General features: G+C 35.1%; 8 protein-coding genes and 1 pseudogene across 15 annotated transcripts; 7 read left to right on the top strand and 2 right to left on the bottom strand.

Annotated features, from left to right (window-relative positions):
* Nucleotides 1-7,116: 7,116 nt before the first annotated feature.
* Nucleotides 7,117-9,057, bottom strand: LOC108220533 (uncharacterized). Its single transcript, XM_017394331.2, has 6 exons — nt 8,912-9,057; nt 8,777-8,803; nt 8,623-8,685; nt 7,989-8,067; nt 7,397-7,442; nt 7,117-7,316 (listed from the first exon to the last, which is right to left on the bottom strand). Exons 1-6 carry the CDS (start codon nt 8,951-8,953, stop codon nt 7,307-7,309), a joined length of 267 nt encoding a protein of 88 aa, XP_017249820.1. The 5' UTR covers nt 8,954-9,057; the 3' UTR covers nt 7,117-7,306.
* A 4,143-nt stretch (nt 9,058-13,200) lies between these two features.
* Nucleotides 13,201-17,280, top strand: LOC108222567 (glutamate receptor 2.1-like). The gene is made up of 5 exons (XM_017396471.2): nt 13,201-13,724; nt 13,818-15,202; nt 15,283-15,583; nt 15,675-16,063; nt 16,441-17,280. Exons 1-5 carry the CDS (start codon nt 13,448-13,450, stop codon nt 16,843-16,845), a joined length of 2,757 nt encoding a protein of 918 aa, XP_017251960.1. The 5' UTR covers nt 13,201-13,447; the 3' UTR covers nt 16,846-17,280.
* A 439-nt stretch (nt 17,281-17,719) lies between these two features.
* Nucleotides 17,720-21,660, top strand: LOC108220759 (glutamate receptor 2.8-like). Of its 2 annotated transcripts, none has more exons than XM_017394614.2 (5): nt 17,720-17,876; nt 18,388-19,712; nt 19,787-20,087; nt 20,367-20,752; nt 20,843-21,660. In XM_017394614.2, the coding sequence occupies exons 1-5, from the start codon at nt 17,864-17,866 to the stop codon at nt 21,278-21,280; spliced, it is 2,463 nt and encodes an 820-aa protein (XP_017250103.1). In that variant the 5' UTR covers nt 17,720-17,863; the 3' UTR covers nt 21,281-21,660. The 2 variants fall into 2 exon arrangements, with proteins under 2 accessions (XP_017250103.1, XP_017250102.1); XM_017394613.2 differs by having other exon boundaries at nt 17,724-18,314; nt 20,843-21,659.
* Nucleotides 21,661-27,793: 6,133 nt separating this feature from the next.
* On the top strand, nt 27,794-34,016 carry LOC135152854 (glutamate receptor 2.7-like; annotated as a pseudogene).
* Nucleotides 34,017-36,117: 2,101 nt separating this feature from the next.
* LOC135152973 (glutamate receptor 2.9-like) lies at nt 36,118-37,937 on the top strand. The gene is made up of 3 exons (XM_064094442.1): nt 36,118-36,766; nt 36,849-37,234; nt 37,325-37,937. Exons 1-3 carry the CDS (start codon nt 36,565-36,567, stop codon nt 37,556-37,558), a joined length of 822 nt encoding a protein of 273 aa, XP_063950512.1. The 5' UTR covers nt 36,118-36,564; the 3' UTR covers nt 37,559-37,937.
* A 1,175-nt stretch (nt 37,938-39,112) lies between these two features.
* On the top strand, nt 39,113-43,558 carry LOC108224047 (hypothetical protein). 7 transcript variants are annotated; one of them, XM_064094521.1, is made up of 5 exons: nt 39,541-40,358; nt 40,426-40,651; nt 40,739-40,774; nt 41,718-42,099; nt 42,947-43,558. In XM_064094521.1, the coding sequence occupies exons 4-5, from the start codon at nt 41,719-41,721 to the stop codon at nt 43,403-43,405; spliced, it is 840 nt and encodes a 279-aa protein (XP_063950591.1). In that variant the 5' UTR covers nt 39,541-40,358; nt 40,426-40,651; nt 40,739-40,774; nt 41,718; the 3' UTR covers nt 43,406-43,558. The 7 variants fall into 7 exon arrangements, with proteins under 7 accessions (XP_063950592.1, XP_063950589.1, XP_017254077.2 ...); XM_064094522.1 differs by lacking the exons at nt 41,718-42,099; nt 42,947-43,558 and adding an exon at nt 39,113-39,527 and having other exon boundaries at nt 39,971-40,358; nt 40,739-41,711; XM_064094519.1 differs by lacking the exons at nt 41,718-42,099; nt 42,947-43,558 and adding an exon at nt 39,113-39,527 and having other exon boundaries at nt 39,822-40,358; nt 40,739-41,711.
* A 937-nt stretch (nt 43,559-44,495) lies between these two features.
* LOC108221224 (glutamate receptor 2.3-like) lies at nt 44,496-48,276 on the top strand. The gene is made up of 5 exons (XM_064092984.1): nt 44,496-44,920; nt 45,001-46,394; nt 46,483-46,777; nt 46,856-47,232; nt 47,579-48,276. Exons 1-5 carry the CDS (start codon nt 44,635-44,637, stop codon nt 48,008-48,010), a joined length of 2,784 nt encoding a protein of 927 aa, XP_063949054.1. The 5' UTR covers nt 44,496-44,634; the 3' UTR covers nt 48,011-48,276.
* A 1,014-nt stretch (nt 48,277-49,290) lies between these two features.
* Nucleotides 49,291-53,928, top strand: LOC108221556 (glutamate receptor 2.7-like). The gene is made up of 5 exons (XM_017395426.2): nt 49,291-50,883; nt 50,969-52,350; nt 52,476-52,776; nt 52,844-53,220; nt 53,318-53,928. Exons 1-5 carry the CDS (start codon nt 50,604-50,606, stop codon nt 53,780-53,782), a joined length of 2,805 nt encoding a protein of 934 aa, XP_017250915.2. The 5' UTR covers nt 49,291-50,603; the 3' UTR covers nt 53,783-53,928.
* A 383-nt stretch (nt 53,929-54,311) lies between these two features.
* On the bottom strand, nt 54,312-58,632 carry LOC108220893 (uncharacterized). The gene is made up of 9 exons (XM_017394774.2): nt 58,408-58,632; nt 58,204-58,325; nt 57,808-57,908; nt 56,955-57,150; nt 56,784-56,876; nt 56,250-56,309; nt 56,026-56,100; nt 55,701-55,781; nt 54,312-54,794 (listed from the first exon to the last, which is right to left on the bottom strand). The coding sequence occupies exons 1-9, from the start codon at nt 58,529-58,531 to the stop codon at nt 54,444-54,446; spliced, it is 1,203 nt and encodes a 400-aa protein (XP_017250263.1). The 5' UTR covers nt 58,532-58,632; the 3' UTR covers nt 54,312-54,443.
* Between the last annotated feature and the right edge of the window lie 691 nt (nt 58,633-59,323).

Below are 59,323 nucleotides of genomic sequence, written 5' to 3'. Positions count from 1 at the left end.
GTAAATAAAAAAAATATTTGCGAATTAAATTAAGTGTGGGTCGCCCCTGCTGCGGGCGACCGTGTGCGGGCGAATCCCACCAACAGGGGTCGCCCTTGGCAGGGGCGACCCATGCTTTCAACAAAAATCAACAGGGGTCGCCCTTGACAGGGGCGACCCATGCTTTCAACAAAAATCAACAGGGGTCGCCCTTGGCAGGGGCGACCCGTGCCCTCCAAAATCTCCCTTCAAGGGTCGCCCGAGTTTCGTTGAATTAGGCTGGTTAGTTTTGAAAAGTTGAACGTAGGCTGGTTAGTTTTGAAAACTTTACGTTCAAGCTGGTCATAAATGTAAGGGAGCCAAAGTTTGTTGCGTCTTCTTTCTTATCGATCGAGTGTAAACGTAAGCAAACAGATTCCGTGGACCAGTGCCATCTGGCACCAAAGACCATCTTTCAACATACACGTCAAGGACGGTCGTAGTACACACAATAGCCCTGAAGCTTAGCGGAAGTGACTAATATCAATTGCGCTAAACCACTGTGATATTTATATGAACAAATACATACTATCAAATGATCGAAGTTAATTATTTGAAATATAGCATTGTTTGTCTAATCTATGTTTGATCATCGGAGCGTCAGAGCCAATACCGTACCGTTTACGAGTTTAGACGACGGAACACTTAACATGACGTTAAATAAAATAACTTAGTGTAACCAAATCCCACTAACTATAATTTATAATTTTGAGCATATATGCCAGATACTGAAACATATTATCGCCAAGGTTGTGAAAGTGACGGATAACAAATTGGTTCTGAAAATTATAAAAATGATGTTGCAGGATAACAATGGGAAATTTATTATATTAAAATATAGGAAAACGTGACTTATTAGGTGCATTATGATTAGCAATATTTGTATTTTATTTATTTTGTGAAAATAACCTCAGTAAACAGCGGTATTTTATATATCTGGTGATCAATAATATAGTTGATTCGAATGGCTATGATGAAATATTACTTTTTTCCTAATCAAAAATATAAATTATTATTTATATATCTCAAAAATCAGGAGTGTTGATTAAGGTACCGTGAGCAAAAATAATCTGTGACATAAGCTCACCCAGAAGACTTATTAGTTAGTGGGTGACGAAAATGATTAAAATAGGATTATCCAACATCCACAAGTAAACGCATGTAAATTCACCTTCAAGGCACCAGATACGTAGATGGGAAGCCATCTTATGTGTCATATTAAAGATGATTAATCCATAAACTTGTGGCTGTGCGGTTGTATTAGTCATATCATACAAATGGGAGATCTGGAATATATGGATTATCAAATGTGGCTTCATAAATTGATTCTTCACTTAGATAAGATTAGATTCGAGATCAATAACACAATCTCTATGGAAATCTAGTCGGAGCACATAAATGATTACTCCCTCTGTCCCATTTAATTCTATACGTTTCTTTTTAACTGCTCGACACGCATTTCAATGCTCTTATAAAATAGAGTTCTGTAACTTATTTTTGAGATTTTCTTTTTCTGTATAAAAATATAACATCCAAACTTTAATTCAGAATTTTTTTTTTGTAAAAATAGATTGCACAACTACACTTTGCAGGAGCATTAAAGTCCGTGCCACGTCCCCGTTCCCCAATGTATACTACTAAGGGGACGGAGGGAGTATTATATTAGAAGGGAGAGTATATATTTTTAATATTAATTATCTTCGAAGTGGGATGTCCACAACTCTGTTTGCTTTCATGTAGCTAAACAAATTGATTACCAAGGGGGGCTGCCACCACTACTCTCTGCTTTTGTGGTTGCTGTCATTTCTCAAACAACTTTCATTTTATTAATCATCATTATGAAACTACTGATTAAGTTGAAAGATGGAGATTGAAATCAATGTTATGATTGTTATTTCATGTTAATATCATATTATAATGAAGATATTTTGTAATAGGGTGGATTTAGGAGTAATTCTATGTTCCGTAGTAAGTGTCCGGAAAAGGTACTCTCGCATTGTAAGTTAATTGTGGAGCAATATCTTTATTTTAGATTTTTAGTGCGAGTATTCGATTAAAGAAAGCACTAGGGATATGTTGTTGGATAGTAAAGAAACATCAGGGACAATCGACGAAAGCAAAGAATTAAAGAGAGAGAAAAGCATACCTGAGTTTAACATATGTATGTATGCATGTTTGTTCTATGCTTAGCTCGACATGAGCTTAGGATATGTTTTACTTAGGGTTTTTCACAAAAATATTTAAATTATAAATTATATTCAAAGATAAGGTGTAATTTTGTATATAACCTTAATTATGACGGTTGCTCTCAACCAGTGTTCCGATCTCATATATAATTTTGATAAAAATTTTGAAAAATATTTTCTGAAGATATAAATATTTTTACAATTTTTTCCTATTATTTTTTGATTTTATTTCCGTAATTTGTAGTATGCAAATGCTATGGTTTCTTCAGCCGCGTCTAAAATGATATAAATGATTAAAATTTAATTATTGAACTTGTAAGATTTTGTATTTTGATATTATTGATTATATTTCAAAACTAATTTATTATTATAATTCTAAATTTTAAAAAATAATATTTATTATTTTATCATGATAATTATTAATGTAATTTTTTTTACAAATTTCCAGTGATTTGATAAATATAATCAACATAATAGAGTTGACTAAATTTTCGACAAAAGAGATATGTGTCTGGAGTGGAGAATTACTTTATAGGTTCTCTATAATTTAACCTCTTTGCTAGAGATTTTAGAGGATGGGAGAACTGTAATTCATTTATAGTTTTATGTAAACTAATTATAGTCCAAGACTGCGAGGAAAAGAAAACCAAGATAAAGCAATGGGGATCGGTTGGTCGAGCAGGTAAATTTGATTGATTTGCAATAATTATTTAGTCGTCGCAATCCATTAGTAACCACACTCGACATGCAGAAATTCCAGCGCGAAAAATAATTTCAAAATCGATGTAAGCTATACGGAGTCAATCAATAGTTAATAACGAGTTTGAATATATTTTGGCCCGAGATGAATAGCAAGTGCTGGGCAAAACCCTGATTTATACTGGTACTATAAAAGGCAGTAATTTCAATCATTAGTTGAAAGACCTGCGACTTTGAGATATTACAAGACTATCGACTAGGGCCGTAATGATGGTAGGCTTGAGAAGGTGACTACACAATAATGATTTCCAAAGGTGTTTGATGACGAACATTACAACTACTAGCTCGCATACCCCCTCTTACAATAATGGACAAGATCTGAACGGAGACAATTTCTACGCTATAATAGTTGCCGAATTATGATTAGGGCGAAGTGGATGGTTTTCAACACATTTAAGTTTTTGAATAAACAGATATTGTAAAACCCCATGAGATTTTGAGAGAATTATTCATTTAAAATGATATTAGAATTCAAGCAACCCCAATATTTTCATATTTAATATAAGATCGGATTGGATTTTTATACGATGTCGAATTCTGGACCCGATCCAACCATGAAAGAACAATGAACCACTCCAACCGAGGAAATCGCAAAGTATTTTGTTTATTTTATTGTTCATAGTGAAGCCTCCCTGAAGCAGTTGAAACTTTTCGACGGGGAGGATTGCGTTGCAATTTCATGTCTGCTTCGAATTCTTTATTGTAAAAATGAAAAGCTGGATTAGGAAGGGTATGATGATTGATATGATGAGTGAAAATTAGTGTGAATGATCTGTCAAACTTTTTCTTGTTGTCATCTGGATTGGTGTTTGTTCAAGAGCTAGCGGGCAGCCAATGATGAAGCTGAGATTAGTGATGTTGTCGCACTATAAGCCAAGTTGGGTATGAAAACAGAGACTATATATTCTTAAGGATATAGTATTTGCATCATTATGTCTGCCTTGCCCTACTTACATGCGTACATAGCTCTCCACTGACTCTATTTATCATACGAATTAGATGTGGAGCCTCTCGGTCCTCTCTATGCTCGCCTGCTGCTTGGCTATAAAAATGAATTAGAGTTATTTTATTTCAAGCATCGATTATCCGCAACAATCATCTGTAAAGACGCATCAATTACCCGCAACAAATCATTTGTACTTATGCTTCTAGGGCCTAGGGTAAGTGGCTAAACTTATGCTTGCGTGATGCGTCCACCTTGACATTATCCATAAGATGAAAAATATAATAAAATGGATCATTTAATAGATCAATCCCTACCTTAGTTTTGAGCTATAAGATGTGTAAAGAGTACTCGAACATGCATGCTGCAAATTGTCGGAAAAGAACCCTTTACTCAATCTAGTACAGGAATTATATAACATTAAAGCTGATACTCTGCTTAAGTGTTGGGCATATGAATGAATTGTGTGTACGAAATCAGCTTCAAGATTATCTAAATTCTCGATATGTACACATGCAAAATCAGTACAATTGTGATCATTTTGGACATTTGTTAAAACCGGATCAGCCTCTCGTATATATTTTTCACATATATACCCATGTCCTCGTTGAATGAAGTATCCACAGTAATAATAGTTGCTCATCTGTTCATTAAGCTTGCCATTCGACTAACACCACCCCTGATTCTATCAAGTATCGAGAGTAAAATAATTGAGTATATGTTCATTAAGCTCGCTGTCTGACTAACTATGTTATCATATCACACAGGTACACATCTGCTACAACGGGATACCATTCACTGTCTCATTATAGGAATGTGCAATTTAAGTTAATAAGGGCGACAAATATAAAAGTCTGCCTGAAAAATTCTTCATATAGCTTTCAACACATAATTCTGGAGACCAAGTTGATATTACAAACTTAAAATAAACAGTCAAAACACAGCCTACTTTACAGTATTTGATATGGCTTGCAAAGAACACCCACCGAGTAAAAGCATAAATAGAGTTTATGATACATCCAGCGAGTATTTTACTCGACTCAAAGTTGAAGAAGACATAACGCAACATCATCTCTTCACCATAGCTTTAAAGAGGAACAGGATAATCTAGCCGAACAAGGATAAATATTTGAATATAATTAATCTCACACGTAGCGTGTTGTGTGAGATGGAGATATAGGATCTACTTTGTGTAAGCAGTGAAAAATTGGTATGTCCGCAGTGACGAATCTATGACTAAAGTTTAGTGGGACACAACATATAGTAGAAAACTAATAAAAGATGTGTAATATTATAGAAAAGAAGAGAAATAACTTACAAGTTAAATTTGCTCCCTTCGAGTGAAAGCAAAGGGAAGATTTGCCAGCTTGAATAGTATTAGTGATCTTGCTAGAGTATTGGTTGAAACGAAAAAAAATCAATGTTATTCTTTGATGTATCGACTAGTGAATATATCATTGGTTTTGTCAGTTGCAACCGCGGCAGTTGGGAGATGTTTTTCCGCAATGAAACTTGTGAAGTCAAATTTGCGCAATCATTATTGGTGATACCTTTCCAAGTGATTGTCTTATTTTAGCTATAGAATAGGAAGCCCTTGTTAGAGTAACAGATGAAGATGTAATAGACCGATTTCAGAAAATGAACACTCCAAGGGAGCAAATTTAATTTGTAAGTTATTTCTCTTTTCTTCTGTAATATTACACATCTTTTATTAGTTCTCTTACTATTTATATGTTGTGCCCCTACAAACTTTAGTCCTAACTCCGTCACTAGGGAGCTAACCACCTTAACCGACCTTGACAGCAAATAGTTTCTAGATTATCTACTTCCTCATAATACAGATTTTATATTATCCAATTCCCTCTTGATTCCTATGGCTGCAATGTGTATATATACATTGCATATCTACGATAGTTGGAATCAACATCATAACCCTCATTTGATTTGGGAACCCCCGGGAGGAAAAACCTTGAAAAACCTTAGTGCCAGGAGAGCATTTGGAATCATTCCTTTATCTTTTTTTTTCAGAAGGTCAATAACAAAATTTAATTACATAAGCACCCTGCACCCGCTGGGATCCAAACCTTCAAACAACAATTATCAATAGGACAGGGGAATCTGCTAGGCTAAGCCATTGATAGCCTTACAGATCCAAATTTAGAATAAAGAGAAAAAAAACATGGGTGCAGGAAAAAAGGAATATGGTACAACCTTGTTTGAGAGGTTTTATGAGAAAAGAGTAAAGTGGGATGAGGAATAACAATTTGACAAGGATAGATGGGAAAAAAATATTTGTGGATTTTTAAGAATTTTATAATGTTGTTCTCTCATTCCCCATTAGATCTTCCAAGAAAATTGGTTAATGAGAAAAACTGAAAGAATCAACTCTACTCCTCCGTCTCTTCTTTCTTTCCAAAAAAAACATGGGAAACACAACTATAAGTTTTTATAATAAATTCAGTTTATCTTTTATTTTCCTTACAAAAAGTAACATGAAACAAGCTATTAAGCTTCGCATCACTTCGTTCAGATACATAATTGCCACTCTAATTTATACAACTGGCATCACATAAATTTTTATCTTCCAAGCAGCTACTCCCTCTGTCCCATTTTAACTGCTTTTTTAGAGAGATGCACACAAACCAATTTTTACATTTATTGAGATGTTTATTTGAATAATTTTACATAGTTACCCCTAATAAAGTCAAACTAAACTATTATTTATATTGCATAGAAAATACAAGTTGCACTAATGAGGGGTAGAATAGAAATTCACCTATCAAATACTGCATGAAAACAAGAGAAAGTCACTTATTTTGGAACAACAATTCATTTCTAAAAAAGCTATTAAAATGGGACGGAGGGAGTAAATGATCAAGTTGCCCAGCTTATAATGAATTTCTATTACCTGATAACCAGTAACTGGCTGTGGAAAGGCATGGGCAATTGTGCACGATACAAAACCAGGCTAATTAGCTCAGATATGATTCAAGGATTTTTCCCATTTTATTAGTATTATTATTATGTAGTTCTATTTAATATGATCTAACTCTTCACATTTGTTTTCTTAGAAAGTAAGAAGAGGAATCTAGGCCAAAAAGGAAAGACAATCATGAAAGGGTAAGAGCAGTCCAGGCTCCAAGAGGTAACTATATTTTTCATAATTTGTTGAGGATAGTGCACATATATGCCAACAGGTAAGGCGGGAGGGAGAAAAGAAGAATACAGAAGTAACATATCTTTCAAATACAAAGTCGTAATAGCAAAGTAATTCGTGTTTCTACCTCATGTATTAGAAAATCTGAATGATGTAAACATATAGCTAATAGGGGAATGGCGACAACCTTTCGTACAGCCGAAACATCTCATTTGATGACAAAACAGAATTCATCAAAAGACATCATTTACCCCTGTAAAGTAGATAAAAAAAATCTTAGTACTTATAACCTCATAAGATTTGGTAAGTGGTAGTGGGAAAATGACTACTCACGTGTTCATCATCAATGTAATGTTGTCTCCTTTGAGTAAAATCCTCCCTGCACAGAAGTGACACTTTGAGCACATGTAAATTAATATATTCTAAGGCCGATCCCATCTTCGAAAAGGACAAATTCTAACAATATCAGTTCAGGTTTTTCTTAGACAATTATACATGTATTTAAGCATATGTTTACATACTTTCATATATGCTACCTCCGTTTCGCAATAGTGTCCACTTTTAAAATTACACATGTTAAGAAATTTTGACTACATTAATTGAATACAAACTTTTAAACCTAATCTTGGAAATACAAACTAGAGAGTAGTATGAAAAAAGTTACATTGAAATTATAAGAGGACAGCTAATTTGAAACTACTGTATATATTTTTTTTAAGTGGACTACTACTATGAGAAGGAGGGAGTAAAATTTAATGCTAAATCTTGATATATTCAAATTCAATATAGCTATCTCTGTTTTAACTTTCTGGAAAAATGTGTTGCTAAAAAAATTGCTCCCCTGTGGAAAAAGGATTCACATAAAACCATAAATGCAAGTTTTGACAGATATTAATACTTCAGAAATAGATGCAAAGAAACATACCAAGCGATTTTCTGCTTTTCTTCTTGATACTCACTTCTTCAGCATCATCGAGGACCAAATTCATGTACTCGTCAAACCCCTACAGTTCCAGATGTCAGAAATCCATACACATAATCTACTAGTCACATTATGCAGATCCATATTCGATTAAACAAATAATGATCACAAGGGTAGGGCTTCTAACTCAAAGTTCAGCATGTTGTCTACTAAACAACTGACACACATTACTTATTTGACCATAGCACGCTATTCTTTAATCCACAGTTATCATGTAAGAAATTACGGAAGAACATTTACACTATTGAAAGGGCCGTTTAACGAAATTGTACAAAAGAAACTGTAAAGGAACACTATATGCATATATAGCACCTTTCCGAAAGGGACTGGAATTGAAGTTCTATATAAATCCTAACAAATAATGAGTGCGGATCCTAGTTATAGGCAAAATAACTTAATAGTCATTCAGCAGATGAGAACAAAGTATAGTATCACAGGAACACGCATACATAAATGCATTCAAAGTATAAGTCATCACATCAATATTAGCAATTAACTAAACGATATTGTAAACCCAACTTCAATTTAAAATTACACATAAAAAAGAGCAAATATAAAAAAACTAGTTAAAACTTACGATAATTCTGCCTTCGATCCTCAAATCCTTCTGCTCAAAAAGCCATATCTGAATGCGCGCTTTCTGGACATATACACAGAAATTAAAAATACATAATTAGTCGTAAACCGATAAATAAAATCAAACGAAAGTGCAATGGGAAAGTGAGACTTACGCTTTGCAGAAACCTAAAAATCAGATTCTGAAATCACAAAAACAAAACAGAGATGAAGATGTTAATGAAATCGGTAGAAATCGATAATAGCAAATAATATGAGCGAAAAATTCGGGTAGAAAAGTTGAGGCCTACAATAGGTTGGGTCATAATCCTCTGGACTTTGGTGCTCGCCATGGCTGCAAGGTAAAAGTTGTTGCCAGCAAAAAATCAAAGTGAAATTTAGGAGGATGGTTATAGCTATCTGCTTCTATTTAAACCCTAAGAGCATCTCCAACGCTAAAGATGAAACTGTTAGCTAAAAACATCATTAGCTAAAAAAAGCCTGTAAGGAATTTTGCTCCAATGGGTATTAGCTAAAACCATTAGTTATATTCAAAATATTATTTTAAATGTTAATTATAAATATACAATAAAATAATTTATTTAGTGTTTATTATATATTATTGAAAAAATAATAATATCTTTAATAGATAATGATTAATTATAATATTTAACATTTTTATATTATTATATTATAATTTTTAAAAATTTTGATTGAAAATAAAGTAGCATTTTCACATAACAATATTATTTGTAAAAAAAATAAATAATACATCTATACTTGCAATAATAACAATAATACCTTAAATATTTCAATTTAAATATTATAAAAATGATTTAGGTAGAATGTTACATGCTTTAAATAAAAATAAAATAAAATTTAGAAGGGTAAGAATCAAAGTTAGTGCGAAAGATTTTAAGCTAATTATCTTTTGATAAAACGGGTTTGAAAGAATTAAAATAAAAAATTCATTAATTTTTTATTTAATACAGGTGAAAATAGAAAATATAACTAATAAAAACATATATACCGATACTATTATAATAATAAAAACTTAAAAAAACTAATTAACAAAAATTACTTGTATCATGTAAAACATTTACTAATTTTTTTTGTTAAAAATTCATAATTGACGTTAAATAATTATATAAGTTATTATATTAGTTTTATTATATTATTTTTATTATATTATTTATTTGTTATAAATATTTTTACACCTAACAATACATTAGATTAAATTATAAAATTAAAAAGTTATACAAATATATATAATAGGATTATAATATTATAATACATATATAATATAATATAGATATATAGGTTGGAGCAAGTTTAAATTTTCTTTGAGTTAAATTTTAAAAGAAAATGACGTGGATATGATATAGATGACAGACTTTGGTTCAACAAATGTAACGTGCTGATTTCTCGGCATCTAAAAATATTGCTAATATTGCTAATAGGTCTCTGCGTTGGAGTGATGTTTTTTTTGCATATCAGGTATATGAGCTGACACATAGACTTTAAAGCTAACAGTTGACCTGCGTTGGAGATGCTCTAATAAAAACTCAAGGTACAGATACTTGGGCCGAGGCGCGGAGACTTGGGAGCTGACTGCTGAGATGCAGCCATACTGGAAAACCGTATTATCTATTGATATACTCTATGCTATTTATTTCTATTATTTTTTTTAACACGATTTTTCTCATAAAATATAATTTTGTAATTTATTTTTAATTTTTTTTGAATAAATATTTAACATATAAATTTTAATTCAGGAAAAAAAAATTATAAAAATAAATTATACAACTATATTTTATCGGAGCATTAAATTCCGTGTTGCGTTCCCGTCTCCCAATATATGCTATCCACGCAGACGGAGCCCGCGGAGGGAGTGCACGTTAGCAATTAAGTATAATAGACCGAGGGGGCTTGATTAGGGGGCTTGATTCGTCTCGGAGAAACAAAATGGAATGCAGGAAGGAAGTGGAGAAAGAAAATGAATGATCCTGAATTTATCTGAAAATGGAACGAAATTACGTGACAAATTTTAAATTTAATTTTTATGATATTATATAATTATAAAAAGAGTCAAATATATTATGTTAAATACTATATATTGATATTAGAATAATATTTATAGATTGATTATAAAAATGTTATTGTTTACAATGGATTTATAATATAAAAAAAAATTAAATATTAAATTTTTCAAGAAAAAATATAATCATTTGTTTAATACAATTAATCGAACTTCAGTTCATTAATATGACGTTAAAACTTAAATATAAATATTAAATTTTAAACTATATATCTATTCACACGAGTTTAAAGCTAGTATTATCATTATATATAAACTGGTATTATATATTCTTCTATTAGTATATTATTTTAAATTTAATTTATAATTAATTAAATTATTTTTTGAGCGCTTCGTATAGATTTGCTAAATAGTCCTCGTGAATAATTAATATAATTTTTATTTCTTGTCACAAGTTATATATTATAATTACTGTTTATTGTTTAAAATTAATTATTTAAATTTACAGAGGAACACCCAAATAATTGAGGCTGGCTCGATATGAGACCACTGATAGTTCATAATATTGATAAGTTGCAACAAAAATTAAAATCAAATAAAATCTGAGAATAGGCGGATTGTATGCGAGATTACTAGGGGAGAGCATGGCCGGTTCGGCTCGGTTTTTGGATAAAAACGGAACCGCAACCATATGTCCTTGGTTTTTAATATTGAAAATTGCAACCGCCGGTTCGGATTCGGTTTCGGTTTAAAAAACCTGGTTTGGTTATAATCGGCTCCATTTCGGTTACAAAACCGACAACTACCAAATTAAAAAATAATACGTAGACAAATTGAAGCGCGCAATCCAAAATGCTTCACCGGCTAAACTCGCAAAAATGGGAATCAAAATAGTCTTTCACCCAAAAACCTAAGCTGACTTGTGGCAAGGATATTACTATCCTGCAGTCTGAGCTTTCTACATGTATATAGCTCTAATGTGAGCAACTGAGCACCAAATAACTGACTCCCTCTAAGCTCCTCTTTTGTTTGTGATGACTACAATTCTTTGCAAATCCTATTTACTTGTGCTATAATGTTTTATCTGGTTAATAGATACAACACAACAAGTATGGTACATAAAGACTATCTAACATGTGCACATTGTGATAAATGGGAGGTATTATGAAATATATGTATAGCTTCATGGCAAAATTGCACTTTCTGTGAACCTTCTGTAACTCCTCCAGCCAAGGTGTTTAGTAATAAGATGTTCCAGAAGACTAGGTAGGCATCACTGCATTAGATCATTTCAAACCTTATTTATTTCTAAATTGTATTGCTACTAGATGTGTTAAGAGCATCTCCAAACTCCAATCATTGAAAGACTTTAGCTAAAAGGTGAGTTGACATACTAAAAATAAAAAAAATTATCCAACAGCTCGGAAAACTCATACTCCAACTATACCCAGCTGAGAGGTTTGTAAAAATCTAAAATAAGGTTCGGCAAATTTTACATAATGTCTTACAGGTTCCATTTAGCCGACGATTATAGCCAACGTCATTGGAGATGCTCTAATGCGTGCATCAAACTTATCTGTTTCTGCAACGAAAATCAATTGGTTTTCAGTTTTCCAGTTTTCCTTAAAAATAGTTTTCAATTGAAGAACAGCGGATTATAATATCGGGAAAAGAAATAATCCAGACTTTAAATTGAGTTATAAAATAATGAAGGCAACTAGATGACTTTTCTTATGACACCACATTTTCCAGATACACTGGGATTCCTTAAATTAAAAAGAATCCAGATGCTGCATCATGCATGGAACTAATACGCTGCAAATTATTCCTACCTAGAACGTGCTTACGAAGAGTTGACTCCAAAAGAAGCACAGCTCGACAGGTTCTTGCTGATTAAATAACACTTCTGAAACTGGATTATCTTAGTGAAATTGCTCTGAACAAGCGGATGATAATCACAGTAGTATTATTCTAATCATGTTGACTTTTAGACGTTGGACTAAGGATGCATACTGTTCTTGGAACCGGTCATTTGTAAATTTACAAAGATTTTACCAACATAGCAAACAAGTAGGATGACAAAATGTGTGTGTATATGTCAATTTTACTCTTACTTTTTGGATTGTAGGTTGCTTCTGTTCTCAATTCTATAGATTAAAATATACTACTCTGATTCAAGAAGTCGTCGATGTCTACTTGCTATGAATAACATACTCCAGCTTAAATATGGCGATGAAGTATGTATGAGAAATGTGATGATGAAGTATGTATAAGAAATTAAGAACAAGATAATACTCCTTTTGTCCCCTCAATTCTTTACGTTACTTTTTGGCACGTTTTTCCACACTCATTTAAAGTATAGTTCCATAATTTTTTTTTTAAATTTTTTTCCTCTCAATGAAAGTTTGATGTTTAAACGTTTATTAAAAAAGAAATTATAAAACTATATTTTATAGGAGCCTCGGAATGCGTGCAAACACTGAACGTAAACAACAACCGGGCACGAAGGGAGTATATTTTAGCATAAGTACTACTCCCCAAGTAAAGGAGGTAATCAAAATCTACCAGGATCTGAGTGAGGACTACTCAAGTCGCTATAAGTTTTTCATTTCTTTTTCTTTAAGCTTTTAATCCTCTTACCAGATATCAACAATAGACAGGAAAGACTTGTATATGTTTCTTACTACTATGACTTGTTCAATCTTTGAATGGAAACATGCACAATGCTATAATGTATTACTTATGTTCTGCTATATCTTACCCCTCTATAAATATCAGGATCTTTGTTATCCCAATTATATGAAATGTGATGGGGTTATCTAATCTGTTCCTTTATCTTTTACTCTTCGATACTATTCTTCTTCTCTTAGTTTCTGCTAAAAATGAAACAAGTAGAACACCATCGAAGCATCCTACTGTTATTAATGTTGGTTTAATTCTTGATTTTAATTCATCCGATGGTTTTGTGGCCGATTCTTGCATATCTATCGCACTCTCTGATTTCTACACCGAAAATCTGCATTACGCTACAAGATTGGCTTTAGTCCCTAAGAATTCCAATGATGTTCTATCTGCAGCTTCAGCAGGTAAGCTGTTCATTGAATTTTTTTACAAGTAGGTGGTTTTTTTTTTTGCAATATGTATCGAGTGTTTATCTTTACTCGTTTTTATTGGTGCAGCTTTGGAGTTGGTTAACGCGGACCAAGTGGAAGCAATTATTGGACCACAATACTACAGTCAAGCTAAATTTGTTGCAGAAATTGGAGGGAAGTCTCAGGTGCCGATCATCTCATTTTCTGTGACAAGCTCGTCGTTTCGGCTTACACGGACTCCATATTTTATTCAAACCACACTTCCGGATTCCTCTCAGTTAAAATGTGTCACTTCCCTTGTCCAGCAATTTGGATGGAGCGAGATTGTAGTGCTTTATCAAAATGATGCAGAAGGAGAGCCTGGCAACAATTTTATTCCGTCTCTGACCGACGCCTTTCAGCAAGCAAGTATTCAGCTTTCATATGTGATTTCAGTGTCATCTTCTGATAGCGTATCTAATATAAAGAAAGAGCTAAAACAATTAAGGGGTATACAAACTCGGGTATTCCTTGTTCATGTGACTTCTCCTGACCTTGCTTCTCGCATCTTTTCTCTTGCGAATGAGGTGGGAATGATGAGCAAAGGAACTGCATGGATCATCACTGATGCTTTATCCAATTCACTAAGCTCCTTGAATGCTCCAACTATTGAATTAATGGAAGGCGTTATAGGCGTAAGGCCTTATGTACCTAAGTCTGAAAATTTGGAGAATTTCAGAATCAGGTGGAATAAATTTTTGTTACTCCAGCAACAGCCTGCTCTCACTGAAAATATAAGCGATGTTAATTTATTTTGTCTGCGGGCATACGACACAGTTTGGGCATTAGCCACAGCAGTAGAGAAGATCCAGTTCCCTGGAATAAACAGGAGCCAAGAAAAATCAAATGCATCGAGAGATCCCATCACAAATATGACAATCTCAGAGGCAGGCCCAGGACTTGTCAAAGAAATCTTGAAAACCAGATTCCTTGGATTAAGTGGTGAATTTAAGATGAGACACGGACAATTAGAAACTCCAGTTCTAGAGATAATCAATATAGTTGGGAACGGTGGAAACGGTGATAGAACTGTTGGCTACTGGACACCAGAAAGAGGTTTTAGTCGGAAAATAGCAAGTGCAGACGAGGGTGATCATGGTGTAGTTTATTCGAACCAGGTTGATGGCGTTCTTAAACCAATCATCTGGCCTGGAGAGTCTACAAAGAAGCCGAAAGGATGGGATGTACCAGGGATGGGCCTAAAGCTAAGGGTAGGGGTTCCAAAAAAAACAGGTTTTACAGAATTTGTGGATGTGCAAGATATTGGTAACACCAAGACATACAATGTCACTGGATTCAGCATAGACGTCTTTATAGCCGCTTTAGATTCGTTACCATTCAAGATTGTTCCTGAATTTATTCCTTTCGTGAATGACAGTGGTGGCAGCAACGGAACATACAATGATCTAGTCGACAAGCTAAGTGTCACTAAGGTTAGTATGCAAAAGTAATAATTTTTTCATTCCTATGTTGAGTCTTGTATCCTGCAGTTAGAATATATGTATGTTTACAGAATCCGGAGTATGAGGCACTGGTCGGAGATATAACGATAAGGGCTGAGCGAGAAGGGACAGCTGATTTTTCACTTCCATACTCGGAATCTGGTGTAGTAAAAGTGGTAAGAGCTGAACCCGACAGGCTGAAAAACATGTGGATTTTCTTAAAGCCATTAAGTTGGGATCTCTGGCTCACAGTTGTTCTATCTGCTATCTCTATTGGACTTGTGCTCCACGTGTTGGAGCGCCGCTTGAATCCTCAACGCCAACTTGGCATGCTCGTTTTGTTTCCCTTGGCGGCTCTAGCATTTCCTGAAAGTAAGTTGCTAATCTACTACAGATAAATTAAGTCATTAAGATATACCCACACATGCATATATGATTTGTTAATCTGATGTTCGAAAAACAGGGAACATTGTGGGAAACAGTTGGGCAAGGTTTGTGCTAGTAGTATGGTTGTTCATGGCATACATACTAATGCAAAGTTACACAGCAAATCTGTCCTCAATATTAACGGTGGGTCAGCTAAGACCTTCCACAGATACTCCTTCTTGCGCAGGTTATCAAGAAGGTTCGTTTGTGAAAGAGATACTCACAAATTGGCTGAAACTGAGCCCCGCTAATTGCTACAGTTATTCAAGCATGGAGGCTTATGATAGGGCCCTTTCTCTTGGTTGCAAGCATGGAGGGGTCGACGCTATTTACGACGAGATTCCCTACATCAAACTATTCCTTCACAAATATGGTTCCAAGTATAAGATGGCCGGAGCTACTTATAGTACTGGTGGATTTGGCTTTGTAAGTATCCTTCTTCACCAATCAAGATAGTGTATCTGTTGTTAAACAAAGTAGAGAGACTATTTCCGAAAAGGAAAATGCTTGGTGTACAGAATTATGTACAAAATTTTGTAGATAATAACATATGGTGGGTTTTAATTGAAATGGTCCTGTATTCACATCAACAACCTCAATTAAAACATTCCGCATCGATTGTCATGTCATTATGTACAATTTTTTTTTACAAAATTATGTACACCTGACACTACTCCTCAGAAAAACCAACTAGTAGGTCGATAGGTGGAATAACATGACAGAATACGAACTGTATAAAATAGGCATGCACCTATTGACTTTTTAGAGCACAAATCTGATAGCTGCTTGTGTTAATATCATAGGCATTTCCGACTGGGTCTCCTCTATCTAAGCCCATTTCAGAGGCAATACTAAACGTAATGGAAAAAGGAACAATTCAAGATATCGAGAAGAATTATTTTGGGCCGGGATACACCTCTCAGTACGCAGGAGAAGATTTATCACGAGACAGTCCGAGTTTGACTACATACAGTTTTGCAGGCCTTTTCACTATCACCGCATTTCTTACTCTGCTTGCACTAATTTGTTCTGAATGTTCATTCGCTATATCAAGTTATCGCAGCCGAAACTCTATTAATCCGGCTGAGGATGTTCCCCCTAAAAATGAACAAGATTCTGAGGGCGTCGATGAAATTTTAGAACAAGAAGAGAGCCACGAACAAGAAGTGGAACTCACAAATGCTAATAATGATCATGGTGGTGGATGACCAAGTTATAGATTAGCACTACTCTTGTAGAGATTTGTGGATACTATAGCATAACTCATCATATTTAAGCTAAACGTCTTTCCTGTACTGAATATATGTGTTATGACAACCTGGAGTTTTATCTGGAAAAAAAAATGTATAGGCTAAGGAAAGAAATCTTTATGGGGCTAAATTGCTAAAACTTATTGACTTCATGGCTGAAATATCGACTCTACGAGACATATATCAATCTGCATCAAGTCATCGTGGTACTTTCAGGAAACAAAGTGGCATAGGATTCAACACAAAAAAAAAAATGACCTAGGATTTCTTGATTGCCTCTGCAACTGGCTAAGTTGATGCTGAAACTTGATAATGAGTTCTTGTTGTGTAGAGATGATAATGAATAGTGATAATGACTACTTGTTGTTTTGCAGAGATGGTAGATGATCTTGTTAATGACTTCTTGTCATTTATGTTAGTCCTGGTATTTGTTTGCTGTCATGGGAGCTTAATTTTCAAAGTTCAAACAGTCTAGAAAAGAAATCGACATAATATTCCTGCATGCCTGCCCCATTAGAGTCAGCAAGACTATGTGTGCAACAAGATTCTTTGCATCACCGCTGTCTGAAAAGAATTGAAGACATTTCTTTCCAAGATTTTAAGCTTTGACATAAATCTATGCGCTTCTGAGGCAAAGGAGTTAAGGAGGCAGTACTAGCCATACAACAGTAGACAATGCTGACTTATAAGTTAACTTTTGACTTATAAGTAAGAGTCTGAAAATTTTAACTTCTTTTAGTAACTTACTTTTGAAATTCGACTTTACAAAATTGTATATAGGATCATTTTAAAGAGAATTTATAATATATCCATATGAATTTTATTTAAAACGTATTGTGGAGTTTATGCACTAGCAATACAACAATAATCGCTGACTAGATGCAAAAAATGTGTTTAATCTTCTATACGAGGTTCTCGTTCATGCCAAATATTAGGAATTGTATGCACAATCACTTGTTTTGCAACACAACGGTCAATGCCAACTATAGGTAAGAAATGTCTCTACTCCGTGACAGGTTCTGATTCATGCCACACATTAGGAATTGTACGCACCAATCACTTGTTTTTGTAGTACTTCTATTCAACTACGTCTTCCCCTGTGTATTACTGTACATTCTTTGGTGCTCTAGAAAAGTGGTGGGCTGCCATGGGGTTCTCCAAGCTACACCTCTATATTTTGCTCATCAATAGCACTATTCTCCTCTTAATTACTGCCGAAACCGAAACAAGTACCCATTCAGAACCGAAAAATCATATTGCTGTTAGTGTTGGTGTAGTTCTTGATTTTAACTCGTCCACCGGTTTCGCGGCCAATTCTTGCATCTCCACGGCATTGTCTGATTTCTACTCTCTAAATAAACACTATACTACAAGATTGGTTTTACACCCTAAGAACTCGAATGGTGTTTTATCTGCAGCTTCAGCAGGTGGTTCAAGTCACTTAAATGTAACTTGTGGTTTCGTATTGCTTATTTATCTAACTCACTTCAACTGATGCAGCTTTGGAGTTGGTTAACGATGACCAAGTGTATGCAATTATCGGGCCACAATACTCCAAGGAAGCCACATTTGTTGCGGAAATTGGAGGGAAATCTCAGGTTCCAATCATCTCATTTTCTGTTACAAGCTCTTCGCTCTGGCCTTCGCAGAATCCTTATTTCATTCGAACCACACTGCCGGATTCTTCTCAGCTTGAATGTATCACTTCCCTTGTCCAAAAACTCGGATATGATGCTGTAGTAGTGCTTTATCAAGATAATACAGACACAGAGTCTAGTACCGGTTTTATTCCTTCTCTGACAGACGCCTTTCAGAAAGCAAGTATTCAGCTATCTTATGTGATTGCAATCTCATCTTCTGCCAATGAATCTCATATAAGGCAAGAGCTAAGCAACTTGAGGAGAATGCAAACTCGGGTGTATCTTGTCCACATGACTTCTTCTGACCTTGCTTCTCGCTTGTTTTCTATTGCAAATGAGGAGGGAATTATGAACAATGGTACAGCATGGATCATCACCGATGCTTTATCCAACACGCTAAGGTCCTTGGATGCTACAACTATTGAGGCAATGGAAGGTGTTATAGGTGTAAAGCCTTATGTACCTAAATCAAAAAATTTGGAGATTTTCAAGATCAAGCGGAAGGAAAACAATATCAATATGCTTTGTTTGAGGGCGTACGACACAGTTTGGGCATTAGCCACATCAGTAGAGAAGCTAAAGCTCCCTCAAGTGAGAACGAGTCTTGATAAATCAAATGCATCAAGCGCGGCTATCACAGATTTGAGAGTCTCGGAGACAGGCCCAGGACTTGTCCAAAAAATATGGGAGACCAGATTCCTAGGCCTAAGCGGAGAATTCAAGTTGAAGGATGGACAATTAGAAACTCCAGTTCAAGAGATAATCAACGTAGTTGGTAATGGGGATAGAGTTGTGGGATACTGGACATCAAGAAGTGGCTTTAGCCGGAAAATAGCAACCACAACTTACGATGGTCATGGAGCAGTTTATTCAGGACCTGTAGAAAATGTTCTTAAACCAATCATTTGGCCAGGAGACTCTACAAAGAAGCCCAACGGATGGGAGGTACCAGTAATGGGCCAAAAACTCAAGGTAGGGGTTCCAAGAAAAAAGGGTTTCAAGGAATTTGTAAACGTGACTGAAGTACTTGGTGACACCAAGAAATATAATGTCACTGGCTTTTGCATAGATGTATTCGAAGCTGCTTTGGATTCATTATCATTCAAGATTGAACCTCAATATATTCCTGTGGACGAGAGTATTGAAACATACAAAGATCTAGTCAATAAGCTAAGCGGCACCAAGGTTAGTAAATAGTGCACTATGTTACTATTCCCACATTTAATCTTTTTCATTAGTCCAAATATATGTATGTGTAGACTCCGAAGTATGATGCACTGGTTGGAGATTTAACAATAAGGGCTGATCGAGAAATAACCGCTGACTTCTCACTTCCATATTTGGAGTCTGGAGTGGTGATGGTGGTAAGAGTCGAACCTGACAGGCTCAAAAACATGTGGATATTTTTGAAGCCCTTAAGTTGGGATCTATGGCTTACCATTGTTTTAGCAGCCGTCTTCATTGGATTTGTCCTCCGAATGTTGGAACGCCATGTAAATCCCCAACGCCAACTTGGCATGCTCTTCTTATTTCCATTAGCGGCTCTAGCCTTTCCTGAAAGTAAGTGTTCAGCTACTACATACAAAGACACACTCACACCTAGGGGCGGATCTAGGAAGAGGCACAAGGGACACATGTCCCCCCTAAATTTTCTTTTTACATTTTTTTACCATTCTTAATTTTTCAAAATTATAGAAGTGTCCTCACAAAATTTAAAAATACATTGGTGTTTTCAGAAAATTTGCTTGGTGCCCCCGAACATTTATGTGCTAGATCCGCCCCTTCACACGTACATGTTTTGTTAATTAATAATTACCTAATTTGATGGCTCGCGAGCAGGGAACATGGTGGGAAACAAATGGGCAAAATTTGTGCTGGTGGTATGGTTATTCATGGCATACATACTAATGCAAAGTTATACCGCCAATTTATCCTCAATTTTAACTGTGAGTCAGCTGAGACCTTCTGCAGACAGCCCTGCTTGCGCAGGTTATCAAAGATATTCGTTTGTGGGAGACATGCTGAAAAAGATGAACATAAAAACCCGCAATTATACAAGCATGGAGGAATATGATGATGCCCTCTCTCACGGATGCAAAAATGGAGGGGTTGACGTCATTTTTGATGAGATTCCCTACGTCAAACTATTCCTTCACAAATACGGTTCTAAATATCAAACCATATCTTCAAAAATGGATGGTACAGCTACTGGTGGATTTGGCTTTGTGAGTCTCCTAATCTCCATCATACATTATTATGTTATGTTCATGATACAGTATTTCAATAAGACATTGATGCAATGACCTTTGTTACAGGCTTTTCCGACTGGATCTCCTCTGTCTAAGCCCATCTCAAAGGCAATATTAGATATTATGGAAGAAGGAAAGATTCAACAGATTGAGAAGAGATATTTTGGGGTAGGTTATACCTTTCAATATCACGCTGAAGATATACCACGGGACGGACCAAGTTTGACGTCATACAGTTTTGCTGGCCTTTTCACCATCACGGCCTTCCTGACGGTAGTTGCACTTGTTTGTTCTGAATGCTCCTCTGCTATTTCAAGATTTCGCAACCTACACGCTGTTAATATTTCGAGAGTTCAATCAGTTGAGATGACTGATTATGTTTCCTCTGATGAGGATGAACCACAAGATTCCAAGGAGAAGGCTGAAATCTTAGGCCAGGAAGAAAGCAATGATGGACAAGTAGTACAGACCACAAATATTCATATTGATCATGGTGGTGAATGATCTGGTTCATGTAAATATTACCTTACTTTCAATATTCAAACCGTCTAAAAAAGAAACAAACATAATATCCATGCATCATTAGAGTTGGATCGGAAAAAGACCAAATCTGCATTTCGGTTTAAGATTCTAGACTTTGAATTAAGCTGTAATTAGAAGTCTAAGTACTCGGTTTTACCTTTGACAGAAGAGACTATTATGGATTTATGGTAGATTGATTCTAAATAAGAAAACTAGCTGACTTGACTGATTGTAAGCCTCTTTTTGTTCATGAATCATATATATAGTCTTAAGCTTCAGGATGATGAAGAACAATCTGGGGACTTGTACAAGTTTGATTGCAAAATAAAGATGAATACCGTATAGATCGTTCATCATTATTTGCCCATATCAACATTCAAGAACTTGACAAGTCTGTATTAACGAGACATCAATAAGTCTGCATTGACTTATTGACTTAAGCCTACACAAACTGCCCACTGTGCAATTGTCTATGTTGATGTATATTATGTCAATATATATCAAGACGAAATAATTTTCATAGACGGTTCAAGTTTAACATCATACAGCTGTACTGGCCTTTTCCATCACAGCATTCCGCACGACTTGCACCAAGTCTGTTTCAAATCTCACTCGCTATTTCAAGATATTGCAACCAATTAAATCGGTGTTATTAGGCCACTCACAATGTCTCCGCTGATGCTGAAAGTGACAAGATTCCAAGGTGAGAAGATTGAGATTTTAGGCCAACAAGTAGAGAAGCCGACAAACAAGTACGCAAAGAACCCACAAACATGAATATTTATCACGGGATGGATGATAAAGTTCGAGAATACTCAACATGTTTGTCTCATATTCTTTTCATCATGTTTGTCTCTTCAATTTTAAACAGAACTCCAGCACATTAAAAGTTTTCTCAGTACTTTCTTTCTCTCCTTTCACACTTAATTGAATTATTTTTTTTATTCAACAATTTTTTTTGGAACACTGACCACTCACCAGTCACCACAGTACTGCAAGACTGCACTTTAATTTAACTATGACGGAAATTAAATATAAGTTCCAATGTCTAACCGTCTATATCAGTTGAGATTCTGAACTAACATTATATATAGATAACAAATAACAATAGAAACTGTTATGGGGGAGACTAATTCTAATAAAGAAAATTCAACAAATGACCTCATCGAGAATATTCTTGACAGATTCCAGAAGGAAATTGCTCCGGACAAGCCAGTGATAATTAATCCCAAAAAATGATTCAAACTACGATTAAATTTAGACTGTTAGTAAGCGTGAGTCGTGACATATCTAGTACATATATATAAGCATCAGCCAAGTGGTGCTCCAAAACTGATGGAGCTAATAAACATTTTCCAGAATCCTATCCGCAGTATCTTCCTGGAAATCACTCAAGTCTCTGTAAATATTTAATATCACTTAAGTCTCAATAAATATTTCTCAGTCAATACCGATAATAGACTAGAAGTACTTGTATATGTTTCTTGCCTTATCACAGTCTCGTACGTGCGAGCCACGAACGACGACATGAATGATCACTTCTATGTCAATACTTGTTTGATAATACTGTCTCTCACTTATTATAAGTACATAACTACATCACAAGGAATAATTGGGGCTGTAAGTAGTATGGGCTTCTCCAAATTATACCTCTACGTTTTGCTAATCTGTACTAATATTACTCTCCACTTTGTTTCTGCCGCAAATGAAACAAATAGAGCTTTAGACGCCAAGAATCTAGTTGTTGTTAATGTTGGTTTAATTCTTGATTTCAATTCATCCGTCGGTTTTGTGGCCAATTCTTGCATATCCATGGCTATATCTGATTTCTACTCCAAAAATCCGCATTACACAACAAGATTGGCTTTACATACCAAGAATTCCAATGATGTTCTTACTGCAGCTTCAGCAGGTGAAATAAATATATATGTGTCGTTAATTTATGAGTTGAATACATGATAGGCATCTGGAGCATGTAATCTGTATATTTTGTGTACTTCAACTGTGAAATTGAACACATTATATATACCTCATCTATACGCAATTTGTGTGCCTTACTAAAGCCTAAAATATACGCGCTTCTTTTGTCTTCAACATATATATCTTTTGATATACCTGTATTTAGCAGAGTTTTATTGTTAGTGACGAATTTTGATAAAGGTGATAACGGCTGCTCTCTTTGGTTTTATCCGAACTCTTTTTGTATTGTAAACTGTTAAAAATACTGTACTTATATTAAATTGTTTTCATAAAATTTATATCTAATAAAAATTCGAAATCTAGGCAAGTTAATATTTAAGGTCAAGTATAACTATTTTAAACACTACTAAAAAGTGATTGGTGTATTATGTTATGTATTTCAATTTAGTTATTTTTTGATATTTTGAATAAAATGTTAAAAAAAATATTTATATATATAAAAAAATTTACTTCTCATCAAATTACATATTAGTTTCCAAAATTTTATTGGATATAAGTTACAAAAAATATGATATATATAGATACAACTTTTTTAACATTAAAATAGTCAAAAATAATAATATAGAGAGAGTAATTAATCAGTTTAACCCCATCAAGATATAACTAATAAGTAATAACACAACTTTTAGTATTAAATTATTTTCGTCCCGTGATAAAAAAATCAAACAATCTCTGTGAATATTTAGATTTTATAATTGAAATTTATTTCTTTAAATATATATCTTAAATTTATAAGTAATATATAAGATTTATAATTTTCAGTGATATACCTAAGGTCAACAAACTACTAAAAATATCGATATAATTTTAGTTTCATTTTTGATGTATGAAGAACCGAAAATGAAATCTCGTGTCAGAATAAAAAATTTTGATAGATAATATTATTCCCTTTCCACCACTACGCCATAGATGGGCAAACAAGACACTCAAATACTGTTACCTTAGATCTATTTTATGTTACAATAGATCTAATGTAACGCAAAATTACCATTTCATCCGCTAGTGCTACCATTGCTAGCAAATGTAATGTTTTGATTATCAAATGTAACACAACTAAAAGCATTACGTTAGGGAGGTAGAGCAACACTAGATTAACCAAATGTGACACTAATTCAGTGTTACCATAATTTAGGGAAAAATGACGTGGCACCCACTTGGCTGGACTGCCACGTCATCAGGGGACCCATTACCACGTGGACTGCCACGTCAGCATGTGGGGGCCCACTGCCACGTCATCATATGGGACCCACCTGCCATGTCAGCATGTGGGGCCCACTGGTCACATGGACCGACTCATCATCATGTGGGGCCCACATGCCACGTGAACTGACACATCAGCATGTATTATTGTAACATTTTTTTCTGATGGCTAATGTAACAGTTTTTAATGTAATGTAACGCTAAGTGTAATTAAACTTGCAACGGTAATAATAATAGCTAATGTAACATTAATATTAAAAAATCTGAAATGTATTGTTTGTAAATACATTAATTCCATTATCAAACCAACATTCAATACCATTGAAAATAATTATGAATTAAAATATTAGCATAATAGTAATGGGAAGTGTTACAACATGATTGATCTAACGTAACACTAATATACCATTGTAACACAAACGCGCTAAAGTAACAATTAGTTGGTATGTAATGTAACATTGACTTGCTTAATGTTACGGTAGGTCCAAAAAGTATGCCTACTGTAACACAAAATTGGTATTACATTAGAAAAGTGTGTTATTTGCCCATCTATGGCGTAGTGCACCCGTAATTTTTTTTACATTTGGAATGGAGGACTCATCAATATTTTAAAATTTTTATAAAATATAATTTTATAAGTTTTTGTAATTCTTTTCTTCTTATGAATAAAGTATAATGTTTAAGATTTTTCCATAAAAAATAAAGTATTAAAAATAAATTACAAAACTATACTTTTGACATATATGTTCGGCCGCCTTTCTTTTCAAAATGAGTCCTTAATTTTAAAAATTAATTTATTTAAACAGTTTTTCTAGTGTGTGCGCTCATGGGGAGTACGAAAATCATAAGTTTGACTCATTTTGATCGGCTCTTACTTGTTAATAATGGTAGACCTTTTGCATATACAACAACCAATCAAAATGGCCCAAACATATAAAGTTTTGTCCTTAATTTTTAAAATTAATTTATTTAAACGGTTTTTAGTGTGTGCCCATGGCACATGTGGACCTCCTCGTATATACAACAACAACAGTTATCAAAATGACCCAATGGGCTCACATACAATGTTGTGCTTAGCATGTGCTCATGGTCACCACAAACCCTTATTTAAATTGGTCTAACAATAGTTTGTAGCTGGGCAACCTAGTGTCCGCGGCCAATAATTTGTTAACCTTGCACGTCTGTTTTGTGATATATAGAGGTCATGTTGTGACCTTACTCGTTTTCATTCATGCAGCTTGGGAATTGGTTAACGAGGTCCAAGTAGATGCGATTATCGGGCCACAATACTCCGAAGAAGCTAAATTTGTTGCCAAAATTGGAAATAAATCTCAGGTACCAATTATCTCGTTTTCTGTGACAAGCTCGTCGCTTTGGACTTCACAGACTCAGTACTTCATTCAAACCAGGCCGCCTGATTCCTCGCAACTAGAACTCATCACTTCCCTTGTCAAGCAACTCGACTGGGATTCCATTGTTGTGCTTTATGAAGATGATACGGACAAAGAGTCATGTAAAGATTTCATTTACTCTCTGAGAGCAACTCCAACCCAACACCAAAATGGTGTGAGATTTGGTGTCAAATGTACTCTAACCCAACACCAAAATGGTGTTAAAATTACACCAAAAGAATTGGTTGACACCAAATTTGGTGTCAAGTATTGATTTGGTGTAATTTTTACACCAAATTTGAAGTTTTTCAAAATACCTACTATACCCTTATATTTGTTAAATAAAACAAATTTATTTTATCTATGTCCCATAAAGTTGTTTTATGTTATATTTTTTATTCTTCAATCATAATTGTTTTAAATTTTAAATAAAAAATAAAATACACAATGATTAAAATATAAATTAAATAAAACTAAAAAGTTTGCATTACTTTTGCATGAAACCACGATGACATGACATGCCTATGCATTTCAAGGAAAATGCAGTACACCATCTGAAGAATCAGCAGCATGATACTAGTTATCTGGAAAGTCATCCAGGGAACCTCCAAACTTTTTCAAATATTCATCTGCAGATGCGGAGGCTGTAGATTCTTGACAAACTTGTGCATTCCTTTTCTCCCATATTCTGGCTCTTTCATTTTGATAATACTGTAGTTGAAATGGGTCCGTCATTGAACTTAAATCTTTAGCCATGATCTTGTTTTCTTCACGAAGTTCCTGCAGTGCCAACTTTCTCGACTCATTTTGAGCTCTTATTATCTGTAGTTCATAAAGCTTTTGTCTATCAGCTGACCCTTGTTTGAATACTTCAACAAACTCACGATTATCCTCTCTTATGCATTGTATGAGTTTCAGACTACTGCTCAAGATATAGCAAGACTACTGCATATTGGTAAGCAACGTGATTTTCTAGGAATGTTAGGTAGCCTCGATTGCATGCATTGGAAGTGGAAGAACTGTCCGACTGGATGGGCAGGGCAATATAGTGGTCGGAGTGGCCATCCTACTATCATTCTCGAGGCTGTTGCTGACTATGATTTATGGATATGGCATGCGTATTTTGGAATGCCAGGTTCGAATAGTGATATTAATGTCTTGGATGGATCACATCTTTTTTCTGATCTTGCCAAAGGTATTGCCCCTGTTGCTAATTTCGTTATTCAAAATAAAGAGTATAGTATGGGATATTACTTAGCCGACGACATTTATCCAAAATGGTCTACTCTAGTACAAAGTATTCACAATCCACAAGGCTTGAAACAAAAACTATTTGCGATGAATCAAGAAGCCTGCAGAAAAGATGTGGAACGTGCATTCGGAGTTCTACAATCAAGATTTGCAATCGTTGCCGGACCTGCTCGATTTTGGAAAAGAAATGTACTAAAAGATATTATGTCAGCTTGTATTATCATGCACAACATGATAGTTGAGGATGAACGAGACTTGAATATGCATGTACATGATTACGTGGAAACATCTTCTGCTGCTGTCGAAATGGAAAGAAATGGAGATGACGAATTTCAAGATTTTCTTAGTAGATATCGACAAATTAAAGATAAGGAAGCTCATTTTGAACTTCGCAACGCCTTGATCGAGCACATATGGGAAGAGCACGGGAATTCATATAATTAAGTTGTCCTCTTGAATTTATTAATGAATTTATAATTATTTTAGGTCCTTGTTTAATGAACATGTTAAAATTTAAGTACAAATTCTTGATATAAATAACTTAAAAAGGGAGAATATTCTATTTAATGTGTAAAAGATTCTTTTTGGTTGTAAGATATGGTGTTGATGGGTTGGAGTGAAATTTTAATTTGGTGTAATTTTCACATCAAATTGGTGTATTTTTCACACCAAAATGATGTCATGGGTTGGAGATGGTCTGACGGACTCATTTCAGAACGCAAGCATTCCCATTTCATCTTCTACCAGTTTGTCTCGTATGAAGAACGAGCTAACCCACATGAAGAGTATGCAAACTAAGGTGTTTCTTGTTCACGTGACTTCTCCTGACCTTGCTTCTCGCTTGTTCTCTCTTGCACGTGATATGGGTATGATGAGCCAAAAAACGGCATGGATCATTACCGATGCTTTATCCAATTCTCTGAGCTCCATCAAATCGACAACTATTGAGTCAATGGAAGGTGTTTTAGGGATAAAGTATTATGAACCTAAATTAAAAGATATGGAATATTTTAAAATCAGGTGGATCAAATATATGTGGAAGCAGCAGCAGCAGCAGCAGCAGAAGCTTAGTTATAAAGAAACAACTAGTACTGATCTTAATATCTTCTGTTGGCGAGCGTACACCACAATTTGGGCGTTAACCAGAGCAGTAGAGAAGATTCAGTTCCCTGAGGTGGGGAGTTATGAGAAAAAAATTGCTTCATGCACATCAATCACAAATTTGAGAATCTCAGAGGCAGGCCCGGGAATTGTCAAAGAGCTAATGAAAACCAGATTCCACGGCTTGAGTGGAGAATTTAAGCTAAAGCATAGACAATCGAAAGCTGCAGCTTTTGAAATAATCAATATAGTTGGAAGCAGAGATATAACTGTTGGCTACTGGACAAAAGGGAAAGGCTATAGTCGAAGGATAGTAAGTGCCGGTGTGGATGATCATGGTGTTGTTTATTCAGAAGGGATTGACGGCGTTCTAAAGCCAATTATATGGCCTGGAGAGTCTACGAAGAAGCCCAAAGGTTGGGATGTTGCAGGATTGGGCCAGAAGCTGATCGAGGGTAGGGGTTCCCAGGAAAAGAGGTTTCAAAGAATATGTAAATGTGGAAGAGATTGACCTCAGCAAGAAATTATACAATGTCACTGGATTTAGCATAGATGTTTTCAAGGCTGCTGCTACTCTGGCAGCATTACCCTTTGAGCTTGAGCCTGAATTTATTCCTTTTGTGAATGACAATGGTGGAACTGTTGGAACATACAACGATCTAGTCAACAAAATAAACGGTTCTGAGGTTAGTGCGCCCGTGTAATACTCCCTCTGTCCCAAAATAAATGTCGATTTGACTTTTTACACGTAATTTAAGATGTAAAAAAGAACATACTTTTCAAAATTTCTTTTTCTAAATAAAAATATAGATATTGAACTTTTATTTAGAAAAAGAAATTTAAAAATAATATGTAGAAATGTATTTTTTTACTCCTCAAATTACGTGGAAAAAAGTTAAAAATGACACTTATTTTGGAATGGAGTGAGTATCTTATTTATCCTTCTAATTTATAAAAGGATTTTTCTGAGAAATGTCTTATTTTTATTGGCTTTAATCTCATAAATAATGATGACCCTCCCGCATTCACAGCTTATATAAAATGAATAGAAAATTGGGTACAAAATTTCGCATGACATGATGAGGTGATCGATGTTTTAGTTGATAGTATTAATGCATATACTGAGTTCCACTCCAATCAAAACTAAACCCATGCATATCATTTTGTGAAAAAATTATATCCAATTTTGTGCATGAAACAATTTCCATATAAAATTACAAGATGCACTGAGTTACCACGTTTGTATACAGCCTCCATGCTATGATGCAGTGGTTGGGGACATAACAATAACGTCTGATCGAGAGGAAAAAGTAGACTTTTCACTTCCATACTCGGAGTCTGGTGTTGTAATGGTGGTTAAAGCTGAACCCAACAAGCTGAAAAACATGTGGATATTCTTAAAGCCATTAAGTTGGGATCTCTGGCTAATGATTGTTGTGGCTGCTATATTCATCGGCCTCGTGCTACGGACGTTGGAGCGGCGCTTGAATCCCCAACGCCAACTTGGCATGCTCGTCTTATTTCCATTAGCCGCTCTAGCATTTCCTGAAACTCGGTTTGCTAGCTCGCACTACATATATATACACAAACACGCACTCACATACATAATTTGTTGATCGTGCAGGGAACATGGTGGGAAATAAATGGGCGAGATTTGTGCTGGTAGTATGGTTGTTCATATATGGCATACGTACTATTGCAGAGTTACACAGCAAATCTGTCCTCAATATTAACTGTGAGTCAGCTGACACCTTCTGGAGACAAAATTGACTGCGCGGGTTTTCAAGAGCATTCGTTTGTAGAAGACATGCTGAAAAATATGAGCATAAAATCAGTTAAGTGTAAGACGATGGAGGACTATGATAAGTTCCTCTCTCTCGGATGCAAAAAAGGTGGGGTTGACGCCATTTTCGACGAGATGCCCTATATCAAGTTATTTCTTCACAAATACGGTTCTAAATACAAGATGGCGGGAGCTACTCACAGTACTGGTGGTTTCGGATTTGTAAGTCGTTCTTCTCCACCTCGTCAGATTAGTTATTATGTTATGTGTGTTTACTTGAATGGATTGGAATTGATGGAGAATGGATTACATTTTGTACTATAACATAGTATTGATTAGATGAATATTGTCTATAATTTTTATTTTATCAATTATTTCATTGTTAATTTTTTTTTTTTTTGCCACAATTTCATTGTTATTATTTTAACTAAAATTCTAACTTATATATTTTGAAAGTAACGCTCATTCCATTTATACATCATATTCTTTACAACCGCAAGAAATTAAAATTATTTATTAATCATTATTATCTCATAATTTTTTATATATAATTTTTTTTTTCATTCTCTCTTTATTCTATTTCATCCAGATGAACACAATTTTAATATGCTATACTATTCGTTGAGGTCTGTCTTCGTATAGCTCTCCATGTGCATATTTATGACTTCATTGCACATTACAAATCATTTTACTGCTTCTCTGTTTCAAAATAATAAAGTAACTAGCATAAAAGCCCGTGCGAGGCACGGGACTCTAGTTTTTTTTGTGTTTTAAATAATATTCGTGTGTCATCATATTATTTCGAGCATAACTATTACGTCTTTTTTTTTTAACAGAATATGTAAATATGAAATGTAACATTTGCAATCTAATAGCATTGATATATAGTAGCATTGATATATAGTAATAATATGTACTATATTTAAAAAAAATTATGGATCAAAAACAACATTTGAACTGATTTTTCTATATTCTAATTCGTTAGGATATAGAGGCCACTACCATATTATCTACATGTTCAAAATTATATTCGAAATTAATCCTGAAACTTTTAGAATTTAAATATATTATACCTCATTAAAAAGATTTGTAATTTTTTGTTAAAAATTATTAAATTATTTCATCCAATATGAAAGCTTGTTCTTGATATGTGAATCACGATATCCTAAATCATGATTAGATGAAGATGTGTGGTCCGCGTTGTTTTATATTTATTTCTCTTTTTTTGAACGTACGTTTGTGTAATAGTTAAGTGATATATGATAGACAGACCATCAACACATTCTTTTATATCATATGTTGCACACATCTTGTATAAATAATAATTGAAACATATATTGTATGTAAAAGACCCTACCCTTTATTATAAAAGCATCAATTGAACTATTAACCTTATAATTGTACCCGAAAAATTTCAGCACGTTTGATGTAGCTTATCCTTTTAATTTTCATATCAATTATATAGTACTTCAATGTCTTATATATTTTTTTGTTAATTTAAAATATTTGATGATTATTACTTTGATACCGCGTGTTATAATATTGTCTTGTTATAAAATATTAATTTTTTATCATTAGTTTTCTGAGCTTGTTGATTAAGACTTTTAATGATTTTTATGTAATTGTTATAAACCAGATCTCAAATAGCAAAAATAGAGTAGATGTCAGTTAGTCACCATGAAGTTCATAAAAATAAGAAATTTTTAGTTTAATTAGTCGTATAGTTATTTTTTTAGTTTTGTGCAAACTCACATTTTTAAATATTTTGATACTCTTATTTCTTAGGGGTGAGTAATGTAGTATATCATGTTCAGTTGTTAAAGATCAAATCAGGTGTTCGATATTCTGGATTATGAAAAACTATTCTTGTTCTATTCCCGTTTAATCAGATATTAGTTTTCACCTTTTCGCGTCGGATTATCCATTTCAAAATTAATAATATTTTATTAGTTTAATTTGTAAATGATTAATTAATTTAATTATAGTTTGAATCATTTTATTTAACTCGTATGTTATACATTGATGGATGGCATATTAAAATTATAGTTTTAAGACCTTAATATATATATATATATATAACTTATTTCTCTGTGTTATTTTATTTTAAGCAAGTAAAATTTATAACTCAATTCTTTTTAGTAGGTCTCGTGAACACGTTTTATTATTATTTGGTTGACTTTTGATTAACAACATAGAATTTCCCTAAATTCACCTTTGTATCACAAGTTATAATATTTCAAATTCATATATCACCAAAATCACATCATTTAGACATATTTTCTAACACCAAATTTGATGTCTTTGTCACTATTCTTATATCTATAAAAAAAAAATCAGAAAGATTTGGTGACACGTCGAATTCTGAATTCATAAGTTTAAAATAAAATGTAATCTAAATAAAAATATTCTTTCAGTTATCTTATTTCATGTTCTTCAAAATATTGTAATCTCTTTATAAGTCACCTTTTATAATTAAAAAAAATATGACATAGTCCATGTTGAAAGTCCATCAATTTTTCCTTTCAAAGATGCTCACCGAAATCTTAGTTTTTGTGCTTATTTCTCACATTCATGAATTAAATTTCTCTATATTGTATCGGTACTCGTTTAAAGTATTAAGTTAGATTTGTCCAATTTTATTCAAATATGAATTATATCCATTTTTTGAAGTCTGAAACATGGCTCGAGCCCAATTGTTCAAATTCTTTTTCAAATTTAAATTTATTACATAAGTAATTAATTTATGGATATTAATCTATCATGTAAAAAACATATGAGACTTACCTGAAATAATAACTTAACTCAAATAAATAAATATCGAAAAGAATATATATACAACAGTTTTAATGTATGAGTTTAATGCTTTTGAATAAAAAGATTAATTGCTTGTGTAGCTCAAGTGGTTTGAGTGGTGTAATTGTAATGAAGAGAGCTTGGGTTCAAGTCCCATTAATAACATTTTTTTATATGTATGAGGAGGAGTTAAGGAGTTAGGCTCGAGCATTTTTTTATATGTATGAGGAGGCTCGAGCATTTTTTTTATATGTATGCAGGGGAGTTAGGTTCGGAGTTAAGCTCGAGTATGAGGAGGAGTTAGGCTCGAGCATTTTTTTTATATGTATGAGGAGGAGTTAGGTTCGGAGTTAAGCTCGAGTTCGGAGCTAGGTAATTTATTTGCTCAGGAGAGAGGCTTGACACGAACCTGTTAGCTATTATATATATATGAGTAGATAAGTAGATTGTTTTAATTTTTCATGGCGTCTTTATATGATTTCTTTGAACAATTAATAGTGCTTCATGCAACACACAAGGCACAAGACGTGCATGCATGTGTTTACCTGAAAGCTAAAACTGTGGAACTATTTGTTCTAATTATAATATTAGAGTAATGCTCCAAATATTTGTTGTAAAATGATGTAATATTGGTGACGAAAGGTTGGAATGATTTGATTGGAAAAGACTAATGAATATAGAAGGGATTAATTATTATTATTTAAATTACAACAAATACATACGATCATTTTGTATCCAATTTAATATCTCTGACAATTTTATAATATTATAGGCATTTCCAGCCCGGTCTCCTCTAGTAAAACCCATTTCAAAGGCAATATTAAAGCTGATGGAAAAAGGAACCATTCAAGATATTGAGAAGGATTATTTTGGGGAGGGATATATTTCTGGATTTAAAGACGAAGATATATCACGAGAAGGTTCAAGTTTAACTACATATAGTTTTGCTGGTCTTTTCACCATCACGGGATTCCTTGCCCTACTTGCACTAGTTTGCTCCGAATGCTCATCCACAATCTCAAGATATCTCGACCCAGACGGTGCCGATATTTCAGAAGTCAATTCAGTTGATGAAGCGACTGGTGTTATATCCCCTGAAGGTGGCCAACAAGATTCTATGGTGCAGGTACAGATTACAGGCCAAGAAGTTGAAAGCGACGAGCAACAAGTACTACAAGAATCCACAACATTGAACATTCATCCTGCTGATGATGGATGATCAAGTTCAAGTACACAGGAGCAAATCTAGCTAGTTAATATCTAAAACCCGACGTTATTAATAAGTAGCTAGCTAGGATAAACATATGTAATGGCACATTATTGTGATCATTATATATATATTTTCAATTCTGTATATGGTTTTTACCAAAACATACTAGCTAGCTAGAATATATATTGATTTACGTTATTACGTATATATAATTTTTCTATTAGACTTATTACAAAAAATAACTAGAGCATAATATGTATTTAATTGTAAATAAAATTGGTGTTTTTGCACACATTTGATTGTTAACGAGATTATTTAAGAGTAAATTCTACTTTGCATCCATCATTTTAAGATGGTTTATCGACTTGTTTTCACTATTAAAAACATTGCATGTCGCATTTCAAATTTCTAGTCTCTCACGTTTTGCACCCAATAAATAACTTTAAGGGAGTTCAGGGATATAATTGAACATATATAATTATCATTTATCCCTACCCTGGCGCTACTCCCCCGCTAATTTTTTCAATGTTTTGTTCTACTGAAAAGCTGTTTCGGCTACCAATAAACAGTACTCTCTCTGTTTCATAATACTTTTCCTGTTTTCTTTATCACGTTTGCCAACACACATTTTTGATAGTTAATATCTTTAATTTCATATTAATATTAAATATAAAAATTTCACTGTATTAAAGTACTCGTAAATACGAATCCAACAAGATCACTTATGAATATATGTAATCATATAGTTTAGACGTAAATTAGTAATTTATCTCATGTTATGAACAGTCCCGACATATCAAACGAGAGAAGTATAAAGAAACGGAGGGAGTATAGATTTTATGTACTTGCACTAGAAAAAAGAAGAAGAAAGAGCTCGCAGTACAATCATGAAACAATGCCATACACTAAACACTGCAGTTCCTCAGACCAAACTAATGCAAAAATAATTCCAAGGCGATCCGACTCATCTTTAAAAATCATTGAGAAAACCTGATTCCACGTTATAAATCATTGCGAACTTGCAATCTGCTCCGTCAAAACTGCATGGTCTAAGATTCCCTTAAAATACAAGGAAATGAATAAGCTACAGTTGAACTGGAAATTTGAGAACAAGGAGAATCCTCCTTGCAGTAAGCAATAACGGCCAGGCTTTCTTGTTTGCCTCTGCAGCAGGCAAAGGTTGTACAGATTCATGAAAATGACTTGTTTTTGTTTCGCAGATATGAAAACAAATTGCAGTAACGATATTTTGTTGTTTTGCAGAGATGATAGTGAACCGTGTCCACAACTTCTTGTTAGCGTGTTAGGCTTGGTCATTACCTACTTTTCAAACTTTGCACAATGCACAGTCTAGCTAGAAAGAAATAAACACAATATGCATGCTTACTTGAATTGGAAAAAAAGACCGAATCAACAAGATTCTGGTGTCATTACAGTTCAAGAAATATAAGAATGCAGAATCTGCAATTCAGTAACAGATTTAAACTTTGACTAAGCGATGATTATCCAAGTTTTACACGTCTGTTCATTACTGTGTTTCCCTGGAGTTTCAACTCTGTTGTTAGATGATGACTGTAAGTAAATAATCTAAATTAATTGTAAGTTATTCCTATTCATGATGTCCTAGTATTACGTTATTCGGAATTGCTTTAAACGAGCGGGCGATAATAATTTTAAAAAAATATTCCAACTATAATTGATTTTGACATGATCTAGACTTTGTTAGGTTATTTTAAAATAATTTATGAAAGTAGATATAAGATCATAAATGTAAAGAATAAGTCGTGTTCCGAATCTACGGGAGCTAATTAAAATCTTCCAGATCACTCCTTCCTGGAATTTGCTGAAGCTTTGAAATTTCTTCAGTACCGACATTGACAATAGACAGTACTTTCACTTTGGATATGTTTCTTGGTTTCAATCTGCTTGTACGTGGTTCTCATTCAAGCCAGGAATCAGAACAAGTACAAATTACAGCTACTAAATTTTATTTCATTTCTTCATTAATCCATTTACATCACATTCTTTGGTACACCAAATAACTGGGGGTGATGGGGTTTTTGAACATTTATTTCCATATTTTGCTCGTCAGTAGTACTATTTTCATCTTAGTTGCTGCCAAAAATGAAGCAAGTAACGACTTAGACCCAAAGAACCATAGTATTGCTGTAAAAGTTGGTTTAATTCTTGATTTCAACTCATCCACCGGTTTTGTAGCCAATTCTTGCGTATCCATGGCGCTATCCGATTTTTACTCTATAAATCCGCATTACGCTATCCGATTTTTACCCCAAGAATTCCAATGAATTTCAAAAATGAAACTTATATTTTTATTAATCAAAAGGCTCTTTATATAGAGCTCACATTAAACAAATAAGCATGATTAGTGCCACTCATATAGTCTAATCATTTACAAATATTTCTCCAATCAATCAACATTAAAACAAAATCAACTAATTAATATTTCAATTACAATTTTGAATCATAATTCCAACAAAGGGCTAATCGGGAAATAAACGCTGACTTCTCACTTCCATATTTGGAGTCTGGAGTGGTGATGGTGGTAAGAGTTGAACCTGACAGGCTAAAAAACATGTGGATATTTTTGAAGCCCTTAAGTTGGGATCTATGGCTTACCATTGTTTTAGCAGCCGTCTTCATTGGATTTGTCCTCCGAATGTTGGAACGCCATGTAAATCCCCAACGCCAACTTGGCATGCTTTTCTTGTTTCCATTAGCGGCTCTAGCCTTTCCTGAAAGTAAGTGTTCTGCTACTACATACAGTGACACACTCACACATTCATGTTATGTTAATTGCCTAATTTGATGGTTCGCGAGCAGGGAACATGGTGGGAAACAAATGGGCAAAATTTGTGCTGGTGGTATGGTTATCCATGGCATACATACTAATGCAAAGTTATACAGCAAATTTATCCTCAATTTTAACTGTGAGTCAGCTGAGACCTTCTGCAGACAGCCCTGCTTGTGCAGGTTATCAAAGATATTCGTTTGTGGGAGACATGCTGAAAAAGATGAACATAAAAACCCGCAATTATACAAGCATGAAGGAATATGATGATGCCCTCTCTCGCGGATGCAAAAATGGAGGGGTTGACGTCATTTTTGATGAGATTCCCTACGTCAAACTATTCCTCCACAAATACGGTTCTAAATATCAAAATATATCTTCAAAAATGGATGGTACAGCTACTGGTGGATTTGGCTTTGTGAGTCTCCTAATCTCCATCATACATTATTATGTTATGTTCATGATACAGTATTTCAATAAGACATTGATGCAATGACCTTTGTTACAGGCTTTTCCGACTGGATCTCCTCTGTCTAAGCCCATCTCAAAGGCAATATTAGATATTATGGAAGAAGGAAAGATTCAACAGATGGAGAAGAGATATTTTGGGGTAGGTACATCGTACATTTCAATATCACGCCGAAGATATTCCACGGGATGGACCAAGTTTGACGTCATACAGTTTTGCTGGCCTTTTCACCATCACGGCCCTCCTGACAGTAGTTGCACTTGTTTGTTCTGAATGCTCCTCTGCTATTTCAAGATTTTGCAACCTACACGCTGTTAATATTTCGAGAGTTCAATCAGTTGAGGTGACTGGTTATGTTTCCTCTGATGAGAATGAACCACAAGATTCCAAGGAGGAGGCTGAAATCTTAGTCCAGGAAGAAAGCAATGATGAACAAGTAGTACAGCCCACAAATGTTCATATTGATCACGGTGGTGAATGATCTGTTCATGTAAATATTAGTGACAGGTCTCATTACATATCAAATTACATATTTATCTAAAAATATTTAATACAAGCGGATTAGACAATGTGATAGAATCAGTCTTAACTGCGGTAGGACCTCATTTGGAATCTGCATTTCTGTTTAAGATTGTGGAATTTAAGTGAGCATGATTATAAGCCTAGCATTTGCTTCTGCCTTAACTGTGATAGGACCTCAATTAATATTCTTGATAATCACTGTATGGTCATAAAAAATCTCGGTCTATCAATATGAATAAATTAAATAAATTCTTTTAAGATGATAATCTTTTAAAATGATAAATATTCCCATCCAAAAATATATGTTCTGATTATCATGATTTAATCCTCATTAATTATAAAACCAACAAATTATTGGTCACTTACATAAAAACATCTTACTGGTGAGTGCGTGGGTGAAATGTGTATAAGAAAAATATTAAATCAAAATCAGAGGAGCTTAATAAATTCTTCCAGAATACTAAAAGTGGTATCTTCCGGAAACTCACTCAAGTCGCCCTAAGTTTCATATTTACTTCTTAATTGAGTTTTTGATTTTTCAAAGTCAATAGTACTACTCACTTACTCCAGTACTCTAAATAATTAAGCTGTGATATAAGGAGGATGCTTCAGGTGAAGAACAAAGGAATCAGCAACTGCCAACTAGTACAAGAACCCACAAATCCTGATAATATTAGTTGTCTTTCATGTTGTGTTCTACTGAAAAGCTGTTTCGGCAACCAATAAACAGTATAGAGTTTATGTACATGCAATAAAAAAAAAAAAAAAAAAGGCTCGCAAATTGTGATTCAATCATGGAATAATACCATACACTGAACACTGCAGTTTCTCAGACCAAATTAATGTAAAAAATTTCCTAGGGTCCGACTCATCTTTAAAAATCATTGAGAAAACCTGATTCCACGTTATAAATCATCGAAAGCACCTAATTCTCCTCTAGGTACATATATGCTTGCAAACTTGCATTCTACTCCATCAAAACTGCATGGTCTAAGATTCTCCAGATATACGCTACAGTTGAACCGGAAATTTGAGAACAAGGAGAATCCTCCTTGCATAATGGCCAGGCTTTCTTGTTTGCCTCTGCAACAGGCAAAGGTTGTACAGATTCATGAAAATGACTTGTTTTTGTTTCGCAGAGAGAACAAATTGCAGTAAGGATATTTTGTTGTTTTGCAGAGATGATAGCAAACCGTGTCGACAACTTCTTGTTAGCGTGTTAGGCTTGGTCGACGTTACCTACTTTTCAAAGTTTACACAGTCTAGCTATAAAGAAATAAACACAATATGCATGCTTACTTGAATTTGAAAAAAAGACCGAATCAACAAGATTCTGGTGTCATCACATTTTAAGAAATATAAGAAGAATGCAGAATCTGCAATTCATTAATGCCCTGTTTGGTAACAGGGAATTGATTTCAAATCCAAGATTTGTTCAAATATCTTGTTTGGCAATTTTAAAAAATTCAGGATTTATATTTCTCCAATTCCATCCAAACTTAAACACTGGTCATAATAGAATAATTTGAAATGTCATTCTAACACATAGCATTTGAAATAAAAAAACTAAACGACACTCCAGCTACTCCTTCCCGATCCACTCTGCTGCTCGCTCCTCTTCTCCACCGCTTTCACGCCGCTGCTCGCTCCGGCCATCACGCCGCTGCTCGCTCCGGCCATCACGCCGCTGCTCGCTCCGGCCATCCTTCCGTCTTCGAAGGTGCAATTCCCCCTCTCTCCCCCCCTCTCTCTCCCTTTCTTCCTCTCTCCCCCTCTCTCTCTTCCTATCTCCCTCTGAATCTCTCCTTCTCCTTGTCTCTCTTGCCAACACTGGATTATATTGTTATCATTTTATTGCTTAATTTGCGTGTAATTGATTTCAGTGCTCACATTTTTGTAATTAGGGTTTGACATTTTAAATCTAATCTGTGTGTATACATGTGCGTGTAATTAATTTTTGTTTTTTAAATACTTGTAACATGTAAATATATATAATATGTGATTATTGTACTAGATTGAACGACTAAAAAGTACAATGTCGGATGAATTGAGTATTCGAGATTCGTGTAAACGTTTGAGGGATGATGAAGATATGGAGTTGGTTACGATAGTTGCGGGTTTTATTGTGGTAGTAGCAGTAGTCTCATATGGTCAAATGTATAGGGTGAAAGACGTAACTTGGAATGAGTGCGAGCGTGCTAAAATTAGGGCTATATGGATGAACACTTTAACAAATGATAGGATGTGTCGAGAGCAACTACGTCTTGACATACGTCGTTTTGAGAAGTTGTGTCATCTCTTACAATCTAAAGGGGGGCTAGTAACAACTAGGAATGTCACAGTGAAAGAAGTTGTGGCGCAGTTTCTTCATATTCTTGGGCATGATCTGAAAAACAGAACAATGCAAGCGCTCTTTGCCCGTTCAGGAGAAACCGTGAGCCGTCAATTTCATGTAGTACTTGAATCTGTGCTAAAGCTTGGACAGTTTTTTATCAAGAAAGTGGATCATTCTACTAATTATGCACATGAAAGCAAATGGAAGTGGTTTGAGGTAATTTTATTAATGTATGTGTTAGAATCCTTAGGGTTATCGTTACTAATACAGAGGATATGTGTAGGGTGTTGTAGGAGCTCTTGATGGAACACACATCAAAATGACAGTCCCTGTTGAGGATCGACCTCGATATCGAGATAGGAAGGGGGATACTAGTACCAATGTGTTAGCCACATGTGATCCAGACCTTCGTTTTACATATGTTTTGCCAGGTTGGGAAGGATCCGCGTCAGATCCCCGTGTTCTTCGTGATGCTCTTCGAAGACCTAACGGCTTAAGAGTCCCTAGAAGTAAGGGTCATATCTCATTCTATAATATTATGAGTCAACTTGAAAATCTGAAAAATATAATTCTAATGATTGTATGATAAAATGCAGATAAATATTTTCTTGTGGACTTGGGATATACTAATGGTGAGGGTTTTCTAGCTCCTTATAGGGGTACTCGATACCATTTAAATTTGTGGCGAGGGAACACTCCTTATAGGGGTCTGATTCTGTCGGACAATTGACTAGTTTTTTCTTCTTTGTCGATTTTGTAAACTGATATAATACAGACTGGATTCTTTTTAAGCAATAAACAAAATATCAAACATAAAAATTGTGCTAGAATTATGTGCTATCAACTAAATAATTATGAGCAGATTTCTTTATCAACTAAATATCTGTGGCCTTAGAACAGTATATAGCTGTGGCCTGTGTGCTTGTAAAGTATTCTGTATTTGGCCTTAGAACAGTAAACTAACTCTTGTTCATATATCACTAGTGTGTAAAAGGAAGTTGATATTGAACTTTGAATGGCCTTGAACGTAGAGGAGGTTTTGTGCTTAAATAATTAAATTAAACTTGGTACTACTTGTCTTATGTTTTGTTGTGTTCTCTTCCTTGTAACCCCCCTTGCTCTTGATCTGAATAGATGGAACACACAGTAGCTTGTAATTTTGTTGTGGTCACTGAAAATGGCATCACTAACATGTGCAGACGTTAAGTTTCTACTGTCTCTTGTGTTGGTTTCCTTGGTGATCCATATAGACAAAGCCTGCACCTCAAATCAGGGGATTATTATATGCTTGTTACTTGAGCTGTTAGTTGTCAAAATCCTGTAGACCTTGGTTACTTCTGTTTTCTATGTGATATTCAATGGATTAAAACTATGAATCTCAGCTGTTTTAGTTAAAATTTTGAAATTATTCAAATAGTGAGACCCCTGTGAACTCATCATATCTGATTTTGGCTGCATTACTGGGCTGTAAGTATATATTCTCAATCACTGAGCGTGCTATTCAGGTTTAATAATTGGCGCTGCTGTATTTGTCATAATAGTCAGTCTTAGAATGTATTATCATAATGGTTGCAGGATGGGGACTAAAAGACCAGGAAAAGAGCATTTAGCTCAACAAAATACCATGCCACTAGCTCCTGCTCGCAGGGGTTACCGTTCGTGGAGTACACAAATGGATGTAGTACTCACTGCAACTCTATTTCAACAAATAAATGAAGGGAACAAGGGTGATGGAGATTTCAAACAGCAAGCCCTTCAAGCTGTGGTTGATAACTTGAAGACGAAATTAAACATATCCTTAACTCCTACTCATGTTAGGAATCGTATCAAGACATGGAAGACTCACTATTCAGAGATCACTGATATACGGAACTACACCAAGTTTAGATGGGATGAAGACCGAAAGATGCTAGTTATTCCTGTTGAAGAACTTGAAGACTGGCAGAACTACTGTAAGGTATTAAACTCCTGGCCCTTTTCAAATATCAGTCACATTGTATTTTCTTATCCTCTGGTATATCAACATCTCATTCAGAAGCAAACTGGAAACACTTACTTATTCAGTTTTAAGTGTGTAGACAGCAAAGTCAAGACCTGAGAAGTAGCTACTCTGATATTAATAATTAAATATTTCCATTAGAGAGCAATAATTGGTTTTAAATGTAGTACTAACTTCAACCTCAGTTCAAATCACTGATGCTTGATTAAGCCATGTATAATCTAGAAAAAGAAAAGTATATGTCTGCTTCAGACCACTTCATGAAAACTCTGACTAAAACTAAGATCGTACCATTGTATCCGAAAATTGTTGTTGGTGCACTCTTTTCAGCTGCTTTCCATTTTCTTGTCCAGAGCTGTGTTGGCTTAAGAAGCCAAACAGATATCCATCCCACTGATATAAAGATCATCGCTACTTTAAGAATCAGAATAGAGGCTTTAGCCATGTTTTGCTAGAAGATTGTTTTAACTAGAAACCTTAGTTATATACTTTCGCCGCAATGAGCAAGTATTTCAGATTACTGAGTTAACAATTTTCTAAGATAATTAATACTGATCATCATTTTGCCCTTCACTTCTTCTGAGTTGCATTGTTTCTGTGTATGTTAAGTATTGCTTATGGTGCGTGGTCAGTGTCTTACTTGTGTGACTGATCAGAATCTGTACAAGTACACCAGAGGTTTTTTGTATTACATGTCAAGTCTACGTTAAGAAACAAAATTTGTAGGTAAATGTCAAACCGATAGACTTTAGTACTTGTGACATGTGTTTGTAAACAGACTGACTAAATTTGGGTTATTGTACAGGAGAACCCCAATGCTTCCAAGTATCAGAACAAGAGCATTGATAATTGGGATGATATATGCACTCTATTTGCATCAGACAGAGCAACTGGTGAGGGTGCCGAGCAATATGAAGAATCAGCAGCTGCAATGGAGATGGAGAATGAACTTGGCAGCGGCGGTGCCAATTCAGAGGCAGCTTCCGGGGAGTCAAACAAGAAGGTAAAGAGAGATCGTCTTGCAGATGCAGTGACTAAATTTGCCGAGTCTTTCAGTGAGTATGTGAGTAAAGCACGTGGCCCTCCAAGACCCTCTAGCAAAGAGATATATGATGTCCTATCCGCTGTTCCTTATATTTCTCGGATGCAAATCCTGAAAGGCGTGAAAAGTTTTATGAATGGCACGGTCGATATGTTTGAAATGCTTAAGAGCTTGCCGGAGGATGATAAATTAGATTGGGTTTTGTTACATATTGATGATTAGTTAGAATATTTTGTCTTAGATTTTATTTGTAATTTTGAATGAGATTAAATATTTATCCCATGTATCGCCTACTTCAAAATATTATTTAGATAAATGTTGAAGAACACATGTGTAATTAAATTTGGAGTTAATGATTAAATTTTTAGGTGAAAATTTGTTTAAATTTGAAATTCAGCTTTTGAAATACTAAGATATCCCAAACAGTGGATTTGGATTTCAAATCCAGGATTTGAAATTCTAATGTTCCCAAACAATGGATTTGGATTTCAAATTCTGGATTTCAAATTCTGGATTTGAAATCCTACATTTGAAATGAAATCCATGTTCCCAAACGGCACCTAACAGATTTAGACTTTGACTGAGCGATGATTATCCAAGTTTTACACGTCTGTTCATCACTGAAATGGGGACTGCATGTGGTTCCCTAGAGTTTTTTTCTCTGTTGTTAGATGATAAGTTGATAACTGTAAGGAAATAATTTAAATGAATAGCAAGTTATTCCTATCCATAATGTACTAGTACGTTATACAGAATTGCTTTGAAGAAGCGGATGATAATAAATTTTAAATTATTATTCCAACTATAACATTGATTTTGACATGATCTAGACTTCGTTAGTTTATCTTATATATTCACTATGATCACTCTCAAAGCTGTTGTTACTAGCCAGAAGAATGATACTCCACATAATAAAGATTGGGACAGTGAATGAATAATATCAAAATTTATTGAAGTAGATATTTCTCCGTTTCACTCTTCTTTTTTTTTTACAATTTTTTTCACGTATTTTATAATATATATATAGAAAGTATAATTTCATAATATTTTTATAAAATTTTCTTTTCTTTATAAAAATTTAAATATTGAATTTATTATAGAAAAATGTATAAAATCATTTATGAAACGATATATAAGATTTCGGACGTAAAAATAAGTGGTGTTCAACATCTACTGGAGCTAATTAAATTCTGCCAGATCACATCTTCCTGGAATTTGCTGAAGTCGCTTTGTGTTTCTCATTCCATTTCTTAAACTTAATCTTTGAATTTTCTTCAGTACCGACAATAGTCAAGACTTTATTTATGTTTCTTAATTGGTTTCAATCTGCTAGTACGTGGTTCTCATTCAAGCCAGGAATCAGAACAAGCACAAATTAAGCTACTTAATTGTATTTCATCTCTTCATTAATCCATGTACATCACATTCTTTAATACACCAAATAACTGAGGATGATGGGGTTTTTGAACTTTTATTTCCATCTTTTGCTCGTCAGTAGTACTATTTTCATCTTAGTTGCTGCCAAAAATGAAGCAAGTACCGACTTAGACCCAAAGAACCATAATATAGCTGTTAAAGTTGGTTTAATTCTTGATTTCAACTCATCCACCGGTTTTCTAGCCAATTCTTGCATATCCATGGCGCTATCCGATTTCTACTCTATAAATCCGCATTACACTACAAGGTTGGCTTTACACCCCAAGAATTCCCATGATGTTCTTACTGCAGCTTCATCAGGTAATTTATTCAAGTCATGGCTAAATACTGAGTAGTTTCATCTCATACTGATCATTTATCTCACTCGTTTCGTTATGCAGCTCTGGAATTGGTGAATGAAGACCAAGTGGATGCAATTATTGGGCCTCAATTTTACAAAGAAGCTAGACTTGTTGCAGAAATTGGAGGGAAAGCTCACGTGCCAGTCATCTCATTTTTAGTGACAAGCTCATCACTTTGGTCTTCACAGACTCCTTATTTCGTTCAGACCACAGTGCCTGATTCCTCTCAACTGGAATGTATTACTTCCCTTGTCCAGCAATTCGGGTGGCAGGATATTGTTGTGCTTTATCAGAATGATACAGAAGAAGAGTCTGGTAACAATTTCATGCCTTCTCTGACCGAATCCTTTCAGCAAGCAAGTATTCGTATTTCATACGTGTTTGCGATTTCATCTTCTGCCAGTATATCTCATATAGAGAAACAGCTAAGACACTTGAGAAGTATGCAGACTCGGGTATTTCTTGTTCACGTGACCTCTCCTGATCTAGCTTCTCGGCTGTTTTATCTTGCAAATAAGGTCGAATTAATGAACAAAGGAACCGCATGGATCATCACTGACGCTTTATCCAGTTCACTAAGCTCCTTGGATGCCACAGCTATTGAGTCCATGGAAGGCGTTCTAGGCGTAAGGCCTTTCATTCCTAAATCAAAAAATCTGAAAAATTTTAAAATCAGGTGGAATAGTTTTTTGCTGACGCAGCAGGATCAGCCTAACTATACAGAAAAATATGCAAGCAGTTTTAATACGTTTTGTCTGCGGGTTCATGACACAGTTTGGGCATTAGCCACAGCAGTAGAGAAGATTCAGTTGCCTGAAGTGAAGAAGAGCCCTGAGATATTAAATGCATCAAGCTCTGCCATCACAAATTTAAGAATCTTGGAGGCAGGCCCAAGACTTGTCAAAGAAATCTTGAAAACCAATTTTGTTGGCTTAAGCGGAGAATTCAAGTTGAACGGTGGGCAATTAGAAACTCCTGTTTTTCAAATAATTAACATAGCTGGTGATGGTGAAAACGGAGATAGAACTGTTGGGTACTGGACACAAGGAAGGGGGTTCAGCAGAAGAATAGCGAGTGCCGCTGGAAAAGGTCAGATGGTAGTTTATTCGAAACGAGTTGATCAAGTTCTCAGACCAATCATTTGGCCTGGAGACTCGACGGAGAAGCCCAAGGCATGGGACGTACCAGGAAATGTGGTAAAGCTAAGAGTATTGGTTCCGAAAAAATCAAGTTTTACTGAATTTGTGAAAGCACAAGAAGATAACCGCACCAAGAATACATATAATGTGACTGGATTTTCAATAGATGTTTTCAAAGCTGTTTTGCATGCATTGCCGTTCGAGGTTGAAGCTGAATTTTATCCTTTCGTTAATGACAAAGGTGAAAGTAACGGAACATATAACGAACTAGTTAAGAAGCTAAATGGCTCCAAGGTATGTACGAGAAATATTTTATTTATCCCTGCAATATATATCTTGTAGTTAAACATAATGATTAATCAGAAGAGATGGGTGTATACAGGCTCCGGATGCAGTTGTTGGAGATGTAACGATAAGGGCTAATCGCGAAGAATATGTTGATTTCTCACTTCCATATTTAGAGTCTGGTGTGGTGATGGTGGTAAGAGCTGAACCCGACAGGCTGAAAAACATATGGATATTTATGAAGCCATTGAGCTGGGACCTTTGGCTCAGCATTGTTGCTGCTGCAATCTTCATCGGAGTTGTGCTACGGATGTTGGAGCGCCGCCTAAAACCCCAAAACCAGCTTGGCATGCTCTTCTTGTTCCCATTAGCGGCTTTAGCCTTTCCTGAAAGTAAGTATTTAATTTGATTTTGCTTGAATACAAATTAAGAAGCGTATCTGGTTTATTAATTCGATAATTCACGTGTAGGGAACATGGTGGGAAACAATTGGGCAAGATTTGTGCTGGTAGTATGGTTGTTCCTGTCGTACATACTAATGCAGAGTTACACCGCAAATCTATCCTCAATATTAACGGTGGGTCAGCTGAGAGTTTCTACAGACATCCCTCCTTGTGCAGGTTATCAAGAAAATACTTTTGTCATCGAAATTCTGAAGAAGTTAAGAATTAATGGCACCAGTTATTCGAGCATGGAGGACTATGATAAGGCCCTTTCTCTTGGTTGCGAAAATGGAGGAGTTGACGCCATTTTCGATGAAATTCCCTACATGAAACTGTTCCTTCACAAATACGGTTCCAAATATAAGATGGTCGGAAGTACTTACAGTACCGGTGGATTTGGCTTTGTAAGTTTCCTAGAGCACTATAGTAGTATAGTTAAATTAAAATGGATCCACTACTATTACAAGATAGGGTCGGCCGGTCAGGTCCCTAACATATGAAATCCACGGCATATTAGCTATCAGCGTTTTTTGCTGCTCTAGCTGCCTAACATATATGCCCTGGCCTTAATTAGGGTAAAACAATATATAACTACTTAAGAGTAGTACTGCTACATTCCCAAAATCGAATACTACAAAATACATATTCAGCACTGACAGCACATACTCATTTTGTGAATGATTTTGTACTCAATTTTGTGCATGAAGCATTTCCATAACCTAACAGCATCCTGTTTTATTACTTTGTTAGGCATTTCCGACTGGATCTCCTTTAGCTAAGCCCGTGTCAGAGGCAACATTACGGGTAATGGAGAAGGGAAGCATCCAACAGCTTGAGAAGACATATTTTGGACAGGGATACACCACCCAATATGCAGGAGAAGATATATCAAGAGATAGTCCAAGTCTCACTTCGTACAACTTTGTCGGCCTTTTTGCTGTCACCGCATTCCTTACGCTCCTTGCATGGGGTTGCTTCGAATGCTCGTTTATTATTTCCAGATACCGCGACCGGAATGCTGCGATTTCAAGAGTTCAGTCTATTGAGATGACTCAGGATGCTTCAGCTGAGAATGACCAACAAGATTTCAAGGAGGGTGAGTTTTTAAGCCAGGAAGAAAGCAACCAACAAGTAGTACAAGATCACACGAGTATTAACATTGATCATGGTGCTGGATCATAAATTAAAGTTCATGCATGCAGCATGCATACACGTTCGGTAAATGGTAGTACTGATTACGTACTTAGAACTCTGACTTTTTATTTGTGTATAGTGTACATTTTATTCAGTTGAAGGACGGAATCTGCAACTCTGTTCAAGATCCTGAACTTTAAATGAAATTATGATCATAAAATTTAAGTACCTGGTTCTTCATATGCAAAATTTTCTTTCAAACATACGATGCAATCATATGTAACCCAACTCTTGTACATGAAAAACAACTCACTATTACAACCTCATTTACAATGTTGACAGTATTTTTTAAAATATAGGTATTTTTACTAATATCTCTAAATATTTTACAACAGGCACAAAATTTACAAGTTTATTTACTATATAATTTTTATTTATATAGTTATTTTCTTTGTTTTAATTAAAAATAAATAGTAAATAAACTCGATAAAATCAAAATATATTATCATAGGTTATGGTTATAATATTCAAGAATAATGTGTAAAATTTTAGCTTGAACTCATATTTAGAGTTATTTGTTTAATACTATTGTGATTTTATTGATTTAGATAATATCCCGTTAAGATGGTGATCAAAGTGATATATGATCTTTATTTCGATGATATTTTGATATTTAACCCGGTTGCGAAATAAAATTAAATGGATCATTTGTCATTTGTCAATATTATTAACATTCAAGAACTTGACAAGTCTGTATTTACGTGACATCGATTAAACATGTATCATGTATGCATTGACTTATTGACTCATGAGTAGTCATGACTGCACAGAACTGCCAGCTCTGCAAGTGTTGATGAATATCAACATTATAGGCAATTCTGACCGCGTACCCTCGACAGAAGCTTGTTTCAAAGGCAATTTCAGAAAAAACGGAGAGTTGAATGGTTCAAAATGTCAAGAGGGTGAAATGTACGTAGCTCTGAGAGCATCTTCAATGGTTGGCAGCCTTGAAGGGGATCAAAATTGACACATAACTCAAAATATTATTTTTTATATTCACACTCTTCCAAATTATTTTTAGCACCTTTCTTTCAAAATACACTCCAATGGTTGGCACTCCAAGATGCCAACTTTATTAACATAGAAATAATATTTTATGTATTATTAGGACCACAAATCTATATTTTATGTATTGTTGGGACCACAAATAAAGTTGGCACCCTACTTTGTGGGTTGCCAACTTTTGGCACCCAAAGTGTGCACATGCCAACTCACTTGGCACCCCAAGATTTACAACCGGGATGCTAACGAGAGTGCCGATCCATATCATGCCACATGGCATCGGCACCCCTGTTAGCACCTCTCATTGGAGATGCTCTAAGTGTCGAGACGAAGTTATATCCGGGGATGGTTCAAGTTTTGACATCATACAGCTTTGCTGGCCTTGTCACCATCACAGCATTCCTTGCCCTACTTGCAGCGAGTCTGTTTCGGAAGCTCATTCGCTATTTCCAGATATTGCAACCTAATCGGTGTCAGTACGTTGAGAGACCATTCTATTGAGGCCACTCACAATGTCTCCCCTGAAGCTGAAAGTGACAAGATTCCAAGGTGAGAAAGATTGAGATTTTAGGCCAACAAGTAGAGAAGACGACAAACAACTACTCAAAGAACCCACAAACATAAATATTCATCACGGGATGGATGATAAAGTTCAAGTATACTCAAGTAAATACTAAATACAAGCTACTTTGATTATTCTGCAATTGATGATGCGTACTTTTTTAATACATAGCTCGGATACACATAAAATGGCACAATTTGTGTAGTCAATGTCGTAATACATATTTAATAGTGATACAAGGTTTATTTTGTATAAATATGAGAAATAATTGAAGATTTAGTGTGTTGCATATATATTTTTGTTGATGATTTAATAGTAAAATGTATCAATTCTAGCTTCAAAAATATGCAAAGATGCACCTAATCGATTATTTTTTAGTGATCTTCCACAAGACCTGGTATTACTGGAGCTGTTTTTTAATAGTACTAGACTATTAGTCTAGTATGGACCAATGGACGGTTCTATCTGAATAAGGCAAGTCCTACAGGTTTCTTTTTCCTTTTTGCTCTATAGTCCTGCAGATTTTAGATACAAGAAAACTAAACCCGAAGAAATTATGGGAGAGACAGAATGCTGACATTAGACTATGATCTAAGATGCAGATGAGTGTGAATCCGCCCCTCTTTCGCTGTTTAAACGCAACATGAAAACATAATTAATTCTAAAGACTGTAAACGGGTTTCGCCCATATCATAGGACAATTAACATCTCCTGTAAGTTGTGCTCCAAGACTTTAGGAGCTTATTAAATTCTTCCAGAATCCAATAGATTGGTATCTTCGCAGTAACCGCTGGAGTCGCTATAAGAATCTCAGATCCTCTTCTTAAATAATCTTTTAGTCAATGAGTACAATGGACAGGAAATACTTGTATATGCATGTCTGCATGCTTCTTGCCATATCAGTGACTCACTCAAGCCACCATTCACAACATCAACAATCACTTCAATTACCCATGGCTTATGCTTATATATACATAATAATATCAGAGGCTCCTGTACTTCAAAGAACTGGCTGTAATGGGGTTCTCCAAGGCATATCTCTACCTTTTGCTCATCAATACTATTTTTCTCCTCTTTGTTTCTGCTAATAAAGAAACAGGTACAACTTCAGAATCGAAAAATCAAATTGTTTTTAATGTTGGTGTAATTCTTGATTTCAATTCGTCCGTCGGTGTTGTGGCCAATTCTTGCATAACCATGGCAATCTCTGATTTCTACTCCCAAAGTCTGCATTACACTAGAAGATTGGCTTTGCACCACAAAAATTCCAATGATGTTCTCACTGCAGCTTCAGCAGGTGATAAAGGTGTCATTCTTATATTTACAAGTAGGTGATTTTTTGTGATATATACCAGTAATTTGATGACCTTTCATCCATGCAGCTCTGGAGTTGGTTAACGAAGACCAGGTAGATGCAATTATTGGGCCACAATCCTCCGAAGAAGCTAAATTTGTTGCGGAAATAGGAAACAAATCTCAGGTCCCAATTATCTCATTTTCTGTTACAAGCTCATCACTTTGGCCTACGCGGACTCCTTACTTTATTCAAACGACGCTGCCTTACTTTTCACAACTAAAAGCTATCACTTCCCTGGTCAAGCAACTCGGATGGCAGGCCATTGTAGTGCTTTATCAAGACGATACAGACGAAGTGTCTGGTAATGGTTTTATCTCTACTCTGACTGACATATTGCAGAAGGCAGGTATTCAGCTTTCATATGCGATTGCAATCTCATCTTCTGCCAACACATCTCATATAACGAAAGAGCTAAACCATTTGAAGACAATACAAACTCGAGTGTATCTTGTTCACGTGACTTCTCCTGATCTTGCCTCTCGGTTGTTTCCTCTAGCAAATGAGGTGGGAATGATGAGCAATGAAACTGCATGGATCATCACCGATGCTTTATCCAATTCGCTAAGCTCCTTGGATGCTTCAACTGTTGAGTCAATGTTAGGCGTTTTAGGCGTAAAGCCTTATGTACCTGAATCAGAAATTATGAATAATTTCAAACTCAGGTGGAATAAATATATGTTGATGCAGCTGCAGCCTAATTATGACAAAACAATCAGAAGCTGTTTCAATAGGTTTTGTTTGCGAGCATACGACACAATTTGGGCATTAGCCACAGCAGTAGAGAAGATTCAGTTCCCTGAGGTGAAGAGGAGCTACGAAAAATCAAATGCATCATGTGCAGCAATTACAAATTTGAGAATCTCAGAGGCAGGCCCAAGGCTTGTCAAAGAGATCTTGGAAACCACATTCCTCGGCTTAAGTGGAAAGTTCAAGTTGAAGCATAGACAACTAGAAACTACAGCTTTTGAAATAATCAACATAGTTGGAAACGGTGATAGAACTGTTGGCTACTGGACACCAGGAAGAGGCTTTAGTCGAAAAATAGCCAGTGCAGCTGAGGATGATCATGGAGTAGTTTATTCAGGAAGGGTCGACAGTGTTCTTAAACCAATCATTTGGCCTGGAGAATCTACAAAGAAACCCAAAGGATGGGATGTACCAGGAATGGGCCAGAAGCTGAGGGTAGGGGTTCCAAAGAAAACAGATTTCACAGAATTTGTAGATGTGGAAGAGATTGACCACACCAAGAAATTATACAATGTCAGGGGATTTAGCATAGATGTTTTCCAAGCTGCTCTGCTTTTATTACCCTTCAAGCTTGAGCCTGAATTTATTCCTTTTGTGAATGACAGTGGTGGCAGCAATGGAACGATCACTGATCTAGTCAACAAACTACATGGTACCGAGGTTAGTGTGCACGACTATTATCTTGTTTATCCTTATTATTTGAGATGAAGTTTGCAGTTTTACTACATCAAGTGGCAAATTGCACCGAGTTTCCATTATCAATCAGATTATATGCATGTATACAGACTCCGGATTATGAGGCAGTGGTTGGAGATATTACCATAAGGGCTGATCGCGAAGCAAATGTTGACTTTTCACTTCCATACACGGAGTCTGGTGTCGTGATGGTGGTAAAAGCTGAAGCCGACAAGCTGAAAGACATGTGGATATTCCTGAAGCCATTAAGTTGGGATCTCTGGCTGACGATTGTTCTGGCTGCTATATTCACCGGCCTCGTGCTCAGAGTGTTGGAGCGACGCTTAAATCTTCAACGCCCATTTGGCATGCTCGTCTTATTTCCAATAGCAGCTCTAGCCTTTCCTGAAAGTAAGTAACTACTAAGACAAAGACAAACTCACATAAATAATTTGTTGATTGAACATTTTACATGCAGGGAACATGGTGGGAAACAAATGGGCAAGATTTGTGCTGGTGGTATGGTTGTTCATGGCATACATACTACTGCAGAGTTACACAGCAAATCTGTCCTCAATATTAACTGTGAGCCAGTTGAGACCTTCTGCAGATAAACCTGCTTGTGCGGGTTATCAAGAAGATTCATTTGTAAAAGAAATGCTCAAAAAAATGAACATTAAATGCATCGGTTATACAAGCATGGAGAAATACGATGAAGCCCTTTCTCTAGGATGCAAAAATGGAGGGGTTGACGCCATTTTTGATGAGATTCCCTACATCAAACTATTTCTTCGTAAATACGGTTCTAAGTATAAGATGGCCGGAGCTACTTACAGTACTGGTGGATTCGGCTTTGTAAGTGTCCTATCATATAACTATGTTCATAATGTCCTGTCCAAGATTCTGTAACTAATGACTACGAAACTGTTTGTGTTGATGAATATCATAATAGGCATTTCGGACTGGGTCTCCTCTGTTGAAACCCATTTCCGAGGCAATATTAGAAGTAATGGAAAGAGGAAAGATTCAAGAGATTGAGAAGAGATATTTTGGGAAGGGATATGTTACTCAATATCAAGACGAAGATAAAGATGATTCGAAATTAACTTCATATAGCTTTGCTGGCCTTTTCGCCATCACAGCAGTCCTTTCGCTACTTGCACTAGTTTGTTCCGAATGCTCATTCGCTATTTCAAGATATCGCAACCGAAGTGTTGACAGTATTTCCAGAGTCCATTCTATTGAGGTGACTGGTGATCTCTTCCGTGAAAGTCACCAACAAGAATCCAAGGAAGAGGTTGAGATTTTAGGCCAAGAAGCAGATAGCAACAGACAACAAGTACTACAAGAATCCAAAAACATGAATATTCATCATGGTGAGGGTGATAAAGTTCCAGAGTACACAGGCAAATACTAGCTAGGATACACATGAGATGGCACATCAGTGTTCATGTAACTTCAAAATTAGATTCCTATATAATCTGTACCATCAATGTAACAGATACCGAATAATATTCCAGCATTAATAAATGATATTTGGGGTCATATTTTCCAACTTTGTTGTTCAGGCCATTACTCCTCGTGTGTTTTGTGATATCTGGGGCATTTTTTCTATAAATTCCCACTATTACGAAAGTACAAGTTCCCTCTTTGTTTGCTTCACTTAAATTTACTTAGAGCTTGTTGATTGTGTGTTCGGGAAGTATTTGATGGTGGCCTTCCATGTTTTGTTACTAAATCTACCATGTGTTTGATAGTGAATTGAGGTTTTATAAGTTTATGCATTGGTAATCTTAATTTGAGCTTGTCAATGGGTGCAAATGAAGGAAATCTCCTGCAATGATGGTAGGTGTGTGTATGATTTTTGTTGCTGCTCGATACTGGAGCAAGTCCACAGGTCCGGGGAAGTTTGCTATTTATAGTTCGGTTTGTAGTGTTAAAGAGTCTTCTGAAAATTGTTGTCCTGCTTTAGCAAATTGAACCATATGTTCCCTTGTTATGTCCCTTTAGGTACAGATAGTACAAGCACAAAAGTTGAGGTACACAAAATACAATGTGATAGTTCAAAAATGCCTATGTTAAACTACATTCAATTGAGGATCAGTAGGATATCTCCTTACTGCATTTGAGGATGTAACTGTGTGAACATAAACATTGCTCTCACAGTCAATTTTGTAAGCAACATTGAGGCCTTCTAGAATTAGGTGATAAATTTTGTCACCGTTTGATGAAAGATCCATGCTGCTTTCATTAGATTCGTCCTCTGGGTGATTGCTCACATCACTATTATTAATTGTACTACCATTTTGTTGTATTAACTGAGAGTCATGAGGTGCATTTCTTTGTGAAACTGATCGTATATCCCATGAGAGCACCTGCCTGATTAAGTTTTTAAACTCGTTAGGGGATCCATAGAGGGACTTTCTTTCCTGCAAAAGGGGGAAAAGGGTGACCATTTAAAAAATTTTAGTTTTAGAATAAATCTGTCCTAATCCTAAAAACAGGAAAAAGGAGAAAAGAAAAAAGGTCTTCTACCACATACGCACTTAGATGCAATGTATGTGATTTTTGAAATTGGTAGAAAAGCACCGGTGAAGCTCGCCTAAGCGCTAAAAAATGCTAAAAGCACGCAGAGTTTATAAAAGATGAAGATGCACTCAAGAAGTCGAACCTGAAGATCCACCTCAGATGTAACTCATTGAGTTTCTTCAACTCTACTAATAGATTAAGATGGTGCGAGGGGATAGAGTTTGAACTAAATGACTCTAAAACTTGTTGAACATTATTAAACGATGCTTCATGCTTATTTCAGACATTTGTATTATGTTAAGTATGTTATATTATGTCTGAAAGCTGAGACTATGCCAAGTATCATTTTTTTTTTTATAAATTTGTGATTAATTTCTTTTCATAAGAAAGTGTGTGTTTGATGGTCTTCAAGTTGGGTCTTGCGCTCTTCAACAATGTGCGCATTAAATAACACTGAGTACAATAATAGAAGGTACAATTTCGTGAGCTAAATTATATTAGTGAATTAGTAATAAAAAAATATATATACTAAGTACAAAATTTCCTTGCTAAAATAATTACTTTTAGCCATTTAGGGTTCTGGGTTCTCCGATATTTCCAACTTTGATTAATTAATTGGATTGATATTTTCCGCATCTTATGGGTTGTGATCTGTACAAATAACTCTCATAAGTGACTAACAAATTCTAGTGGTAGCACTTCTTTTGCAGTTGTAGAGGTAGGATTTCTAAAGGTATCTTCAAGGAAGATGCTTATCAAACTTTTTTAATCAGCTGAAAAATTAAAAAGAATATAAAGAATCTTACTAAGTTTGTCCAACAATCAGTGAGGCTGGTGAAAAATCCATCGGCAAAGTTTACTGAAGCTACAGAAATTAGATCATCGACCTGCATGCATATACTTTTAAAAATTAGGGTCGCAAACATTCGCAAGATCATAACAAGATGATAAAGATATAAGGTCGCAAACATTCGCAAGATCATAACAAGATGATAAAGATATAATAAAGCAGTGATATAGATAGGATCTCAAAAAACAGCATAAATTATCTGTACCATCCAATATGTTGCTTGTTTAAGTATAAAGTTGACTGAAGTTCCTATTGATCTGAAAGCAGTTGAGAGATTATACCTCTACCCACTTCGGCACTTTTGCTCCTTCAATGTTGTCACAGTATGGTAAATACGGTTTGATGTCCAGGACAGGCTGCAAAATTTAAGGAGACGCATTTAACCATGGAAGTAGTCAAGTGCCAGGTCCACTTGCATTTGAGACATCTTATGACCAAACAAAGATACATTCTTTATTATAGGTTTTCAGCGTAGCAGGGCAATCAAATTAACATACTAACTTACCGTCCCGTCAACTAGATCTATCCCAGAAAGTTGAACCATATTCCCCTTTACTTCCTCCACCTATATCACAAGAAAACCATATGAGAAAGTAACTCATAGTAGTTACAATCATGTCATGTGCAACGCTACATACTTGATTCATGTTATAATATATATTTAACAAGATTAAATGATCCCATTGAACTTGTGATATTTAGAAAAGTAATACTCTCTCTGCAAAGAATCAGAAAATATGTTTGTATCTGTATAAACAAAGTTTCTGAAACAAAGAAGTCCCCATGATTGTTAAACATACTTCATTGGTCTGGTTTACTACATAAGGCAATTTTATTACCAAAAACATCATATACTATGTCTTGTACATCAAATTCAACTACCACAATGTTTCTCTGTTGTACATCCAGTTGCACTTCAGTATAATTTGTGGTTATCTCTCTGTTTGTGTTGTATGTGTCAGGGGTGGGGGTTTCTAGGATAGAGATGACATAGCAATGTGTCAAGTGAGCAAAATAAGGTACAAACGCAGTACTAGACCTTTGCCACGGTAAGTCCAATAGGGCATGGGCGATGCGGAGATCTTGTAGCAAAAACTCCCTTCTTTTCACCTTTTAGCCTTGGCACTCTTACCTACAGGTAGTCCAACTGTGTCAGGGATTCACTAGAACAAAATCAACTAGACAAATATTAGCACGGATAATACTGTACCTTTGCCTTGAACTTGGACCTAGATGGATGCTTCCATAACTTTTCGAGATCTGTATTTAGATGAAAGACATAGAGAATCCAACAGTGAGAATACTCCTCAAGTCCCTCAAGAGATGCTGGAGGAGCCTGAGCTGAATCAAATACTAAGGTAGCCCTAGCAAGAGGCACTAGTAAGGGCTGCCTAGGGGCGCCATTCCTACAAAAACAAAATGTATTCCCTTATTAGTCATTGCACAGACATAAATCATCAACTTTTACTGTATCAAACATTAATATGCAAATACATGAAGAGAGCTAGTTTCGAACTTTATATTATTCAGGTATTGTATTTATATTGCAAGCTGATTTATTGCTAGATTATTAACCAAGTTTCAATCATTCAGATTTCTGACAGAAGCAGAGTATCAACATATATGTACTCAATTCATGAACAGCTAAGTAGCTAGAAAATCCATTTTTTTTTTTCATGGTTACAATAAGCCTAAGGATTAGGAAATCTATGAGATCTTTATATGGGCACTGCCACCACCTTTTCTAGTATTTTAAAAAAGACTAGAGGCAACCTTTTCTAGCTTATTTCTAACTTGAAGCCGACTTCTGGCTTTTTACACAAATAGACATTTTTCAGTTAAAGTCGAAAATGGCTTAAAGCCCGGGCTTTAAGCCCAGACAAACAGGCTCCTAGTGACTCGGTCCCTCTGGCTTATGATATGTCATCGAATGCGAATTAAAAGGCAAGAAATAAAAGTCCTTTATGCAAGTATAACTGAAAAATAATTAAATTTCTATTTAGCAAAAAAATGATAAATTCTACAGAGAATAAGCAGCAGCACTGATATATATTGCAAGTTACCTTGTCGAGAAGCATGACTGGATAGTAGCAATAGGTGACATTGGATAAGACGTCCACTCAGATTTCTCTGACTTAGACTGAAGTAGTGCCTTTCTCAAATCCTACAACAATTAATCAAACAATATAAGACATACAGCTCATCTGTATCGATGTCGTATTCCTACTTGACAAATATACCAGTGCTAGAACAAATTCATATATTTAGAATCACAAAAGATAGCTAAAATAAATGCCATAAGCTGCCTACTTTAAACAATCCAATATCAAAAGTTCTACAGAAACTGATCACTCCTCCAATCGTAAAATTCAGAAACATACATAGGAATAAATTACAAATTGATTCAGCTAACTGAAGTATGTGACTTTTCATATACACATACATATAAGACACAGTACCTGTTGAGCCCTAATACGACCCTGTCTCTCAGCAGCACACTTGTCCGAACAAGCCTTCAAAGACACCTCAAGTTGTTGAAGCTTTAAATTCACTTGTCTTGATTTTTTTGTCCATGAATAAACTAAAACAAAACACAACAAATATACTTATACACAGTTTTATTACAGCAACTGCACGTACAATTAAACAATGACAATAGTTACCGTAGATTGCTGTGGAGACAGAGAGAGTTGCTAGGGTTAGTGTAATAGAGATTACTCCCCATTTAGACAGTGCTAATGTTTCGCTCGAAGCCGCCATTGACAAATTAGAATTACATACATACATATGCTCTGTGTCTATGTATTCATCACCAAAAACAATCTTGCATTCCCGCCCCCAAATATGTCCATGTTTCCGGGTTTTGCCCACGTCTCAACTCTCAAAGCCCATTGTCGCGGGTTTTATTTGACTACCAACATTGTGGGCTGGAATAAATGAAGCCCACCTATATTTGTGCAATTCAAACGAGAAAAAAGAAATGTACTTTTGGAATCTAAAATATTAAGCAAAATAAATCGATTCATACGAATCATATACCCAACAACATGTTCGGTAACCTTAGCCCACAACATGTCCATTGGACATTGGTTGCCCCTTCTTTACCCAATCTTGTCGGTGTGTCTCCGTCTGATATTTTTTATTTTTTTTTTTGAAACTATCCGTCTGATATATTTTGAAAATTTTTGCGACAACATTTTTCTTCATTATTTTTTTCTTTTGGAATAATTTGTCGGTCTTATATTTTATTTTCTAAAGTATCATTTTTCAATATTCTTTTTTCTCATTTTAATAATTTTGTCTGTCAAATAAAATTTCTCATAATATTTGTCATCATTTTGTTCAATGCAGTTGGATAATATTTTCAATATTAATTATCATTAACCCACACAATTTTCAAAGTTTTTTAAATTAATAAATATGAAAATCTCATAAAATGAAGGATTTCTTGATTATCTTCATATGTAATCAATATAATTTTAATAATAATAATAAGACATTATATCTAATATTTTTTAATATATATGAAATTTTTCAAAAATAAAATGTTAAAATAGAGAGGAGGGGTAGCATGATGTC

The sequence above is a fragment of the Daucus carota genome, chromosome 5 (assembly GCF_001625215.2).
Source record: "Daucus carota subsp. sativus chromosome 5, DH1 v3.0, whole genome shotgun sequence".
NCBI classification, from domain to species: Eukaryota; Viridiplantae; Streptophyta; class Magnoliopsida; order Apiales; family Apiaceae; genus Daucus; species Daucus carota.
Note: the sequence above shows the minus strand (reverse complement) of the source record. Positions and strands in the feature narration are given on the sequence as shown.

Bases quoted from the DNA above. Each gene is read 5' to 3' on its own strand.
- LOC108220533 (XM_017394331.2), bottom strand. From the start codon at position 8,953: ATGGCGAGCACCAAAGTCCAGAGGATTATGACCCAACCTATT. The intron at 8,804-8,911 runs GTAGGCCTCAAC...TTGTGATTTCAG, and splicing joins GGATTATGACCCAACCTATT to AATCTGATTTTTAGGTTTCT. The intron at 8,686-8,776 runs GTAAGTCTCACT...GTATATGTCCAG, and splicing joins TTTTTAGGTTTCTGCAAAGC to AAAGCGCGCATTCAGATATG.
- LOC108222567 (XM_017396471.2), top strand. From the start codon at position 13,448: ATGGGGTTATCTAATCTGTTCCTTTATCTTTTACTCTTCGATACTATT. The intron at 15,203-15,282 runs GTTAGTATGCAA...GTATGTTTACAG, and splicing joins ACAAGCTAAGTGTCACTAAG to AATCCGGAGTATGAGGCACT. The intron at 16,064-16,440 runs GTAAGTATCCTT...TTAATATCATAG, and splicing joins GTACTGGTGGATTTGGCTTT to GCATTTCCGACTGGGTCTCC.
- LOC108220759 (XM_017394613.2), top strand. From the start codon at position 18,035: ATGGGGTTCTCCAAGCTACACCTCTATATTTTGCTCATCAATAGCACT. The intron at 19,713-19,786 runs GTTAGTAAATAG...ATGTATGTGTAG, and splicing joins ATAAGCTAAGCGGCACCAAG to ACTCCGAAGTATGATGCACT. The intron at 20,753-20,842 runs GTGAGTCTCCTA...CCTTTGTTACAG, and splicing joins CTACTGGTGGATTTGGCTTT to GCTTTTCCGACTGGATCTCC.
- LOC135152973 (XM_064094442.1), top strand. From the start codon at position 36,565: ATGGTGGTAAGAGTTGAACCTGACAGGCTAAAAAACATGTGGATATTT. The intron at 36,767-36,848 runs GTAAGTGTTCTG...GTTCGCGAGCAG, and splicing joins GGCTCTAGCCTTTCCTGAAA to GGAACATGGTGGGAAACAAA. The intron at 37,235-37,324 runs GTGAGTCTCCTA...CCTTTGTTACAG, and splicing joins CTACTGGTGGATTTGGCTTT to GCTTTTCCGACTGGATCTCC.
- LOC108224047 (XM_064094519.1), top strand. From the start codon at position 39,843: ATGTCGGATGAATTGAGTATTCGAGATTCGTGTAAACGTTTGAGGGAT. The intron at 40,359-40,425 runs GTAATTTTATTA...GGATATGTGTAG, and splicing joins GCAAATGGAAGTGGTTTGAG to GGTGTTGTAGGAGCTCTTGA. The intron at 40,652-40,738 runs GTAAGGGTCATA...GATAAAATGCAG, and splicing joins CGGCTTAAGAGTCCCTAGAA to ATAAATATTTTCTTGTGGAC.
- LOC108221224 (XM_064092984.1), top strand. From the start codon at position 44,635: ATGATGGGGTTTTTGAACTTTTATTTCCATCTTTTGCTCGTCAGTAGT. The intron at 44,921-45,000 runs GTAATTTATTCA...TTCGTTATGCAG, and splicing joins TCTTACTGCAGCTTCATCAG to CTCTGGAATTGGTGAATGAA. The intron at 46,395-46,482 runs GTATGTACGAGA...GGGTGTATACAG, and splicing joins AGAAGCTAAATGGCTCCAAG to GCTCCGGATGCAGTTGTTGG.
- LOC108221556 (XM_017395426.2), top strand. From the start codon at position 50,604: ATGGGGTTCTCCAAGGCATATCTCTACCTTTTGCTCATCAATACTATT. The intron at 50,884-50,968 runs GTGATAAAGGTG...TCATCCATGCAG, and splicing joins TCTCACTGCAGCTTCAGCAG to CTCTGGAGTTGGTTAACGAA. The intron at 53,221-53,317 runs GTAAGTGTCCTA...ATATCATAATAG, and splicing joins GTACTGGTGGATTCGGCTTT to GCATTTCGGACTGGGTCTCC.
- LOC108220893 (XM_017394774.2), bottom strand. From the start codon at position 58,531: ATGTATGTATGTAATTCTAATTTGTCAATGGCGGCTTCGAGCGAAACA. The intron at 57,909-58,203 runs GTACTGTGTCTT...TAATTGTTGTAG, and splicing joins GTCGTATTAGGGCTCAACAG to GATTTGAGAAAGGCACTACT. The intron at 54,795-55,700 runs GTAAGATTCTTT...CCCCTTTTGCAG, and splicing joins CTGATTGTTGGACAAACTTA to GAAAGAAAGTCCCTCTATGG.